We start from the raw sequence: 72,089 nt of genomic DNA, 5'->3' as shown, positions 1-72,089 counted from the left end.
CAATGAGACTTTTCTAGTTCAACCAACTTATTTACTTTAGCACAACTTGCAGCTTATTAAGTTCAACCAACTTAATTTTTTATGAAATGGAATTGGTGATATTAAGTAGTAAAACTATCTAAATTAAGTTGTTTTAACTCATTCATTTTACATTCACTCCACTCACAAAAGTCCATGCATAACTAATTTTTTTATGTAAAGCCAGTGAATGTTTTTTAGTCAGTGTGACTTATTTCCCTCAAGTCAATACAAATTACAACTCCACAATTCAGTTTTATGATCAGAATGGTTTATTATAAAAACAAAAACAATAATGTCAACTTGCATCCAAATGTTTTTTTAACTGTACCATGCACAGAAAAGCCATCAAAATTATGAATCAATCAAATCATAAATTAACTGAATGAAAACATTGTTGTTTCAGAATATAACAAAACATATGTAAATGTAAATTAAGTTATGCTGGTGGTGTGAAATACACAGGATACTCGTCAATGACATGAGTTTGACATCAGGAATAACATGAACAAATGACAACAGTGCTTTTTGTGTGAACTTAACAGTGCAACAGTATATCCTGCCAAATCCTTCACATTTGTAGGACATCAGTTTGGTTTTTAGAGTCATTACCTTTGGACTGGCTTTCTGGCCGTCCAGCTCTAGAAATACCTTCAGAAACACCTCAAAGGTGTTTTTCAGTTCTTTCGGATATTTGAGGTGAAGTGCAGAGATCAGCCCCAGGAGCAAAGCACCGGCTCGGGGTACATCCAGGTCTCCTAAGACTTCTATTCCCTCCAACACGTCCTTTGCATTGGCTGCATCAGACGCTGGTGCAGCTCTGGACACAACGACGTTAGCGCCATCCCCACCATCCTGTGGTCAGAATAGATCAGAATCAATACAAATGTTTCACATCACGTTTAAAAACAAGAGTGACACACAGCACAGCGTTTGTGAATTTAAGTGTCTCATTTGCTCACCAGCTGCTCTGAAGAGATCCTCCTCCTCTCTGAGATACACAATCAAACTACGGATGGAAACCTCTCCTCATTTCAACTGACTGATCCTGTGAATATGGAAAAGACAAAAAAAGAGTCAAACTCCATCCGACAATGAATGTTTCAATACTTACATCACTGGGAAATAGGACAGGGATGATGTTTTAAAACACAGACGGCATCAATGACCAGTTTATCAGCTGATAACTGCAGACATAGTCTCTGTGTCCTGGGTCTTCCCCGAGGCCTCCTCCCAGTAGGACAAGCACGGAACACCTCCCCAGGGAGGACTCCAGGGGACAGAAGAAATAGATGCCACCTCAGCCGACTCCTCTCTGATATGACCAAATCTTTAATCTCACAATTACGCATCTTTAAACATGACTGTAAAATATAATTTAGAATGGGACGTGATGCTGATGAGGTCATGAAGTACAGTTACTCCAACTCACCAATGCACCTTTGTGGCACATTAAATATTCATTCTAGTTTCAGCAGCAGATGGGCTGTGTTTTTTCGATTCTCTAATTTCTTCATCTTCAGAATGATCACAGACTCCACCCTCCTCCTCTTCAGCAGGATCATCTACGTTTAAGGGATTGACGTACCTCTGCAGAAGCTCAGGCTTGAGGTCTTCCAGTGAATGGGAGTGTTTCCGGCTTCTATGAGAGACAAAAGATTCATAAATGTTTGTTTTGAAAGAACAATTGTTAAAACACAACACACAGTTTCCTGCTTTTATAAATGACAGCCAAGATGCACCAAATGTTCCCGTTCTGAGGAGATAGTGTTTAAGGAACAACATGGACATGTAAAAGAGAGGACTTCTGTGCGGATCACCGTCTCTTTGGGCGAGTGGCCTCTTGCTCGATGGGTGCGCAGGCTGCCCCATGTTGTAAATGAGCAATAGCGTTCAAGACAAGGGAGAAAATGTCCTTCATGAGTATGTCTAAGTCTATAATGCTTTAAAAGATTTGTCTTTCTTGGTGTTTCAAATTTGGAAATTTTACATCTCCAATTCATTTTGAGATCTGCTTGCAAATACCTGTATGGGTCGACATATAATGAAAACGTTTTACACAACAAATGTGGTGACTCCAGGCCTCTTTTATCAGCCAGATATCTACCGATCAAAGAATTGGCAATAAATTAATAAATTAGAAACTGTTTTTAATAGATATTGGGAATCTGGGTCCAAAAATGACGTGTTATAGAATAGTTCAGCTCTACAAAAAGACGCTAATGAACTAGAGATTGAACAATAGTGTACTGTAAGTGCTAATGTGTAGGAAGACGCTTAAAACCAGGCCAAACTAAGCATTACGGAGTAGAGCCGCTGAGGAGGCAGCCGAGGTGGCTGGGGACAGGAAAGTCGAATCCCTGCTGAGACTGTTGCCTCTGCGACCCGGCCCCGAATAAGCGGTGGAAGATGGATGGATGGATGTGTTTGGATGCCTGCCCATCAAATTATTGATTGGATACATTCCTGAGTACTGTCTCTTCTTAATTTCAGGAGGAACATTGTTTAAATCTTTTCCTGATCTCATCTGTTCTTTCTGGGACCCACACTCGGCTCACGCAGCGTGACATTGTCGCTGATACAGAAGTGCTGAAAATCCAGCTGCAGAGATTGTACTTGTAGATGTTGTGTACCTGTAGCATCATGCAGCACCGTCTGACACACACAGATTTATGTACGCCTGTAAATCCTTCACATTCAATAGATTCTAATATACAGTCTTTATTAATTAACAGTATTAAGGCCATTGCACATAAATATATTGCAGCGAGCTCAAGGAGAAGAACCACACTGGAGTCACGCTAGTGCCGGTTTATGCACGCTACTTCCGGTAGGTGCTTTTATTATGACACAGGAACACTGAACTACACATGAATGCTGCGCCGAAGACACTCAACGCAACACCCCTCCACTCATGGTGCCAACAGCACAACCCAGTAAACTCCCATGATGCATTGTGCGTCATATTCAGATTAGTGACCGGCCCTCACGATCGCCACAATATTCTTATAAATGGATACATATATTATCATACATATTATGTGTAGGCATGCTTGTGTGCATTAAAATGGAAACATTAAAAGACAATGTATCCAACACCCTCGATCACATGGCAAAATAACGAATGCACAAGACATGCTTCATCCTTTCTGCCACAACATCCAGTTGAAAGGTCAGCCAAGGCATGATGAGTGAAGATGGAAGAGCAGCACACTTAATTACTGCAACATTGCCATGGCAACATGCAGGTTTTGGTTGCCTAGTGACTGCAGGCACAAAAGAGTCGCAACCTCTCAACCACATTGGATAAAGCAATGAAGGCCCGTGGTTGGCGTTTTTCACGACTTTAACTCATTGGCTGCCAGTCGTTTCCAGACACGGCTGGTTTCAGAGCATTTCAGAGAACGACAGAATATTTTATCCTCTGACTACATAAACAACCGACTACTAAAAGAAAGATTAGTATTATTATTATTACTGGACAAAGGTTCTTTATAAATGAATACATTGTCGTCTCTCACCCCCTTGGGCGGGACGGTGTCTCCTTCCAGCTCGGGTCCACCAGAGGCCTGGAAGCTTGAGGGTTCTAGCAGGATCTTAGGACCCTAGGACTGTGCTCTTCTGGACGGAGGCGTCAGATGTGGTTCCTGGTACCTGCTGGAGCCATGCTCCAGCTTGGGGGTTACTGCCCCTAGTGCCCCAATCACTACTGGAGCCATGCACCCAGCTTGGGGGTTACTGCCCCTAGTGCCCCAATCACTACTGGAGCCATGCACCCAGCTTGGGGGTTACTGCCCCTAGTGCCCCAATCACTACTGGAGCCATGCACCCAGCTTGGGGGTTACTGCCCCTAGTGCCCCGACCACTACTGGAGCCATGCACCCAGCTTGGGGGTTACTGCCCCTAGTGCCCCGACCACTACTGGAGCCATGCACCCAGCTTGGGGGTTACTGCCCCTAGTGCCCCGATCACTACTGGAGCCATGCACCCAGCTTGGGGGTTACTGCCCCTAGTGCCCCAATCACTACTGGAGCCATGCACCCAGCTTGGGGGTTACTGCCCCTAGTGCCCCGATCACTACTGGAGCCATGCACCCAGCTTGGGGGTTACTGCCCCTAGTGCCCCGATCACTACTGGAGCCATGCACCCAGCTTGGGGGTTACTGCCCCTAGTGCCCCGATCACTACTGGAGCCATGCACCCAGCTTGGGGGTTACTGCTCTTAGAGCTTTTTCATATTAGTCCTCACATTAATCACAGCACAATCGGGTGTCAGAAATGCATCACCTGGCGCTTCAGGTATATTAAAATTGTTCTATATATTTTTACTTGCCACTCACGAAGCACAAACAGCCCATGTTGCTCCTTTCCTCTCTTTCTTTCTGCAGTATTTTCTGTTTAATATGCACCTTATTAAATTCATTACTACAAAGAATGTGTCTCATTTTGTTTCTCATCTTCTTAATCCTTTCACAGCAAAGATCAAAATCTTGGACAATACCCTAATTCTTAGGCTAAAATATTTCAATGAGATACTGTTTTTGAAATTATTCAAAGATTGCAAGTTTTAAAAACAGACCACAACTTGACAAGAGACGAGAATGTAAACTCATTTGAAGCAGCACTTCCATAACCCCGGGATGGACACATGTTATTGTGAGAGCATGTTGGGGGTTTTCCAAGCGCCGTAGAGAAAGACAGAGACAGAGACAGAGACAGAGACAGAGACAGAGTCCTTCGCCAGTACAGATTTCTCTGCTTAAGTTATCCCAATTAGCCAACAAGCCCAGGCCATGTCTCTTGGGAACATTCTCCTGGCGGGAGGGCCAGATTAAATGAATCCAACTGTGCAGCAAAGCTTGTATTCCTGAAAGAAGGAAGTCCTTTTGGCTTTAACGTGTACAATATAACGTGTGTGTTAAAAGGTCTACAGCCTTAAAACATATATAATAATTGTAAAAAAATAAAGCTGACTACTTCACTACTTCGATTTCGCCTATTGGGGGTTATTTTTAGAACGTAACCCCCGCGGTAAATGAGGGACCACCGTACACTAATGTGATGCCATAAAAGCCGCAAACACAAGCTGTGAAATTAAAAAACACATTGCTTGTGTTTGTCTCATGGAAGTATCAATATTGCATTGTATATATGAAACATATTTCAAGAACTGCATTCTTTCACCTTCACAATATTTTAAAAATCAGGCACCTATTAACCCGAAAAGTGTGTCCATGCTTTTGTGACTTCCAGACTGGACTACGGCAACTCCTTACTGTCCGGCTGCCCAAAAAGGTCTATTAAACATCCAGAATGCAGCAGCTCAGGTTCTGATCCAGAACGCAGCAGCTCGTGTTCTGATCCAGAATGCAGCAGCTCGTGTTCTGATCCAGAATGCAGCAGCTCAGGTTCTGATCCAGAATGCAGCAGTTCGTGTTCTGATCCAGAACGCAGCAGCTCAGGTTCTGATCCAGAATGCAGCAGCTCGTGTTCTGATCCAGAACGCAGCAGCTCAGGTTCTGATCCAGAATGCAGCAGCTCGTGTTCTGATCCAGAACGCAGCAGCTCAGGTTCTGATCCAGAATGCAGCAGCTCGTGTTCTGATCCAGAACGCAGCAGCTCGTGTTCTGACAGGAACCAGACTGAGAGAACACATTTCCCCTGTTCTGGCGTCTCTGCATTGGCTTCCTGTTAGAGAACGGATTGACTATAAAATCCTTCTGCTCACTTTTAAAGCCCTGTCCTTTTCTGTCTTTCCCTGCTAATCCTGTAACTTTATTTTTATGTTATGATCTTGTGCTATATAAATACATTGAATTGAATCCTCTCTCAATAAAGGAATAATCTGCTTGCATTATAATACTAACATCAAACTATCGTCAAATTGCATAGATTTAAGACCAATATGTCTTCTCCTTTCAGTTTCTTCCCTTTCGGGGGCGTTCTAGATCACCTTCTTTCAGTACCGTCTCTGTTCTGTATCCTCCTTCCTCATAAACATCCTTACTGGTCTTCCTCTTCTGCTCTTGCCTGGCTGCTCCTTTCTCCAACATACCTCAACAAATCATCTCAACCTCACCTGTCTCACTATTACACTGATCTGTCCAACATGTCTGTCCCTTTAAGGACCTGATCCTGTCATAGTGAAAGTCCTCCACGTCTTCAGTGCTGCCGCTTCTATTTCCGCCTCTTGTCTTTCGGTCAAAGCCAATTTCATATTAGCTTCTTTTTCAATTATTATAAACTGGAAAGCATATTTTTAGAACTGAAACAGGACAGCCAGAAGGCTGAATCTACACCGTCCAATAGCCAACAAAACATGTTGATTTATTTAGAAGGATTCTGTGGATAATAGGAAATTAAAAATCAGGCCACAGCATGTGAAGTAACGTTTAAAGTGACGGACTCTTCCTCTGATCATGTATTTTCTCTCTAATATTCCCTTTGCAGTTTCATTAGCACATATTCTTCATTGAATTCCTCCCTAAAGCCCTATGAGAATACGAAACCCCTCTGGGGTGCAATCAATAAATGCATTAACCAGCACCAATTAGGGCAGCGTTTTGTTCTGGATTCTCTTGCTTCTCTTGTTAAAACGTTGCTGAACATGAACCGAAAGCCTTCAGCTTGTGGACAGAAAAAAGAACGGCGGCAGGAGTTGAGGAGGTGTGAACGTCTGTCTGTCTGTCTGTTAACAAGATAACTCAAAAGGGTAGGACAGCTCTGCTCTTCTAGTTTCTGGGGATCTAGAAATGACTCCAAGTGCTACGCAAAGTAGACAAATCTAAAATATATATTCTCTGAAATGAACAATGAATGAACAAACAACTTTATACATTACTTTTTGGAGACGTTCACGGAATAAGATCACATTTTAGTGCACCACTAGCCCACCAAATATTATTGTATGCAAAATACACTTATTCCTTTTTTGCAGATTATGATGGACAAAATTACCTGATATGAGATTTGTGAAGTTTTCTGACGTCAGGATTAACTAAACTTAATTATTATGAACCGGAGACAGTTGATTTGCTGTGATGACCCCTCACGGGACAAGCTGAAAGCATAGTAGTTGTAGTAGTAGTAGCAGTAGTTGTAGTAGTAGTAGTAGTAGCAGTAGTACTATGAGAAGGGCCTGAGCCGTTCTCCTGGTGACGTCACGGAATGGCGTCGTAGTTCTGAAGCCGCTGGCGATGCAAACCGTTTAAAAACGTTATATTATCTCGTAAAGAAGTCTGTTCGAGTCATAAATGTACACAACCACATACTTAGCTGCATTATGTCATGGAACATTTACAGATAGTTTGCTTCGTGTCATGATCTGTTTAGTGTTTCAGTCGTCTGTTGTCAGGAATCAACCACTTTCACTTTACAAGCTCCTAGAGACACATTATTCATATATTTATAGCTTGCATGGTGGCGCAGTGGGTAGTGCTATTGCCTCACAGCAAGGAGGTTACGACTGCGATTCCTTTCTGTGCAGAGATTGCATGTTCTCTCTGTCTCCGTGGGTTCTGTGGCTTCCCCCTGTGCTGCTGCACATTATTGATTATACTGATCATGTTAGACCACAATAGAGAGCACTGCACCTGTATAATGCACAAAAGACACAGTTATGCCCCGCCCCCAAGGGAGGAGCACAGCAGAAGCACTAGAGGGAAGATATGTGGAATTTTCTTTGTTCGGATCTGGAGCATCTACAAGAAGACTATCGCTGGTTGAGCGAAGGCCGTCCGCAGCAAGACGTAGACCAATGGGAAACAGGAGCTGGTTAATCAAGCAGAAAGTCAGACAACTGTTGGCTCCAATTCTGGAACGCAGCTCTTTTTAAGTAGTATTAGATAGAATGCTGGGTGCAGGAGGAGGGAGCTAAAAATCAAGGCCAGTTGGAGTGAATGGCTTTCTCTGATAGAGCCACGGAAGGGGGCACAGATGGTTGGGTGGTTTTAGCATGTGTTACGGTTGTCTCTCTGCCTCTGCGTTGTGTGTTGGGTAACATATGAAGGTCCACACGTGGCTGGTTCTGTCGTCTTTTTACTGGGTTTATACAAAAAAAGGTACATTTGTTCATCTCGGGATCATGTACTGCTCCTTCCAGCGTGTTCGAATGAAGTGCTGGGGGAGGGGAAGCAGGAACTGGAGCAAAACCGTAGGACGGCAAGCCAGGAGGGACAAAATACTCCAAATCATAAATACCCCGAGATGTACATTAAAATAAATGAACTAAAAGAACGTATGTAATTATAAAAGGAAAACAAAACAAATACATTAATAGAAAATAAATAAATCCCATTATGCAGGATTTAACTACTTCTACATTTACTCCGTTACATACACCCCACTGAAATCCTGCTAAATCGGGGACGTACACCCAAAACGGCCCAACAAAGGGCAAGAAGTTCCAGACAAGAATGAGAAGAGAGGCAGAAGATAGAGAGAGAGCCTACACGGATGCTAAAAGGAGAATAAAGACCTGCAGTGTACCATTGTCACTAAGAGTGTCAGAAGCTGTCGATGAAAAAAAATCCTCCATCTAGGGAGTACCTGAAGAACGGGAAGGAGCCCCCTACCATACTAAAAAGTAGACTACAGAGATGCCTGTTACACCTCAAACTCTGCTAAAGCTGGACGACCGATAATGAAAACTACACTGCGAGGTCTACTCCCAAAAACACCTGTAACTTGAAAAAAACAACAAAAAAACCTGCTACTGCATGTGCACTACTGGCAGGTGCTATCATCAGCTCAAAACAAGCTGGTAACTAGAGACAGAAAAGAGCCAACTGTGGACGTGCGTGAAGTGTCAACGACCTGTTCATTCATTTCACAAATGAGCCTTTTGGGTGGTTTGATGGCTCTGCCTCGTCTTGTCCGCAGAATAGCAACATCTAAACTCTGAGGCTGAGCGGAAACAACAGGCTCATCCGGCACTGTGTCATCATGGGTGGGAACCACGGGGTGGGGTTCAGCACTTTGCATGTCATCAGGCACAGGGAGAATAACACTGAGCTGGTCGCTCCCTCCAACTGCAACGCCACTTGCTGAGTCACCTGGCTCCAACGTGCATTCAGACAAGTCAGGCACGTCAATGAGGTTATCGTGATGCCCCTCCCTCTCCAAGTCGTCAGGACTGTTGAGCACCCAGTCTGCAGTTCGATCTCTTACGCCATCATCAACCGGAGGGTTGCCTTCCGGGACTGCCGAACTAAACGGAGGGCCCTGAAGGTCTGTGGACAGCGGTGGACAGGGGTCTGCGGACTGAAGATCCTGCTCATCGTCCAACGGAAGGAAGCTCACAGGGAGTAACAGATTTCTGTGGACTACTTTCACCCTGTTAGTGTGGACGTCTTTGATTTTGTACACATTAATGTCAGGGTTCACAGCCACAACTTCATATGGAGAGGACACCCACTTGTCAGCTACCTTCCGTTTTCCTCTTTCACCTCTGTTTGCAACGAGTACTCTGTCTCCAATGGCGAGTGGTGAGCCTTTGACTTTCCTGTTGTAGAGCTTTGCGTGTCGAGTCTGTTCTTTCTGACTGTGCCTCTGTGCTATCTGTACAGCCTCACGCATGTCTTTCCTCAGGCGAGACACAAACTCACTGTGATCGACCACCACTTCGTCAGAGAGGGCGCTTTGAAACAGCATGTCAACTGGGAGACGAGGAACTCGGCCAAACATGAAATAGAAAGGCGCAAAGCCAGTTGTTTTGTGCTCTGTGCAGTTGTAGCAGAAGGTGAGAAGCTGCAACATCTGAGGCCACTTGGCTTTAGACTTCGGAGGCAAAGTTCTTATCATGGACCCAAGGGTCCTGTTGAACCTCTCGACGATGCCGTTGCCCATGGGATGATAGGGCGTAGTATGAGACTTGTCGACACCTGCCAGAGACAACAGTTCCTTGATCAACTTGCTTTCAAAGTTTGCTCCTTGGTCAGAGTGAATTCTCTTTGGAAAGCCATAGATGAGAAAGAATTCATCCCAGAGTTTACGAGCAACTTGCTTGGCAGACTGATTCTTGCATGGAAACGCATGAGCCATCTTGGAGAAACAGTCTGTAACGACCAAGACATCCATGCTCTTGCCATCGCTCACCTCAGCCGACCAGAAGTCGATGCAGACCAATTCCATTGGCTCTGATGTGCCAATGGAATACCAGCAGTGCACAGGCATTGGGTTCAGGAGTCTTCCCGACAACACAGCGGCGGCAGTTTGTCACATGACCGTCGACATCTCGCTTCATCCCGACCCAGAAGAATCTCTGCATTGCAAGTGACAGAGTTCGACTTTTTCCCTGGTGCCCAGCTTCATTATGGATCCCATTCAGTACTTGCGCTTTGAGAGTGTCGGGCACCACAAAGAGGAACAGGCGTTTGTTCATATTCCCATCCCTCCGTTGTTTGCACAGCACGCCATCGCGGCTGGTCAGCTTGTCCCAGTACTTCAGGAGCTGGCGTACACTAGCGGCTTCCTCTGCTCTCTCCCTTTTTGAAGGCGTCCGACGTCTGTCGATGTAGTAGAGCACCCGACTGATTGTTCCATCTTGGCCTTGCTGGTTCACCAGACTGCTGTGAGGGATTGGGGCTATCAGCCTGCTGCGATTGAGGGACAGTGAGGCCCACACTCGCTACCTCACTTAGCCCACCAGTGGAGTGTGCACCGAGAACAGCTGAAATCTCATCCGCTTCGACTGAACCACTGCAGCTGCTGGACGTGTTGCATGGCTGCTTGCCTGACCTCAGGACCATCTGGTGGTTGTTGCTGTATTTGAACGCGTGCTGGACAGTGTCATCACCAACCCCACTGACATTCTTCAGGAGTGCGAAATAAGGCTCTGTGATGATGCAATAACTTATACAAGACTGAACAAACGGCTCTCTGCTCAAGGCGTCAGCAACAACATTTTTGGGGCCTGGGACATACTTGAGATCGAAGCTGTATGACGCAAGCTTAGCCACCCAGCGCTGTTCACATGCATCAAGTCTGGGTTTAGTTAGGATGTATGTCAGGGGGTTGTTGTCAGTCCAAGCCGTGAAGTGACGTCCCTTAAGGCAGTGGCTGAACTTCTCGCAGACAGCCCACTTTAATGCAAAGAACTCCAGTCTGTGAGCCGGGTAGTTCATTTGAGAGCGAGAAAGTGTTCTGCTGGCAAAGGCTACAGGTCTCGCTACCTCTTCACCAGGAGGGACTTGAGAGAGGACAGCTCCAACCCCATCAAAGGATGCGTCACCAGCCAAAATGAAAGGCTGGTCAAATAATGGATGGGCCAAGACCGCACTCTGCAGCAGCTCAGACTTCAGGATCTCAAATGCATTCTGACATGCAGGTGTCCAGTCAGCGGGAGTGAGCTTGGCGTAACACATTCTCTTCCGAGGTTTCCTCCCCTTTTTCACAGGTGTCTGTTTGCTGGACCCCGACGTTAACTGGAAGAGTGGCTTGGCCTTGGCAGAGCATCCCCCAATGAAGTGTTGGTAGTACAGCACCATTCCAAGAAACGACCTTATCTTCTTTGGACACGGTGTTTGTCCGTCAGCTTCCATCAGATCAACCTGCTGCACCTTGCAGATGGCATCAACTTTGGCCGGGTCTGTCTTAATGCCTTCCTCACAGACGACGTGGCCCAGGAACTTGACAGAGCGTCTGAGGAAGAAGCATTTCTTAGGGGCCAGCTTCAAGTTGTGCCTGGAGAGGCGAGAGAAGACCATTTCAAGACGCTGGAGAGCCACAGCCTCTGAGGGGGCAAACACCATCAAGTCATCCAAGTAACAGAGCACACCACTGAAGTTTTCATCCCCAAAGATGGACATCATCATTCTCATGAATGTGGCCGGGCTATTGCACAACCCCTGAGCTAGCCTGTTGTACTCATGCAGGCCAAATGGTGAGGAAAAGGCAGTGTACTTCTTGTCATCCTCATGCATGGGCACGTTGTAGTAGCCTGATGTAAGATCCATGGTGGAGAAGAATGTATTGCCACCTAAAGCTGCAAGGACATTGGCCTGATGCGGGAGTGGGTGAGCGTCTTTGACAGTGCGTGCATTCAGCCACCTAAAGTCAGTGCATATTCTCAAATCGCCGTTCTTCTTCCAGGCTAAGACGAGGGGCGAGGCATAGTCACTTTGCGACTTGCGAATGATCCCTTTCTCCTCCATCTCATTCTGTGCTGCTTAACTCTAAATACAAAGAAAACCAAATGCATCTATTTCTCCATTAAAAAAGCCCCAGTTACCCCCTTGCAGATCAAAATAAACGACGAGTTAATTGAACAGGTATCAGAGGTGGAATATCTAGGAATAATTTTAGACTCGCACTTAAATTTCAAAAGCCACATTAAAAGGTTATGTAAATCCATCTGATCCAACACCAATTGTTTTAAATTAATTAGACAATGCTTGACTCCCGGCTGTGCAATGATGTTTTTAAACTCTATAATCCTCTCTCGTCTGTCTTATGGAGCCACTGTTTGGTCACAAATGAGTCAGACCACGCTAAGGCCAATAGAGAGCCTTTACCACGGGGCCCTGAAGGTGTTTGACCAAAAGCCCATTAGATTTCACCATTGCCATATTTTATCGAAACACAAGTTTTTATCCTTCTTAAATTTTATTAATTTAAGTGTTCTTAAACAGTTTTTTAAATGTATGAATGGCTTTGCACCAGAACCACTGAGCAGGTTTGTCAGCAGACTGCAGAGCTCTGGCAGGTCCACCCGGGCAGCCTCAGGTGGGGACTGTAAGGTGCCCCCCCGAAAAACATCTTTCGCACAATCCGCTCTGTCTGTGAAAGGTGCTAGTCTGTGGAATCTGCTCCCTGTCCACCTAAAATCTATGACACAATTGGTCTCCTTCAAAAAAGAAACGAAATCTTGGATGTGCAAGCAGCAGCACTGTACCCATGTTTAAATGTGTACATAGTTTTATCTCTAACATTTCTTTTTTTTTTATTACTGTCTTGTTTTACTCTTAATTGTGTTAGTTCTGTGATAAAAACATGCATAGATGACTTTTTAAAAATTTTCCTTCCTTTCCATGTTTTTATGAATATCTGTGTTGAAAGCCCATCAATGGACAAGTGCTGCAAATTAGCTTCAGCTATAAGCGCTATAATGCAAACATCAGATACTTGTGCTACATGTGTCTATGTTTTGTCTTTGTCCATATTCAAATAAACCAGAAATAAATAAATAATAAATAATAAATAGTTTAGTGTACTGACTGGGTGGAATGCGCCGATATGGCACACGAAAGGGCCTGTTGTCCGTGAGATGAATGCGATGGACGAAACCTCTAGCCTCACCACAGTCCATTCTGTCTCTGGAGAAGATCGACTCGTGACTCTCGATGAGCTGCAGCAGCTTGTCTTTCCATTGTGGTGACACTTCACAGGACTCTATGTCAGAGAGATTCAAGTCGCACAGGACACGTTTCAGCTCCTTAGGTGATCTGTGTGTTGAAGGAGAACCACTCTCTGCACACTGCACATGCGACTTGAACTCTGCAGGGTGCGGCAGGTCCTCCACAGCAACACAAGGTGACACGTCTGCTATCTTGGTGTTCCGTCTAAGTACAACTCTGTGACTGGTCGGATTGATGACTTTCAGTGGGATGGAACCATCTCCCCAAAGTGGTGTGATTACTCTGCCAACCATTATCTGCTTCGGTCTTGACCTCGACTTTGTCGGCTCAATGATGACTGTGCTGCCCACAGACAGGACTGAAGACACAGGCAACTTCCCCCACACCAGGTGCTCTGTTTGCGGCTCTAGCGTCACCCTTCTCTGGAGCTTTACAGTACCCACTCTCTCAGGCACAGACTCGCCTCTCCACCTCTCAGTGTTGGAGAACAGGGACAGGAACCCGCGGCGCTCGTCACTCTGGTTATGGCTGGGCGTGGACATGATTCTCCAGTAGCCACTCGTCCCTCTTAGTTGCATCAACAGCTCTTTGATTGCATTGGTGCCTAGGATGAACTCTTCTGTCTGACCTGGCACTACTAGGGCAGGCACAGACATGGGGCAGCCGTACACAGTAACATTGAGGTTGTAGATTGCTGTAGGTGTGACCCGATGGCCTCCACAACCAACAATGACAATATCTTGAGCCGGCTGCTTCGCAATGCTGGGGATGATTTTCACTAAACCTGCCTCAGCTGACTCACTAAGGGATCCACTATCAATGAGGGCTCTAAAAGTGGGTCCATCCTCAACTGAAACTGATGTGTAAAACAAACTGTTAGCCTTGGGGACTGCCTGAAAGCTCTGAAAGATGATTCATTTTGTCTGATGATTTACTCCGTTACACATGCAACCCACCCCAGTCCTCACAACGGTCCGAAGCTCGCTTTCTGCTCATGGCTGTTTGTTACCCTTCAAGTGGACGAAATGTCCACCTGTCCTTTAGCCATTTGGACTGTCGCTATTTGGCCTTAATATTCTCAACATCTTTGAGGGGACTCATGCAGTTACACCAGATCACGCCTGAGATCAAGTTCAAGATTTTAACCCCTTCTAGGCCGTTTTGAACACATCTGGGTGCTGAAGGGTCATGGATAAGTTAAAAATGTATGACAGGGTCAAATTATGGCTATTCATGCCCCCCTTGCCAAAAATAAAAACCAGGCCTGACTACCCGTCTGCCTAACTAATCTACTAAAGGTGAATGAAACGGACAGAGGTGGCATCAACCGCTAAACCTAGTGTCTGTAGACAGAAACGTGTGCAAATGTACAGGGTACCCCCAACTCACCTGTGTCCTCTACCCCACAACCACAAACCATCCGGTTCCCATACAACATAGGTTGAGGGCCTCAGTGTTGAGGGCGGCAGGAAGGGGGCGGAGAACCGGCGAGTGCTCCTTCTTGTAGGTGTAACGGAGTAAATATGAGTACAGTTAAATCCTGCATAAAGGGGATTTATTTATTTTCTATTACAGTAGTCCCTCGATATAATGCGGTTCATTTTCTGCGACTTCGTTGCTTCGCGGAGTTTTTTAGTGCAATTTCAGATTTTTTTTTTGCACTTGAACGCACCTTGAAACGGCGCAAGACGAAGGGGCGCGGTCGGAGGAACTGTGAAATATGCGCGAGTTGCTATTAATAACTTCTTATGTGTTCAACCTCGTAGGTTGATCATTAAAATTAAATTATTTATTTCTAAAAGCTATCATGTTTATTTGTTAAGCGTTTGTTTTATAGCGCTCTCATTCTCTGTGTAAAAAGAGTCTTTTATTTTGTAGGAGCATAAACGTCACGTCCCTTTTGGGTTTTGTTTCTTCCTGTTGATACATGTAGCCGCTGCCGTTCCGCTGTGCTAAGCTATCCAATAAAGCAGCATGAGAGGCTAAAGACAGCACGAGTAGAATATTTGTTCTTCTGCACTCCAAGCGGCTCTTTCCTCGACCTGCACGCCTTAACATTATTAACAGGAAAACGTTTACTGTACGTACTATATATTTATATTTCTCAAACAAAGGTTTCGTTCTGAAAAGGTTTTGATCTTTGGTTTCATTCTATAATACTGAAACAATCTATTTAGATTAATGCCTGCCTGTTAAACGTGTATAAAGTGTGTGGTGAGGGGTTTTACAGCCTTAAAACATTCATGTACATGTATAATAATTGTAAAAAAAATAAAGATTACTACATTGCGGATTTCACTTATTGCGGGTTGTTTTTGGAACGTAACCCCCGCGGAAAATGAGGGACTACTGTAATGTATTTGTCTGGTTTTACTTTTATAATTTTTATTTTTTATTTCATTTTTGTTTTAAAGTACATCTTGGGGTATTTATGGTTTGGAGCATTTTGTCCCACCTGGCTCTCCGTCCTACGTTTTTGCCCAAGTTCCTGCTCCCCCCCCCCCCAGCACAAGCTGAGAGGAGCAGTGGACGATCCCCGAGATGTGCTAATGTACATTGTTTTTGTATAAATCCAGTAAATGAGGACAGAACCCATCCGTGTGTGTACCTTCCATAATTCGTTACAACACATGTCGTACATGTGTTGTAACGAATTACATATTGCACATATTAATTGCCCTAGTAATTTATTGTAATTTATTGTAATTTATGTAATCTATTGTCATTCATTGTCATTGTGCATCAGTGGTGTAATTTATTTTAGATTAATTGTTAGTTTGCATCGGCGGTGTAAAATCTTTTATTTTTATTTTTCTAATGTTACGTTGCATCAATTGAGTAATTTAATATTGGTTTTATTTTTATTTGTATTGTTAAATTTGTATTGTTAATTGTGGATGATTTATGTACGAAGGACTTTCAACGGAAACAAGACCGCAAGGGCTTTTTAGAAATGCTCCTCTTAGACAGGATGTTTGACTGTACTTGTACTGTAATACATGCTACTGTGTGACTGTACTTGTACTCTAACATTCTATCTAATAAATGTATTCATGTATTCATTCACCACCGTAACATAGGCAGCTCCTGAGGGTGCCACCTGTGAGGGCCCCCATTGGACTCAATCACCGCCATCATCTCCTCCACCTGGCAGCACCTGCAAGAGAAGGGGGCGGGGCAGAGCAGCTGACCTGTTTTAAAGAGAAAATATTTAATGAGGTCAGGACTGGGAGGTTTATACACGATCTATGGTGAGATAAATGTGGCTAAATGTCCTTTCGAGCCGCGGAGTGTTGTGAAATCAAAGAGAAACACGGGCCTGGGGCAGATTGTGCGTTCGAAGCACCACGGACAGATAACAAAGCTCCAGGTATCCACATCGCAGCTTCGGATATAATTAGAAGAGCCGTGCAGTGAGATGGAGAGAAATATTAAAATGCGATGGGACCAGAGATGTCTGGCGTTTGTCTCAGCAACGCCTCTTCCCATCACGGCACGCATCCGGACTCCCAGACACAGGAAATGAAACGTGTTTTCATTCCACTGATAGTTCCTGTTAGGAGATTAGATCACCAAGGTAAACTCACCTCCCTGGGGTCAGACTGTCCCTCAGAGGCCACCGTAAGGGCCACACGTCTTTCCTGCCAATAATCACCCAATTAAAGGGAAAGCTTTTGCCCAGACCTTGCTCTGCACATGAGCGTCAATTAGCCACCGGCGTCGAGACGGCGCCTCTGCTCACCACCAGCAGTTTGCTGGGTCCTCATTACTGCGAGTGTGTCACTTGTGATCAGTCTCTGTGCACTATTGGGAAATGAAACAAGAGCTTCATGTTTGAGATTCACACAGCGACAAATGAACTGCAGGAACATATTGCTCTAAATGTGAGGAGGATTTATTTGTTACAGTCAAACAGTAGCATGTGTAGCAGCCCTCGGCATCGAATGAAATGCAGGGAGTCACAAACGGGTGGAGTTGCTTCCGTTATTTTAATCAAGCACCGTGAGACTCGCTCTGCTCACCAAGGGCGCTTCTCTCTAGTGCGGTGACTAATTGTGCAACGTGTCCGTTTCTCGGACACGTTTCTATATATGTATATATGGAAAAAGAAAATATAGAGAAATATCACAGTAGTCACACAAATAAATAAAATCCAGAGCCATACTTGGACTTTGTTGTGTACAGTGTAATAAAATAACATAAAAAATATAAAAAGATAAGAATTGAGAAAATAAAATAAATAAATACAACGATAGGGGGGGTCCATTCTAAGAAAAGAATGGGAGTGATCCAAAGAAAGTTAAGAAGGGCTGCCATTTACTATAAAACTTAGAGGGAACTGCTCTTAAAGAATATCTAATCTTTTAAATGTTTAAGAAAGACAGAACATCCTGGAAGGAGACTTTGTGGATTTCCAATGGAGGACAAGACTTCGTCTAGCCAATAATGAACGACCTCCAATTGGACATAACTGTATCTGTTGGAATCTACCGGATGACCAAATATGGCAATATGGGGAGAAGCATTTACAGTGACTGAGAACACTTTGGAGATGATGTACAATCTTTTCATTTTGCAAATACTTTTGCCAAAATGAAAAGATTGATGGGCACAGAACAAAGATATGGGTCACGCCCCCCTGTGCATACGAGGGGAAGCAGTGGAGCGTGTGGAGAACATTAAATTCCTGGGCATCCACATCTCCTCTGACCTCTCCTGGACACTCAACACCAGACACCTGGTGAAGAAGGCCCAGCAACGGCTCTTCTTCCTCAGGAAGCTGAAGCGGGCTGGACTCTCCTCTGTGCTGCTTGAAGACTTCTACCGGGCCACGATAGAGAGCATCCTGTGTCTCAGTGCGACCGTGTGGTACGGCAGCTGCACGGCGCAGGACAGGAAGGACCTATCCCGGGTGGTGAGGACAGCTCAGGGGATTGTGGGTCACCGTCTGCCTGATCTGGACTCTGTTTACACCTCCAGAGTCCAGAGGAGGGCCAGACGCATCGCCATAGACCCCACCCACCCGGGCCACAGACTGTTTGTCCCGCCCACAGACCCCACCCACCCGGGCCACAAACTGTTTGTCCCGCCCACAGACCCCACCCACCCGGGCCACAGACTGTTTGTCCCGCCCACAGACCCCACCCACCCGGGCCACAGACTGTTTGTCCCGCCCCCATCAGGGAGGCGGTTCAGGACAATAAGAAGCAGCACAGCGAGGCTCAGGAACAGCTTCTTCCCCCGAGCTGTGAAAGCAGTCGTTCCCTTGTAGCGATCTGGGACTCGGAATGGACGCTCTGTGCCTGTCCCACTGGGGACGCTCTGGGCCTGTCCCACTGGGGACGCTCTGTGCCTGTCCCGCTGTGCTGCTGTTGCTATTTTTCACTATTTGCTGGATTCTCAGTCTCATTCTCTCTGTGTATATATATCGTGTTTTAGGAGAGATTTTGGTTTTTGTTTTATGTCCCTGTGTGTGCCTGAACCCGTGGGCCTTCACACGATTTTGTTATGTTAGCATAATGATAATACAACTCTTGAATCTTTAATCTTGAAGTTGCAGGGTGAAGTCTGACATTCATCACAGCTATCGGTAACGGTGGGAGCGATCGGTGACAGGTGCGACTTCGAAAGATGAGCCCGATGCAACACCTTGAGCTGGAATGAATCCCACCAATCATCCTGTAGAGAAAGCCCCAACTCGCCCTCCCATGCAGGCAGTAGTTGAGCCGTCATCAGACAAGAGTTCATTATATTATTAAGTCTTTGACTTTTGTAAATGGTCAAAAGAGAGAAGCTCCTCCCATAATTGCTCTGAAGGTAAAGAAGGAAAGATTAGAAACATACGGTAGATTTGATTTGATGTAAAAAAAAACAAGCAAAGTGAGAAGATTAAACTCATATGATAAATCTGCAAAGTTACGAAAAATACCATGATCGTACAAATATTTAAAGGTTCTAAGGCTTTATTGTGCCAAACAGTAAAGGTGGAGTCAGACAAGCCAGGTTCAGGAGAGGGGCGGAAATAGAAGCAGAAATGACTGGACCGGTACCAGATGTTGAGCGTGGACCGCACCACTGGGCCGTTGGTAAAACCACATGGACATTAGTGAGAAGAAAGAAAGAACGAAAGCTTTATTCACGTCAGTGAAACACGTCAGGCTCACCATGGAATTCTGTTTGTGAGGAGGGTTTCTGTCGCCATTTGGTTTGTTTTGAATGATAGAATTAGAAATGTCATTTAAAACACTTACAATGGTGCATCTCAGTCGGGAGGACTCCCCTCCGTTTGTAATCAGTAATTCCTGCCTATCCAGGGGGGCCCACAGGTATCCTCTCAGGACTCCCCAGAGACTAGCTTTGTTCGTTAACAAAATGAAATATAATGAAAATGTTTATCTAAGATTGAATGAAATGTAAGACTTTCTCCCTCTTAGTCTCACACTCACCTGATAGCATTAAACGTCCATCCATTTTCTTGATGAGACAAGCGTCTCATTTGGGAGGGAATAAAAATGATGATGATGATGATGATAATGTTATTTTTTCACTCTGGCAGGCAAATGAGCAGACTGACAGCTGGAGCATTAAACGCATAGATGAACAGAAGCGACAGAAAGGGCCCCCTCACTGGTAAAATGACCAAAGGCAGCCGGGGGTCTCGATTTCTCCTCCATGCAGCAGGAGGTCCAGGAGGAATCTGTCACTGAAGGCTGGGAATCTTCGCCCCCGCCTTGCCACTACCCGACAGTTTAGGAGTTACAGAAACGAACAAGCCAAAGGAAGCCCTGGCATGAAGCTGACGGAACGAGGAGGTGCACATTTACAGTCTTCATTGCAGCATAACTGCATTATTTTAGGCTGAAGGGGAAAAGCCCTCGTAGCATCTCTGTAAGTCGGGAGGGAGCGGGATTCATTTGCATGCAGATAAATGTCAGTTTAATATTGTAAATGACCTTTTTCTGTGGAGGATTTTGCTTTAATCTCCCAATAACTGTCTTGCTGTGTGTTCTCTCTGCCTACCTGGAGTGGGGGAGTGTGTGAGGAGAACTGGTGGGGGGGGGGTGAGATACCACACAGGAAAAGGTTCCTCGTTCATTTTGCTGCCTCGCCTTTAATTAATAGATTACGTACACACGCACACTCCTGCCAGTCTCTGCCGGAGCATCCCATTACCACTGTGACCCCTCTTCCTGCTGCCCGGCAACCTCCACACACACACACACACACACAAACACACACACACCCACACCTACGCACACACACACACACACACACAAACACACACACACACACACACACCTACGCACACATACACACACACACACCAATGGCTGATTGGAAAATGTGAGTGTTTAATGAGTACAATCAATGAGCGCCGGTGAGCGCTAAGCTAAACAGCAGGAGTCTCCCGTCCAGACGCTTTGACTTAGAGCAGCATTGAATTCTCTTCTAGCTGCAGAAAATGACATTTGAATTCCAATCGGGCTTCAGAACATCCCACTCCACTGACACGTGCCTCATATATCTGACCGACTACGTCAAGCATGAAGTAGACTCGGGCAAATACTGCGGCATGGTCATGCTGGACCTCCAGAAGGCCTTTGACCCCGTTAACCATTCAATCCTATTGAATAAACTAGGGGCGATTGGTTTTGATAGCACATCAACAAACTGGATGAAATCGTACCTAGAGGGACGAGAACAAATGGTGGACATAAACGGAACCTTGTCCTCGTCCCTCCCGGTGAGCTGTGGGGTTCCTCAAGGCAGCATTCTAGGGCCGTTACTGTTCCTCCTATACATTAACGACATGAGTGCTGCCTGTAACTGCAAATTGTTCCTGTTTGCTGATGACTCAGCACTCCTGATTTCGGGAGAGGACAAAGTGCAGGTTGAGGAAGCTCTCAGCTCTGAGCTCACCAGAATCCGTACATGTGTAGGGAATTTCCATATTAGATGGGATTCCACAAAGTAATTACACGCCGACACCACTAGGAACGCACTACATTTAGTTTGTTATTGTAATGACTGATTTCAATTGAACGCATCACAACCGTGATGTCACACAACACAGATAAACATGGGCTTAGATTGGCTGGGGCGGGACCCCCACCTGGAGGGGGCCGGACTCATGGACATTGAAAGACGCGGACGCAGGGGGCGGCCCTTTGTTCGGACCTGAGACCCACACACGGAGCAGGATCAAACCTCAGCGCTGATATCTGAACCAACTTGTATTGATCTGTTAATTATATAAATATCTTAATCATGACCCAAATCCTCTTTATTGACCACGCACCCACAACGGAGAACAAGAACCGGGGCGGGTTAAGGAAAACCCTAACACTTGGCTTACGGATAACAAACTGTCACTACACCTTGGTAAAACAGGATCTATTCTTTTTGGGTCTAAACACTCTCTACGTGAGATAAATGTTAATGATTTCAAGGTCACAGTCGATAATACAGTAATCTCGAGCAAAGAAGAGATGACCTATTTGGGCTGTGTTCTTGACAAATACAGTAGTACCTCATTTTCCGCGGGGGTTACGTTCCAAAAACAACCCGCAATAAGCGAAATCCGCAATGTAGTGATTTTTATTTTATTTTAATTATTATACATGTACATAAATGTTTTAAGGCTGTAAAACCCCTCACCACACACTTTATACACGTTTAACAGTCAGGCATTAATCTAAATAGATTGTTTCAGTATTATAGAATGAAAGACCCAAAACCCAAAAGGGACGTGACGTTTATGCTCCTACAAAATAAAAGCCTCTTTTTACACAGAGAATAAGAGCGCTATTAAACAAACGCTTAACAAACTCTGAACATGTCCATGTCCAGAGTCCTGGACATGGACTCTTTGACCCTCTCCCCTCAGGCAGGAGGCTACGGTCCATCCGGACCAGAACCTCCCGCCACAAGAACAGCTTCTTTCCCTCAGCCGTAAGACTCATGAACAATCAATAATTCTGTCCCGGACTCCTGAATACAACTTGCACTTTTCCATTTGCACTGCGTGATGACGATAGTTTACTGCTGCTAGTACACATCTGTGTAACCACTCCGGCTGCTGTTGATGTCTGTACTTGTATGGTCTTTGTATTTTGTCCTTAATGTTAGATGTAGCACGACTTCACCGAGAAACGTTCCTAGTCTGTGAACCCTCACTGACAATAAACCACTTCTGATTCTGATTCTGATGATAGCTTTTAGAAATAACAAATTTAATTTTAATGATCAACCTACGAGGTTGAACACATAAGAAGTTATTAATAGCAACTCGCACGTATTTCACAGTTCCTCCGACCGCCCCTTCGTCCTTGCACCGTTTCAAGGCGCGTTCAAGTGCAAAAAATAAAATCTGAAAAATTGCATTAGAACTCCGCGAAGTCGCAGAAGATGAACCGCATTATATCGAGGGACTACTATACCTGTCTGGCGATAGTATGGCAACTAAGGTGATCAAAAAAGTCAATCAAACAAGATTTTTGGGCACCGATGATAAGGACAGCGAGGCAGGCGCCACTACAAGATCTGGACGCAAGTGGGCAGCTGTTGCATCGGTGGCGCAGGCAGAACATCTCGTGAAGTTGAGAGACATTGTTGGAAACCGGTGCATAGGGCGACAGGGATTTGAATAAGCCCAAGCAGATCCAAGGCAGAAGAGGGACATGATCCAAGCTCAGGTGCAACCGCTCGAGGAGGAAGGGAGAAGGTCTAGGGCTGTGGAGCACAATGTGCCTGGACAAAGTGGGACTTACCAAAGCGAAAGATCACCTGGTCTGAGATTTGGAGGCTCGAGCCCTTCCGCATCTCATTCCTGCTCCATTCAGTGTATGACACCCTTCCATCGCCAACGAACTTGCACAGGTGGGGTTTGAGGGCGGATCCACTGTGTGGGGAGAGAGAAACAATGTCGCACATACTGGCGGGGTGCAAGACTGCTCTTAGCCAGGGGAGATACCGGTGGCGCCATGACAAGGTCCTCATGGCACTGGCAGACATCTTGGACCGGGAGAGATGGAAAAAGCATCAAGTCCACACTAGACCGATACCACCTATGCAGTTCATCAAGGAAGGGGAGAAACCACCACCGAAGAAGATCAAGAGGAGCCTCTTGCAGACTGCACCATCATGGGAGATGAGGGTGGACTTGGGGAGGAAGCTGCAGTTTACCCAGGTTGTCCAAACCCCCCTCAGGCCTGATGTGGTCACATGGTCTGAGGAGGTAAAAAAGATCATCTTGATAGAACTGACGGTCCCGTGGGAGGATGCATGCAGCGAGGCCTCAGAGAGGAAAGCCTCTAAATATCAGGACCTGGTCCAGCAGTGCAGAGATAAAGGCTGGCAGGCCTGGCTATTCCCAGCACAGTCTGTCTGGAAGATGCTCACAGCGCTGGGGATTATAGGAAGGGAGAGGAGGAAGGCTATCCGTAGGTTGGAGGAGGCAGCACAAAGAACCTCTTGTTGGCTCTGGAGTAGGAGGGAGGAGTTTAGCTGGGGACCAGGAGAGGATGGGTCGTGATTGGCCATCACTGCCGGACCCACTAACTGGAGGGCGTTGTGGTTCAGGCTCGAAACGCCCAATGATGGTTAGATGCCTCCTGAGGATATCTTCTCCTGGTTGTCAGCTACAGTCACTGCACAAGTGACTGAGAAAGGGAGCAAGTGGATGTTTTTCAATAGTTCATCTTAAATCATTCGGAGACTTCAAGACACCGGTTTGAGGAGCAGCTGCGTTCTTTAGTGTAAGTGAATGTACCCTAAGTGTATAGATTCACATTCACTTCATTCATCCATCCATCTTCAGTACAGGCCCTTTACATGCCCGGAACACCTCCCCAAGGAGGCATCCAGGAGGCATCTGAAATAGATACCCTAGCCAAATCCTCCTCTCAATGTGCAGGAGCACCGGCTCCTTCCTGGTGACTGTTCCTCACCCTGTCTCTAAGAGTGCACCCAGCTTCCCTGCAGAGGAAACTCATTTCAACCAATTGTATCCGGGATCTTGCCCATTTAGTCATGACCCATAGCTCATTGGCATAGGAGAGAGTAGGAACATAGATTGACCAGAAAATCGAGTCTCGCCTTTCGGCTCAGCTCCTTCTTCACCATGACAGGCACCGACAACTGAATCACTGCAGCTGCTGCGCCGATCTATCTGTCAATCTCACACGCCATCATTCCCTCACTGGAAGAGGCCTGGACCCCATACTCCTGAAGCACCCCCCACAAAATACTACAGTCAAATGCCTTCTTCAATTCCACAAAGCACATATGAACTGGTCGGCAACCAACATGGTCCCTGAAGCACACGATGGAGAGCGTAGAGTTGGTCCAGGGTTCCGCGACCATGACGAAAACATGCATCTGAGGTTCAACTATCGGTCAAAAGCTTCTCTCCAGCACACTGGAATGGACCTTCCCTGGGTGGCAGAGGAGTGTGATCCCTTGCATTTGGCTCACACCCTCCAGACCCCCGTCTGGAAAAGGGGAACCACCACCCTGCTCTGCCAGTCCAGAGGCACTGTCTCCGACCGCCATGCGATATTACAGAGAAGACAGTCCCTGCACATGTAGAGACTTAAGATACTTAGGGTAAATCTCACCCCCCCCCCCCTCCAGTGCTTTGTCACCAAGGAACATGACAACTACCTCAGTGATTTCAGCCCGGGTGAAGGGCGAGTCTCCCATTGAGACCTCCTCCTCTGCTTCCTCCATAGAAGACATGGTAATGGGATTGAGGAGATCATCAAAGTATTCTTTCCACCGCCCAACAATCAGCAGCTCTCCACCTCCACTGTAAGCAGTGTTGGTGCCGCTTTGTCTTCGTCAATCTTTCACAGTGGTAAAAACAAGAACTCCTTCTCCCGTTCACTGTTAAAGTGACGTGGTATTTTACTTTTATCAACAATGTTTTCGGGGTTCTCTTCTTCACTACGCCCGCAAACTGATCTTTACGCAACAAATATGAGCAGGGGTCATCATAGAAAACATTTTTAGAACTGGTTTGTCAGAATTTCTTTGAAGTCGACTGATAATCCTCCTCCATGGTTTCTCCAAACTCCTCCCAGGCACGAATGTTTGCCTCCATAACCGCTCGGGTCATCGTATTCTTGGCCTGCCGATACCTGTCAGCTGCCTCCGGACTCCTACAAATCTCCAGCATTTACTTCCAGATTCCACCTCCGGGTATGGGGGCTGCCTCCACAGCAGCACCGGTGACCCTGCAACCAAAACTCTGAGCGGCGCTTTGACAATTGAGCTGGAGAACATGGTCCACTCTGACTCAACTATCGTAGCCACAGCCGGGGCAGACTGACAGGAGCGAGGCTGCCAATTTGTGCCATCGGCCCTCCCGACCACCGCTGACATTCACCCATTCACCCAGGCAATGTGGGTGAAGTGTCTTTCACATATGCCGGGGGTGGGACTCAAACTACCAACCTCTCGATCATAGGACGACCCGCTCAACCACCTGCGCCACCATCGCCCCTCGGTTTAAAGGGAAGATAAATCTCTGTATTGCAGTGAACTATTTACACTCTGACGCTGTAATGATCTCCAGGTGCTGCGTTTCAGCCTTGGAGGCTGTAAATGGAACGAGACAGGATTTGTTCGACTAAAAGAGCAGGATTAACACAGAATGCCAGCAGCACCTTGTCACGAGGGTGCTTCATAGTGTTGTGCAGGGATTTAGATAAACGCCCTTTAAATTCAGATAAAGTATCCGAAGCAACCTGGTGTCCGATGAGAGAAACATCACCCTCGAGGAAAGGTGGAGACTTTATATCGTGCCAGCTCACATGCTTTTTAACGGATTGCCTCTCTATATATTGTCTCTTAGTAAAAAACAAAACAGAGCAACACCACAAACATCACTCAAGCTGCATCCATCATCCTCATCGCCTGTTCTCTATGAGAATAGATGATATTTAACGGACTGAGGGTGCTCAGGATGATTTCTAGCCCAAAGTGGAATGTTTATGCACGAGCGTTCCTCTCCCCCCTCCACGCTGGAATATCCCAACTCGTTCATGAGGAATGCAAACCTGTCATTTGCTGTTGCACTGATGATTTCTCAACTGACATTTGGATGCGCCTGCACGGAAACACATTGAAATTAGCATAATGATTATTAATGCGTGTGTGTGTGAGAGAGAGAGAGAGGGAGAGAGAGAGACATCCATGTGTGTGACCATCCTTGGCTGGTTATCTGTGAACTGATGGATTCAAAGAGGCAGAGAATTCATGAAGCAGACTTCAGTGTGATCAAATTGAATTGGGAAGAAATACGATCATCCTGGACGGGAAAGCCTAACTTTCATCACTGCTACAGATAATCAAATAACAAAGAGTGTGATGGTAAAAAGGTCAACAAGACCGAAGCAAGCTGCTCCAAATGAACAAAAAAATCCCCAGTAAGTCGATGAAAAGCTAAAGCACACAGAGAATGTCATTATCGGCCATCTCTGAAAATAGTCGAGGTAAGTCTGTGAGAGTTAGATTCAATATTGAATTGTCAATAAGCCCTGCAGATAATAAAAGTTATTTAAATGAAAGTTAGAGACGTGCACCGCTAATAAAATGAATATGTAGCCCTTAGCTCAAGCATATTTTTGTCTTCTAAAGCAAGACTACAATAATGCTATCTGTTGGAAGTTAATTTAATTTTGACATTTCAAAAAAGGTGTATTGTCATTTTCATGTTATTACACATTGTCCATGGCCAATATGTCCACACCAGAATATCCAATATCAAAGGTGGAAAAAGCACTTAAGTGCAGTCCATTTACCATCACTGCCTCCCATCCAGACCCTCAGCTGACGCTGCTGCACAAATGTATGCCTTCGTGTCCCTTTGCCAACTCAGGTTCCTCCGGTTTCATGGCGGGCAGTTGTTTCGCAGACTGGTGGGGGGGGGTACTTAAATAAAAAAAGGAGAATATTATCTTACCATTAAACTTTATATTATGCACTTGCAATAACTATTCAACAAGTACTACACCAGTATCTACTCACCAGTAGTTCTGGTCTCAATAATCGCTTCTGTCCTTCATGTTCACCTTTTTTGTGTCATAATTTCCACATTCTTGTCTTTTAATCCGGGTTCTTGTTTTTTATTTCAGGGTTCTTGTTTTTTATTTCAGGGTTCTTGTTTTTTATTTCAGGGTTCTCGGTCTCTTTGTGCCGAAGCAGCTTTTAACCCTTCGTTGCTCCTTAATGAAGCTAATCAGCTGTTGTAGATAAACCGTGTTTTAAGTCCGACTCCTGGTTTGTCTGTTAAAAGAGGTTTTATTTTCTTCCTCCTCAGTTGGACTTTCCCTTTAGCAAAGAAGCTCTCCAAAGACGTTTGTTTTTTAATTTACTTATTGAGAGTTTACGTCTGTTTTTAGTAACGTATCACGTAAAGCATGAAAATTCACAGGCGAATGTTACGTTGGCAAAAATCTGGTCGTTTTTCAAAATAAAACACCTTCATTTTTTCCAGCAGCTGCCAGGTGTGTAATATTAGTCTTTAGTACAGCAGAGCCTCGGTTATGGAATGACTCGGTCGTCGAACAAAAAAAGGAGTTTGAATTGCTTTAGAAGTCAAACTAATTTTCAGAGTTCGGACAAGGAAGTGTAGCCAAGGCAAAACGAACACACGCGAACGAAGGCGGAGTTTAGCCGAGTAGGTTCAGGTTCAGTCGACCCGCGTAGGTTCAGGTTGAGTCGACCCGAGTAGGTTCAGGTTGAGTCGACCCCGAGTAGGTTCAGGTTCAGTCGACCCGCGTAGGTTCAGGTTGAGTCGACCCGAGTAGGTTCAGGTTCAGTCGACCCCAGTAGGTTCAGGTTGAGTCGACCCGAGTAGGTTCAGGTTGAGTCGACCCGAGTTGGTTCAGGTTCAGTCGACCCGCGTAGGTTCAGGTTCAGTCGACCCGAGTAGGTTCAGGTTGAGTCGACCCGAGTTGGTTCAGGTTCAGTCGACCCCAGTAGGTTCAGTTTGAGTCGACCCGAGTAGGTTCAGTTTGAGTCGACCCGAGTAGGTTCAGGTTGAGTCGACCCGAGTAGGTTCAGGTTGAGTCGACCCGAGTAGGTTCAGGTTCAGTCGACCCGAGTAGGTTCAGGTTGAGTCGACCCGAGTAGGTTCAGGTTGAGTCGACCCCGAGTAGGTTCAGGTTGAGTCAACCCGAGTAGGTTCAGGTTGAGTCGACCCGAGTAGGTTCAGGTTGAGTCGACCCCAGTAGGTTCAGGTTCAGTCGACCCGAGTAGGTTCAGGTTCAGTCGACCCGAGTAGGTTCAGGTTGAGTCGACCCGAGTAGGTTCAGGTTGAGTCGACCCCAGTAGGTTCAGGTTGAGTCGACCCGAGTAGGTTCAGGTTGAGTCGACCCCAGTAGGTTCAGGTTGAGTCGACCCGAGTAGGTTCAGGTTGAGTCGACCCGCGTGAGAAAATCAACGTACTGAGCATCGACTTTTGTGTCACTTCCTGTTTGCTTCTTTCACAGCTTGGCTGTTTGCTGTTTGACACTGAAAATCATTCACACTTTGTTCTTTTCTCACATAAATCTGACGGCTGCTTGTAATATTCATTGATATTGGATTCGCTGCACCAATTTTCACAGCTTTCTTGGGCAGTTTTCCTTTGGTTTAATAGGTTTAATCGTTGAATACGCTAACTACCGAATAGTGAGAGATGTTGCCTCTGATGCTGATCAGTTTCCTCAGCATCCTCCTCTCTTCACACCCCCATGAATATGGAGGCCCCCGGCCGGAGGGGGGAATGGCGAAGACCACGAGGGGGTGGGAAGAGGAGGCAAGGGAGAGGGGAGGTGAGACGGGACCAAGGAGCGGAGGCCGAGCGGAGGATGGGGAGAGTGGAGGAGAGAGGGCAGGGAGGAGGAAGGGGAGGACCACGGGGGCACCCAGGTCACCAACCGGACCCAGGCCGCTACAGCCAGCGGAGGAGCTTATTGTGGGCTGGGAGTTGCCCTGGTGTCCCGGAAAGTCTCAAAGACAGCGGCTTTCAAAGTCCTTGATAAATTGACCATGGACCTAAAAGTACTTTTTGGGCTTTGGGGGACCGGGTGGTGGCCGAGATCAAGAACTACCCCATGAGCTCACGGCTCGATCCGTGAAAGAACAGCAGAAACTGGATATCATCTTGTGCCAGCAGGCAATTAAATTAAATAAAATTCAATTCAGTTTCATTTCTCCAGCGCCAGATCACAACATAAAGTCATCTCAAGGCACTTTATAGGATTAGCAGGGAAAGACCTGCAGGGAAACACAGAACCCAACTTGACCCACAAGAGCAAGAACTTTGGCAACGGAGGCAAGAAAAAACTTCCCTTTAACAGGCAGAAACCTTGGACAGAACCTAGGCTCATGGTGGACGGCCATCTGTCTGACCGGCTGGGTTGAGAGAGAGAGAGAGAGAGAGAGAGAGAGAGAGAGAGAGAGAGAGAGAGAGAGAGAGAGAGATAACTTTGCAGAAACTACGCGTGAGAAAGAGTAAGGTAAGAAAATGAGTGAAAGAAAACGGAGTCTAATCTGGACACATTTTAATGTGGTTGATGGCACAAAGGCTGAGTGCAGACTTTGTAAAATAAAAATCTCATATCTAGCATTTACACAGGCACATGCGGACTATTCATCCTTTAGTGCCATTAGAGCAGTGTTTCCCAACCTTTTTTGAGCCGCGGCACATTTTTTACATTTACAAAATCCTGCGGCACACCACGAACCAAAATGACACAAAATGACGTTCTAACACACTATACATTATATTAGATGACCTTTATTATAATACATATAGTTAATAATATCGTTTTTTTAAAATATGTATTTATGCTTAGTGGGAAACCTGGGGCTGCTTCGATGAACACAAAATGGATATCCTGCAGTAATGGTAGAAAGACACACACGAAGCTCTTCCTCAACAGCTCTCAGTCTCTCTCTGTTTTTAGTTTTTATCGCCGTCGAGCTTGAGAAGCTCAGCTCACACAGATATGTGGTTGAAAACGGGAGCAATGTCAGAATAGCTTTGTTGGCTAGAATGGGGAACTCCTTGGCAACAGATAACCAGAAACTGTCCAAAGGAAGATCAGCAAAGTTTAGCTTTAAACCACCATCTTGTTTCAGTTCAGTGTAGTGATGGGAATTCCGGCTCTTTTAAGAGAGCCGGTTCTTTTGGCTCCCAAGTGGCTCCTCAGATTTTTTGTTGTTGACAAAATTAATTTAATACCAAATCATGTGCATTGTGTAAAATTAGCTACTAATGTAAAAACATGCAATATATCAAATGTTTATTAAATGTCTTTATTTAAATCCTCTTTGCACTGCTAGCTACAATAAACATATTATATAATATAAAATACAAAACCAATCCAAACACATCTCACAGAGAACAAAAGGATTTAATTAAAGACATTTAATAAACATTTGATATATTGATGCTTTTACATTAGTAGCTAATGTTACACAATGCACATGATTTGGTATTAAATTAATGTTGACGACAACAAACAAAAAGTCCGAGGAGCCACTTGGGAGCCAAAAGAGCCGGAATGCCCATCACTGCAAGGAACGTCTTCTTGTCGCCTCCTTTTAACACACCTGTTTCAGTCCGTCCCCTGAGGGCGGGGCTTTGCCCCAGCCAATCGGTTTATGTGTTGTCTCTGATGAGACTTGATGTGATCAGTACAGTCAATACAACGAAATGTTGTGCAGCCCTATTGTTCTGTCGGCATGCAATCATGTTGTGGAATTCCATCTAATATGGAAATTCCCTACAACTTCTCCTGATGGAGTTTTTGTAACCCTCATTTATTGTGAAACTCCAGAAATGTTTTGTGGACCGAATGGCTTCACCTATTTTTTGTTTGGGATGGGATTTAATAGATAAACTCAGAGAGTGCAAACCACCACCATATAGCTCATAATTGGATCTACACCGTCCACATGGTGATCTGGATTATCATCAGATTGTTCTTGGTATATTTATACACCTACCATGAAAAGTCAAAGTGAATCAGAGCTGATTCTTAATCCATAAATGGGTTTAATGTTAAAATGTAATATTTGTTCCTGACCTCATTCTGGATCAGAACCAGAAGACGTGTTTCATGATGGTTCAGATCGGACCCCTTTATGACTGGGATAGTTGGTGAGTGAATTTAACAAATATTTTACATAATATGATTTGGAAAAAACCTCCATTATAAGCGAATGAAATCCACGTTTTCTTTTTTTTTTGTATCCAAACGGGTATCCAGATCACTCTCAAAATGTATTGGGATCTAAGTTACCCAAACACTACCTGCCTATACACCATTCTACCTCTCAGATACATGCACAAGTACACAAACACTACCTGCCTATACACCATTCTACCTCTCAGATACATGCACAAGTACACAAACACTACCTGCCTATACACCATTCTACCTCTCAGATACATGCACAAGTACACAAACACTACCTGCCTATACACCATTCTACCTCTCAGATACATGCACAAGTACACAAACACTACCTGCCTATACACCATTCTACCTCTCAGATACATGCACAAGTACACAAACACTACCTGCCTATACACCATTCTACCTCTCAGATACATGCACAAGTACCCAAACACTACCTGCCTATACACCATTCTACCTCTCAGATACATGTACAAGTACACAAACACTACCTGCCTATACACCATTCTACCTCTCAGATACATGCACAAGTACCCAAACACTATCTGCCTATACACCATTCTACCTCTCAGATACATGCACAAGTACCCAAACACTATCTGCCTATACACCATTCTACCTCTCAGATACATGCACAAGTACACAAACACTACCTGCCTGTACACCATTCTACCTCTCAGATACATGCACAAGTACACAAACACTACCTGCCTGTACACCATTCTACCTCTCAGATACATGCACAAGTACACAAACACTACCTGCCTATACACCATTCTACCTCTCAGATACATGCACAAGTACCCAAACACTATCTGCCTATACACCATTCTACCTCTCAGATACATGCACAAGTACACAAACACTACCTGCCTATACACCATTCTACCTCTCAGATACATGCACAAGTACACAAACACTACCTGCCTATACACCATTCTACCTCTCAGATACATGCACAAGTACCCAAACACTACCTGCCTATACACCATTCTACCTCTCAGATACATGCACAAGTACCCAAACACTATCTGTCTATACACCATTCTACCTCTCAGATACATGCACAAGTACACAAACACTATCTGCCTGTACACCATTCTACCTCTCAGATACATGCACAAGTACACAAACACTACCTGCCTATACACCATTCTACCTCTCAGATACACTCACAAGTACACAAACACTACCTGCCTATACACCATTCTACCTCTCAGATACACTCACAAGTACACAAACACTACCTGCCTATACACCATTCTACCTCTCAGATACATGCACAAGTACACAAACACTATCTGCCTGTACACCATTCTACCTCTCAGATACATGCACAAGTACCCAAACACTACCTGCCTATACACCATTCTACCTCTCAGATACATGCACAAGTACACAAACACTACCTGCCTGTACACCATTCTACCTCTCAGATACATGCACAAGTACACAAACACTATCTGCCTGTACACCATTCTACCTCTCAGATACATGCACAAGTACCCAAACACTACCTGCCTATACACCATTCTACCTCTCAGATACATGCACAAGTACACAAACACTACCTGCCTATACACCATTCTACCTCTCAGATACATGCACAAGTACACAAACACTACCTGCCTGTACACCATTCTACCTCTCAGATACATGCACAAGTACACAAACAATATCTGCCTATACACCATTCTACCTCTCAGATACATGCACAAGTACACAAACACTACCTGCCTGTACACCATTCTACCTCTCAGATACATGCACAAGTACACAAACACTACCTGCCTGTACACCATTCTACCTCTCAGATACATGCACAAGTACACAAACACTACCTGCCTATACACCATTCTACCTCTCAGATACATGCACAAGTACACAAACACTACCTGCCTGTACACCATTCTACCTCTCAGATACATGCACAAGTACACAAACACTACCTGCCTATACACCATTCTACCTCTCAGATACATGCACAAGTACACAAACACTACCTGCCTGTACACCATTCTACCTCTCAGATACATGCACAAGTACACAAACACTACCTGCCTGTACACCATTCTACCTCTCAGATACATGCACAAGTACACAAACACTACCTGCCTGTACACCATTCTACCTCTCAGATACATGCACAAGTACACAAACACTACCTGCCTGTACACCATTCTACCTCTCAGATACATGCACAAGTACACAAACACTACCTGCCTATACACCATTCTACCTCTCAGATACACTCACAAGTACACAAACACTACCTGCCTATACACCATTCTACCTTTCAGATACACTCACAAGTACACAAACACTACCTGCCTATACACCATTCTACCTCTCAGATACATGCACAAGTACACAAACACTACCTGCCTGTACACCATTCTACCTCTCAGATACATGCACAAGTACACAAACACTACCTGCCTGTACACCATTCTACCTCTCAGATACATGCACAAGTACACAAACACTACCTGCCTGTACACCATTCTACCTCTCAGATACATGCACAAGTACACAAACACTATCTGCCTGTACGCCATTCTACCTCTCAGATACATGCACAAGTACCCAAACACTACCTGCCTGTACACCATTCTACCTCTCAGATACATGCACAAGTACACAAACACTACCTGCCTGTACACCATTCTACCTCTCAGATACATGCACAAGTACACAAACACTACCTGCCTGTACACCATTCTATCTCTCAGATACATGCACAAGTACACAAACACTATCTGCCTGTACACCATTCTACCTCTCAGATACATGCACAAGTACACAAACACTACCTGCCTATACACCATTCTACCTCTCAGATACATGCACAAGTACACAAACACTATCTTCTTCTTCCGGTCTTTGATGAGAGCAGATGTTTTTCCTCTCTCTGCTCCTTTCATCCCTGCTTGCATTCTTTGTCTCGTCTCGTCTGTCTGCTTTCCAGGACCCGCTGCGTGCTGAGCTCTGGTCTACTAAATCATGGAATTGATTAACTGGTCTCTTTGATGTGCGATTGATCACATTTTTTCACTCAAGCATGGGACTCCGGGGGGGCCCACCTGTCCAGACGGGACCCACGCAGCAGGCTACACATGGATCCCTGGGAGAAATGGAGAGTGGTCTGTCTCTCGGTCCTCTCTGTAGAGGACACTGAAGATATTTGGCTGTTTGGCTTATTGGTGGGGGCGGGGCATCTGCTAATCGGGACGGGAGTTGCCCTGGTGTACCGGAAAGTCTCCAAGACGGCGGCTTTCAAAGTTCTGGATAAATTGACCATGGATATAAAAGTGCTCTTCGGTGCTCTGGGGGACCGTGTGGTGGTTCGAATCGAGGACCTGGGCAACCAGCTCAGGGATCGATCCGGGGAGGACCGGCGGAATGGATACCATCTTGCCCCAGCAGGTAGAACTGTATCACAGACCACCGGACTGAGTCCTGGCTTGGAGGGACTGAAGTCTCGCCTTGGAACACGAAACAAGGAATAACTGAGGACCAGTCGTATATTTGGATCAAGCTAAATTTTCATTTCGGCTGAATATTGGATCTATTATGTCTCCAGCCCCCCCCCTCCCTCCCCCTCTGAGAGAGCTCTGTACGACGCCAGGTCCTATCTGTCTACCAAAACAATCCAAGGACATGTCTCTCTGACTTTCCACACACACACACACCCCTCATTGGCTCATCTGCTCTCGGAATTATTTCTACTGCGCCCCCCCTCCTCCCCAATGGACAATTCTCCGGACTTGCCTGGTTCCTGCTTTTCATTGAAAACATTCCTGCGCGTTCCCGGTGCATCGTGTCGTTCCTCTCTCCTGCGTGTGTTCTCCTGTGTACCTGATGCTTTCTGCACCTTCACTTCACTTCACTTTTATTGATTTGTCCCTTGGATGGCAATTTGGTTTACAGCAGTTCCACACACCTTCTACAACATTTAAGGGACATGTAAGACAAGAGTTAAGCGCAGCATCGTTGTGAAGGTGTATAGTATCTATGATAAAAACAGAGCAAACCGGTTACTTCCACACACAAACACAGGCAGGCTCACCTCCTCTCTGTGGCTTTCAGGGCCCTGATGGAGAGTGGGACAAAGGAGAACTTCATTGACCGGGGGGAGTGCCAGTCGAGCCCCCGATGGGAGCAGCTTATATTCCGGATTAAGGGATGATTTGTGTTCCTGCGGATCGACTTGGCTTTATTCAGCAGGTGAAGCTGAAGAACTTCATCCAGACTGCTATTGGGGGCTGGTGGTGATTTGCCTAAATCCGTCTCAGGTGTGTCTGGGGTGACCGCAGCCAATCCGCACGCCACAGGTCCTGGGTCGACAAGCAGAAACAGGTAATTAAACAGGCACAGCAACACGACGCAGAGCAGACCCAGCGGTGCGAGGTACCGTAGTAAACGTCCTCGTGTGTGCCTGTGTCAGTTACAAAATACTTCAGTGGTGACGTAAGAGCTAACCTCAACAACCCCCCCAACCCAATTTCATTGTTCGTCCTATAGATCAAATTTGACAGACTTGCCCCCCCCCCTCCATTAATAGCAATGTGACTTATAGCCATGGTGCAGCAGATGCTGTGCAGGATGCCAGTCACTGATAAACAGCAGTGTTTGACAGTTTGCTTATTTCCTTTTCCTCAGAGGGACCCTCATCAGTTCATTTCAACATTGCAGCCTCAGAAGAAAAGGTCTTTGGGGAAATGTCATTTTTAATTAAATCCCAGGCCCTTTAAGACAAGCAATTCGGCGTTGATTTCACCTCGGGCGTAGCATTGCCGAGAGCCTAGGAGAATGCGTATGTCTGTCAAGATTAATAATTATGTGAAAACTGCCCACTTAGCTTGTTGTTTTTCTCATTTGCTTCCCTTGCGTGCAGAGCGAGTCCCCACGTCTGAACGCCATCGACATGGACCGAATGAACGGTCTCTGGACGTGATTGTACATCTAGGAATTACTTATCAATCACACATTTCACAAAGTGTAAACATCTAAGAGACATCTTGTAGACTGATCACTTTAAATTGTGGCTCTTGATGATATCCTAACTAAACATTTCTCCTGATATAAATCAGAAATGCTACACCAATCAGTATTTTTCTAGTAAAACAGCTGATCAAACAACTATGTTTAATAGGAAAATAGGTTATTTTGTGGAAATCTAAATTCTGAATGCAAGCTATCACAGCTTAAAATGTCAAATCAGGACTTAAGGACTTCATTGTCACAGGATCATGGATCTCCAGGAGGTAAATGGATGCTGTTATATCGTATCATTTGTTTTTCCCTGACAATAAAAAGACTTAACTATACATACGCCGTCCATAGGTCGCTTCAGACTCCAGTCCTTTTCACGGATGTTTTATTTATTGATGCACCGTAGAACTAAATTAGACAAATTAGAAAGGCGTCATTATTGTGAGAAAATAAATTCATAAGACTCGTTCCATTTACATTAATAGTATGTACTATACATTATATTTGCTGGATGTCATTAATTAATACTGAAATACATTTTTCAACACATTTATATGGTACAGGCTAGTGACGTCATCACAATCAGATGTACGTACAAACTGATGAACCCTGCGCCAGCCGGGACGCGCGCGCACCATCTTCGGGAATCTCCGCTCATTTCCGTTCCGCATCGTTTTCGGATGTCGCCTCGCCTCCATTTTGCTCTTGCGAGTGAGCGCAGAACGTTCGCGTAAGCTGGAGCCACGGTCGGATCCGGAGCGGAGGCGCAGAGAGACATTGCAGCAAAGATGGACGGGTAATGTTTCTCAGCGTCGCGGATTACGTTCAGCAGTTTCCCGCTGAGCTGCTGTCGGATGTGTAGATGCGGCATTTTATCGATGAGCGGAGGAGGAGTCGTGTCCGTGTTTCACCAAGACCCGTAGCCACGCGCTCCCCTCCATTGCTGGGTGCTAGCGTGTTAGCATAGCTTAGCCGACGCGCGCTTTGTGTAACGTAAATAGACAGCTTGGTTAATCATCATTCATGTTCATGGCGTGTGTGTGTGTGCGTGTGTGTGTGTGTGTGTGTGTGCGTGTGTGTGTGTGTGCGTGTGTGTGTGTGTGTGTGTGTGTGTGTGCGGCGAAGTGGCGCGACGCGCGGCGACGGCGTCGAGTCCGTCGTTAGTCTGTAGCGGTGTTTTGAGGCCGGATGCTAACTTGCCTTAGCCTTAGCTAACCGGAGCTAAACGCGGCTATGTCGGGGGACGCAGGACGCGTTTGTCCCTTGCGTTGTATTGAACGTGAGTTGGCTGAGTACTGAGCAGTCGGTAAATCCATTCCGATCGTTTCGGTCTAGAATCAGTCTGTAATAGCCTGATTAGAAACTAGCGGGGCTGCGGCGCTAAGCTAGCGGCCGGTGGCGTCCTCCTGAGCGGCCTGCGGGCCTGCGGGCCTGCGGGCCGTCGGGCCGTCGGGCCGGCTCCTGTCGCACCGCAGCTCGGCGTGTTCAATGACGAATGGCTTCAACGTTACTGGAAGATGTGATGGATTGTAAGTGACCCCCTGGGAGGATGTTGCCATGGCGACACTATACATCAGGCCTGATGTAGGGAGCATAAAAGCAGAATAAACAAAGGAAATATCCCGACGCTTTTATTTTACTTTAATCAAATCTGAACTCCGACAAGCAAATAAATGTTGACTAGAAAATACAATCTGCTCCGAGTTCAAATAAGCTTTCACAGATCCAGTCTCAAAACCTTTTGTTTTGACCCCGGTAAATATCAAACATGGGATATTTTGGACTCAAAGTATTGAGGGTTTCGTCAGCAGTTTCCAGTGAGGCGGCTGGCGGTGAGGTCAGCGTAACCCGTCGGCCTAAAGGTGCTCATCGTGGGACGGTTCTAACCCCGGGTTCTACATGAAGACCAGAAAGCCCGGTCGTCTTCTTCACTCTTTCAGCGTTCTTTGTTCGGTCGTCTGTGCCGCTGCGGCGTCGGGACGCCGTCGTCTTTTCGGGTGATTGTGCGAGAGCGCTGGAGCGTTGCGTTGCTCATTCTGTTGTCGTCCATGAACCGGTTCTTCCCAAATCGAGAGGAAGAGAGTAAAACGTTGTTATTTTCCTCTCGCGTGTAAAATGCCATCCAGGCGTAAACGGCCCGTGTGGCGGTTCTGTACCTCGACCCGGACGACGAGGACATTTATCTGGCACCCAACAGACACAAAAGAAATGACTGACCCACATGTAATGCTTGTAAAGTGTACACACATGTGTATAATGTAGCCTGCTGTGTGTAACGGTCCACCTTGTCTTTCAGCATCAGTGACGTTGCAGTTGGCGTGAAGGTGAGTTTCTGACTGTATGCTAGCTGTTTAATGCGTCACACGGGTTAGCAACGACCGCCAGCAGTGCTCTGAACGAAGAAGAGGAGGAAGCTGCAAAGGACAGGGGGAAGTGGAGAAGGTTGCTTTTTGGTGACCCCACACGGGATATGAAGAGAGAACAGTAATAGTACTCCAAAGTGTGCATTTTGTTGTGTACTGCTGAACAAAGAAAATAGCTTGAAATAACAGGAATGGGTATCGGATATTAGATATTTCCATGAACCCATAAATGCCTGCGTGCGGCGTTAGTATTCTCTGAGTGGCAGCCGTGGTACGCGTGTCTCGGGCTGCCGACCCCGAGGAGAGTTTGTATCCCGTCACGCACAACAAATCCCTTTCCTGTTGAACGCATTGTTTTCTGTTTTCTGCGTGTCTGTCCGCATCAAACAGTCACACATGTAGACGGCTTCAATTCACCTCCACCAGAGGAGGAGGAGCCTGTTTGCTCTTCTCTGCCGTTAGAGCGTCCTCGGGGACCTTTGTTTTATTGCTGTCTTTTGAGTGGGGAACGTTTTCTCCATTCGTTCACGTCTTTGCCTGACAGTCTTGTGCTTTTCTCCCCACAGAGAGGAGCTGAGGAGCTGAGTATGTACAACAGTCCCAACTCTGGCATGAGCAGCATCAGCGGTGAGTTGGTTCAACCCCCCCCCCCCCCCCCGAGCCATTTGAGCCATAGCAGCAGGTGTTAAAGGTTCAAACTTGGGCTGCAGGTGTTGGATGAGTGGGTTAGAAGCTGCGTGAGTTGAACCGACGGTGTCTGTAGGTGACAGCCAGCACCTCACCTGAACGGGCGTGGCAGATAAAGGATTGAAGGATTGAGAAAGTAACGAGTAGATCTCTCCGTTTTTGTTTTTTTATTTTAAAAGTGTTCTAATTTGTGCCAACAGAACATTTGTTTGTTTTCTTGTAGAATCTTTAGTTACCGGTTTCATCAATACACACAGATACACGTGTTCGCTCATCTTTGATACATTTATAGTACTTGCATTTACTTCCTATTACTTCCATCGCGCCCCATCGAATCGTACCCCGTGTATCAGCCGGTCTCCGGCTGCAGAGATGCACGCCCCTCGTTTCCACGTTTTGGCCTCTCATCCGCTCCAAACCGCCGATTTCTGTCACTAAAAACGATGGTTTTTGAAAACTCCCGCCAAAGTGCAGATTTCTGTAAACTCTGGTTCCTCGTCTGCGTGTGGACGAGGAACCGGAGTTCGGAAGCGTCACTAAAACTGCTGTGCTGCTTCTGGAAGTATTTAGTAACGCACGCATGCGGTTCCGTGTGGATGGGGGTTTTTTTCAACGCAGAGGGGGAAGGATATTCAGGTTTTTTTACAGCCCGTCTATGCGTGTACATGGCCTAAGTATGCATCTGTGTTCTCGCGCAGTAAATGTTGCACGAAGGTTCAACATTTCGTTTCTTCAGCTCATGTCAACAGTTCTTTTTAAATCTGATATTGAGACCGTTTGAGATGCGTGTTAGTATTTAGTATTTGTCTGAGTGTAATGTGTAGTTAAATTGCACTACAAGAGTTTCATTTTAGCAGGTAATATCCTTTAATTAGGGTATGAATTGTAAAAAAACATTTTTAAGGGAAATAATTAGTTCATAGATGAGACGAGCCCTACATTGTGTATTACTATTGCAGAATATGCAATTACTTGATCTAACGCCATGTCAAAGGGAAGTCTTCCCGTACCCTATACCTTAATATGCATCCACATACAGATACACCGAGTGTGTGTGGATATATATGTTAGTACACTTATTAACGTGCGCTCGACAGCGTGGAGCAAACAAAGCATTGCAGCGTTCTCTGCCACCCGTCCGTCGGCCGTGGGGTCAAAGGCCGCCTGACGACGCTCGGTTGAGTTCCCTATCCCCACGCCCGTCTGGCTTCAGGCTAACTGAGATGCAAGACATTTAGCTTTGTCCTTTCATCTCTAGCCAGGCAGATTTGTTAAACTGTGATAATTCAATGAGAGCTTTTGTTGACGGTGACAAACCGCTGACTATTATTGGATGGATCAGCACAGTGATGAGTGTTTATGCTAACATTTCAGACAGAGCTTCAAACGGCAGTGACAGTAAGAAGCTGCGGGTTGAGGAGGCCCCCCCATCGCGTGTGCTGCACATTAGGAAGCTACCCAACGAGGCCTCGGAGACTGAAGTCATTGCCCTCGGGTTACCTTTCGGTAAAGTCACCAACATCCTCACGCTGAAGGGGAAGAACCAGGTGAGTGGACGGACGGGCGGACGGGCGGCGGCTGTGTTTTCACCGTCTTTTAGCAAGAGAGCTGAAGACATTCTGGACGGATCCTGATGAAAGTTTCAGGAAACGTTACCAGGAACAGATGATTACATTTCTGTGATCCAGAAGAGATCCTGGATTCTGGATCACTCTGGAAGTTTCGTTCACATTGCAGTCGTTATTTTAAATTCAAATGAACATGATGAAATTAAAGTTAAAAATACATCAACTCTGATGCACTTTGACTTTTCATGTTGGTGTATAAAGACACCGAGAACCATCTAGAGCCTTCTGGTGCTGATCCAGATCACCGTGTGGACGAGCTGCTTGGGGGAGGTCTGCTCTGTGATTTGAGTGGAAGCATCGATGTATTTTTAAATGGCCGACAGTGAGACGTTCTGTCTGGATGGCTGGAGCTGCATGCTCTCATGCCCTCTCATGCCCAGGCCAGTACGAGCTACTGGACATTTGTCCTTGACCCTGAGCAAGGTCAGCTGACGTTATTGATGCCGTACTCCTCACCTCAGTGTTTAAGATGGCTGCCCTGTGATGAGCTGACCCTGTTTCTGTGACTGCAGTGCTGCAGCGTTTTACTGCGAGCGTCGTGTCCGTTTCTGCGTGACCCTCTGAGGTGTCGTACGCCTGAGTGGACGTTGTTCCGCCCTGCTTTCATGTCTTCCAGGCGTTCTTGGAGATGGGGACAGAAGAGGCGGCCGTCACCATGGTGAACTACTACGCCACCGTGACGCCTCATGTCCGCAACGTGCCCATCTTTATTCAGTATTCCAATCACAAAGAACTCAAGACTGATGCTGGCAACCAGGTGAGTGGAGCGCCCGTCGGGGTGAAGCCGTTTGAGGCGCGTCCGTTCATGGCCTCTCGTCTGGGTTTGGTGTTCTTTGTTTGACCTGAACGCGGTTGAAGCTTCTAACGCGGCGTCTTGAGGGGCCGTTGTTAACAGCAGCGCCTGAAGCCTGAAGCCTGAAGCCTGTGTTTGCTCCTAGAGGACCCAGGCGGTGCTGCAGGCGGTGTCGGCCGTCCAGTCGGGCGGCTCCCCCAGCTCGGATGTGCAGGAGGCCCTCGCTGCGGCCTCCAGTCCCGTCCTGCGGATCATCATTGACAACATGTTCTACCCTGTGACGCTGGACGTGCTGCAGCAGGCAGGCGACCGTTGTGGCTCCGCCCCCCCCCCCCCGCCGCTCCTTTCACACGGGCCGTGTTCCCACCTTTGCGTTTGTGTTTTCTTCTGCTTCTTAGATTTTCTCCAAGTTCGGCACGGTGATGAAAATAATCACTTTCACCAAGAACAATCAGTTCCAGGCGCTGCTCCAGTTCAGCGAGCCCGTCAACGCGCAGCAGGCCAAGCTGGTGAGTCCCACGGGGGGGTGAGGCGCCGGGCCGGGTGCTGGTGACCATTGACTACCCCCCCCCCCCCCATCTCAGGCTTTGGATGGTCAGAACATCTACAATTCATGCTGCACGCTGCGTATCGACTTCTCCAAGCTGGTCAATCTCAACGTGAAGTACAACAACGATAAGAGCCGCGACTACACGCGGCCCGACCTGCCCGCGGGGGACGGCCAGCCCAGCCTCGAGTCCACGGTGGCCGCGGCGTTCAGCAAGGACTCCGGCTCGCTGCTCGGTAAGATCCCAGGTAGGTGCCCCTCCCTCCTCATTCTTTATTCTTTATTCTTTATTCCTGTGACGGGGGCCCGCTGGGCGTGGCTTCCACGGCTCGGCCGTTGTGGTGCTGCTGCTCTCATTCCATGATTGCCTTGTTGATTTCCTGCCAGGAGCCCTGAACCCCCTGAGCGCGGCGGCGGCGGCCGCTGCTGCTGCTGGGAGGGTGGCCTTGGCTGGACAGGCGGGTTCTAGTGGGGTTCTGCTGGTCAGCAACCTGAACGAGGAGGTCAGTACCGCTCCGGCACACAGCTGCTCAGATGGACCTCTGTTCCTGCTTATGCTGCCATTTTCACTGTGCTTTGTCTGCCGGGGGGGGGGGGGGGGGGCATTGCAGGCTTAGTTTTTCCATTTTGACTTGAGAGCTCGCTGTAAATGACCCAAACCCTTTTTAGGGAGCTGAAATGGAGCTTTTGCTCTTTGACTTTAGACATTGTCCAATTGTCTGTGTTCTCCAGTGTGCTGGACATGTCCAGGCCGTTGTCTCTATTTGTCCCCTTTTGGCCAGACTCATAATGCCCCGTAAGAGGGAGGGGGCTTCGGTTCCAGCACCTAAAGCGCGCCCCTCTTCGGGTCTAACTGGGCTAAATGATTCTGTGGTGCCCCCCCTGCTGGACGAATGCCTGTCGCTTGCTGTCTGTTATTTATGTACCGACTGACACTAAAGTTAAATATGACGTTTGCTGCCTCTAGATCGGCCCAGACCTCGGACCTTCAACACCCCCTAGATTTAACCCTTTCAGTAGTATCTGATTTGTCTGTCCTCTGGTTGTGACTCGTTGTGGAGCCTTTGACCTTTGACCTTTGACGGTGTCTTTCCGCCCACACCTGCTTCCTTCCTCTGCTCCAGATAGCTCCCCTGCATGGTGCCTGAACTATCTTCTCTTCAGCTCATCCGCTGCTGCATGCTGTCGTAGCCCCCCCCCCCCCTTATACTGCTGCTTTACTCTGCTCCTGAATATACTTCCTGTATATACTTTTACACCGTGCTTGTCCAGGGTGAAAGACATGTTTGCTCAAGTTATCTGCTGTATTGATCCAAGCCATTATCTCTGACCAAACTACTTGCATTATTTCAGTGTACTGACCTATATTTTATTTTTGTCCCTCCCCTTCCTTACTTTTTATTTTTACCCCCCCCCCCCCCCCCCCCAATTTGCATTTGCCCCCCCATTCATCTCCCCTTTTCATTTCTCTCTTTCTCCCCCCCCCCCATTCCCTGTGGTGATGGGGCATCCAACCCATCGAATCACCTCCCCCCCCCCCCTCTTCTTTATTTACCTCCTACTCTTGTTACTTTATCTCCAACAAAACTCCGAACCAACAAATTTACCCGACTCCTCCTCCACTTCCTGTACCCCTCCATGATCTACCTCCGTCATTCTCCGTTGGGGAAATAAAAACCACCATTCCTCCTACCTCCGCTCTGGATCGATCTGTCCATCTCTACCTCCGCTCCGCTCCGACTCTTCTACCTCTCTACCTCTCACGCTGCTTGTTGCTCTTCTCTCCCTCTAAAGATGGTTACGCCCCAAAGTCTGTTTACCCTCTTCGGTATGTTATCGTTAGCTCTCTCTCCTTTCTTTCTCTCTCTCATCTCTTTTTATATTTCTATTCTGCCTTTGAAGCATTTGTCATGATTAGCGTTATTATCACCAGGACCTTCTCTCTGTAGCTTCTTGACGTTAAGCGTAATGCGTATTGGCCCCGTGTGATTTGGTTTGGGTTAATGCTAAGTTGAGCTCATAGTTTAGGCATGACCATTGCATGCTGTTTATTTAGCATCAGACTCAGCTTGCTAGCTTAGCTTAGCGGGTGTCTCCTCTCTCTACCTTCTCACTCTAGTCTCTACTGCTGTAAGTTTCCTGTGTACTCTGCTGCTCTCTCTCTCTGCTTCTTGTCTCTTGAATGTCCTCAACGTGCCGCTTGTTGCCTTCCTAACTTTCTGGTTTCTCTCCACCTCACCTCTTCTCCTCTTGCCTGCCTGTGGCTCTAATGCAGGCGTGTATGGTGACGTCCAGAGGGTGAAAATCCTTTACAATAAGAAGGACAGCGCTCTCATTCAGATGTCAGACGCCAACCAAGCCCAGCTAGGTGAGCCCACCTCAGACGTGTTTGTCTGGCCGAGGGGCCGCAGACCAGCTTCTGTGCTCGTGGTCAGAGGTCAGAGGTCAGAGCGCAGAGCTCGTCCGCAGACCCAGTCTAAATTCAGCCACCATCTCCTGCTCTGCCATGAGATCACCGGCAGCCTGAGCCTATGGCTCCGCCCCCAGCTGTAGTGAAAGCGGGCAACAACGACCCGTTGAAATGTTGAAATGTTTGTGGAATATTTTTGCCCATTTTTTCTTTCTGCACTACGATAAAGAAGCTGAAACCTCGGACACCTTATTGGTTTAGGTTGTTTTGTATCGGCTGGTCAGGCTTTTGAATGATCAGTGATCCAGCCCCCCCCCCCCCCCCCCAAATAAGAACGTTAACGTTTTACAAATGTATTATTCAATAAAACCGAGACTGAACTCTTTTAAAGTTAACTGAACTAAAATCGAAACCGGAGACGATCCCCACGACCGGACAGCTCTAGTCGATGGGTACGATTGATGATTGTAGTTGTATCGATAAGGATCAATAGCACAGTTTCTAGTGAAAGAGACATACGAAGGTGATGGTGATCAGGTTATTGTTATGTAATAGTAATACTTTGTGCAGTGTTTCAGTCCCATTCATACTGATGGGGGGGGGGGGGGGCAGAGCTCGATTTAAGCACTAAACTTTGTGTTATAATGCCCTCAAATTGCAGCACAACGATCAAAGTACTCAAATATACAAAATGAAAAATGTAATCCCAATCTAGTCTGCATTTTCTCCGTCAACAAAATTCATCCCGATTCAATCCAGCGAAGAAGATGTGAAGGAAAAGGTCGGCTCTCTTCAGTTCATTCCATGGCACAAAGACGAACAGCTTGAATGAAGTAGTCGGGGCAGCCTGTCAGGTACCGGTCCAGGGATCCGGTGGGATCCAGTGGGATCCGGTGGGATCCAGTGTTTGGTGGCTGAACGCCGGGACAGCGCTGCGTAGGGGCTGTGAAGGGGTTAATACCATTGTGTTTGTGCCGCGTTGCGTTTGCTGCTCCGTGTGCGTTCCTGATAACGGAGTGAAGTGATTGGCGGGCCGTGGGCGGGCCGTGGGCGTGTCGTGGGCGTGTCGAGGTGCTGAACGCTGGCGTCACAGGGTGCGCAGTGAGGGCTCTGAAAACTCCGGAAATCATGTTGTGTGAGGTTTTAAATCTTTATTTGCATGTTATTGCCGTGAATAAGTATTTGTCAGCAAATGTCCAGCAAATGTCCAGCACGTGTCCAGCACGTGTCCAGGCCCGTCTGAAGCTTGACGGAGGACTCGTGGGAGGAAGCCATGTAGAGAGACGAGACCAAAATAGAACTTTTTGGCCGCCGGGTCTGGTGGAAGACAGATGCCGACTTCCCAAGTATTTCTGCGCGATATATCGACGGTACTCCATATATCGCAGGTTGTTCCACGTGTGGGGTATCAAATGATCATATCGCGAGTACAATTGTTTCAACTTAAATGTTTTACGGCATTGGTGCGTAATTCTCTGTGGAGTGTCGCTCCCTCACTCTCTCCTGGTGCAACCAATCAGCTCGCTCCCCCGCCCAACCGCGTGCGTGTTTTCCTGTTAGGGGGAGCGGAAAAAAGGTGAATTTACGAGTTGCTAAGGAGACGGGGGACTTGGTATCAGAAACGCAGGACTGGCTCTGTCGTCTGGTACTGGTTCGTGTTTCACCAGGAAGACGACGCAAACGACGGCCGTGCCGTTGTGAGGTTCCGAGAACGGAGTTCAAGGACCCTGTTGTTTTTAGAGAAATTATTATTATTATTATTCTCAAATGGCTTTTTGAGGCACTTCTCAGGCACTTAGGGGCTTGAAAACTATATGTGAGTATCAGATCTGGTGTCTAGTTTCTAAATCTGGAATTTGATTGGACTTTGATATCGCCTTCGGGCTCCATAGCGCCACCTAAAGGTGGCTTTTCTCTGAAAAGGTACTCGGATCGTCACGAAATCCGAGTGTGTCGTTCCTCTGGGGGTCCCGAGGGTAGTAAATATTTTTGAGATTTTTTACACAAACAGGAAGTCAGCCATCTTGGACGGCGTGCGAAAATTTGAAATGTACGAACGGGTTTTTGAGGACTTTAGGATCAACGAAAACCCACGAAACTTTACGCACATGTTCACACCGGTACTTACGAGGATTCGGATGTGTAATTTTAACTCTTATGTTGCATATTGGCTCTTTAGCGCCCCCTTGATTCTTTTTCCCTTGTAGAATAGCTTTGACCCCCTCAATATACGCGAAAGCTCTTGAACATCGGTCAGTAGATGGACATCTCCGAACCTAACGTGCACGTACCAGAACAATTTATTGTTATTTTTTAAATGCAGCAGCCCGGTTTGAAATAATAGCTTCACTGAACTTAACTTGATTGTCTAATCCCCAATCCAAGAGAAGGGTCTGCTTCAATTCTAACACTCGAGTCATTTTATGCTTCAAAGTGTTGAATTTAGAAACTGCAATCATGTATTTATCACCTGAAAGCAGGTACTGAGAGGCAGCTTCTTCATGCGTATCCATGTCTTTAGGACGCTGATGTCCACACTGTCCTCTTGTTAGGGGACGAGGTGAGGCAGCGTCCTAACCGCCCTTTTTGATTTCCTTTGATCAAAGCAATGAGTCACTTGAATGGTCAGAAGATGTATGGGAAGGTGATCCGTGTGACGCTGTCCAAGCACCAGACTGTCGCGCTGCCACGAGACGGGCTGGATGACCAGGGCCTCACCAAGGACTATGCCAATTCCCCGCTGCACCGCTTCAAGAAGCCGGGCTCCAAGAACTTTCAGAACATTTTCCCGCCATCGGCCACCCTTCACCTCTCCAACATCCCGTAAGCTATCGCCTCGGAATCAGTTGGCTGTGTTTTTTTTTTTGATGATGATGATGACTATATTTATTAGATAGAATGTTAGAGTACAAGTACAGTCACACAGCAGCATGTATTACAGTACAAGTACAGTCAAACAGTAGCATGTATTACAGTACAAGTACAGTCAAACAGTAGCATGTATTACAGTACAAGTACAGTCACACAGCAGCATGTATTACAGTACAAGTACAGTCACACAGCAGCATGTATTACAGTACAAGTACAGTCACACAGCAGCATGTATTACAGTACAAGTACAGTCACACAGTAGCATGTATTACAGTACAAGTACAGTCACACAGCAGCATGTATTACAGTACAAGTACAGTCACACAGTAGCATGTATTACAGTACAAGTACAGTCACACAGCAGCATGTATTACAGTACAAGTACAGTCACACAGTAGCATGTATTACAGTACAAGTACAGTCAAACAGTAGCATGTATTACAGTACAAGTACAGTCACACAGCAGCATGTATTACAGTACAAGTACAGTCACACAGTAGCATGTATTACAGTACAAGTACAGTCACACAGCAGCATGTATTACAGTACAAGTACAGTCAAACAGTAGCATGTATTACAGTACAAGTACAGTCAAACAGTAGCATGTATTACAGTACAAGTACAGTCACACAGCAGCATGTATTACAGTACAAGTACAGTCACACAGTAGTATGTATTACAGTACAAGTACAGTCACACAGTAGCATGTATTACAGTACAAGTACAGTCACACAGTAGCATGTATTACAGTACAAGTACAGTCAAACAGTAGCATGTATTACAGTACAAGTACAGTCACACAGTAGCATGTATTACAGTACAAGTACAGTCACACATCCTGTCTAAGAGGAGCATTTCTAAAAAGCCCTTGCGGTCTTGTTTCCGTTGAAAGTCCTTCGTACATAAATCATCCACAAATAACAATACAAATAAAAATAAAACCAATATTCAATAACTCAATTTATGCAAAGTAACATTAGAAAAACAAAAATAAAATGATTTTACACCGCCGATGCAAACTAACAATAAATCTAAAATAAATTACACCACTGATGCAAAATGACAATAAATTACTAAGGCAATTATTATGTGCAACGTGGGTGGACAAATAAGGGGGTGGGGGGGGGGGGGGGGTTGATCCGGATTACTGTATTATTGACTGTGACCTTGAAATCATTAACATTTATCTCACGTAGAGAGTGTTTAGACCCAAAAAGAATCGATTCGGTTTTACCAAGATGTAGTGACAGTTTGTTATCGGTAAGCCAAGTACGGATTCTGGTGACCTCAGAGCTGAGAGCTTCCTCAACCTGCACTTTGTCCTCTCCCGAAATCAGGAGTGCTGAGTCATCAGCAAACAGGAACAATTTACAGTTACAGGCAGCATTCATGCCGTTAATGTATAGGAGGAACAGTAACGGCCCTAGAATGCTGCCCTGAGGAACCCCACAGCTCACCGGGAGGGACGAGGACAAGGTTCCGTTTATGTCTACCATTTGTTCTCGTCCCTCAAGGTACGATTTCATCCAGTTTGTTGATGTGCTATCAAAACCAATCGCCCCTAGTTTATTCAATAGGATTGATGCTGGAAAGGGCTAATGAAATCTATAAATGCAGGTTGACTTTCTTCTTTAGGACTTGTCGCATCATGATAGTTTGGGTTTGGGTAAACCAAGTATTCAGTTCAGATCCCTGTAAAACGTTCTCTGGAGGTGAAACGTCCTCCGGCTAGCCCGTGGAGAAGCGTCGCAGCTGGTGGGACCGGTGTGTGTCCAGCGGACTCGCACCGTCTCGTTCATCTGTAGTAGAGCCGGAGGACATTTTAGAAATAAAAAAGGTGCTTTTTAGCAGGAACAGTTCTTTCCTGACGATCTGACCTGGTTTCAGGAGTCGCTTCATGAGGACTAAGAACGGGATGTTGGTGTGAATCCTGACATGAGCATCATCTTCCTCTTTTCTTTTGCCAGGCAAGATGTGATGGAGGATGACCTGCGGCTGCTGTTCTCCAACGCTGGAGGCGCCGTGAAAGCCTTCAAGTTTTTCCAGTGAGTAGACCGGCCCGTCCTCCTGAGACCAGGCGTGAGCCTGCGTGCTAGTTTAGCATCATGCTAGCGGTCATCTTGATGCGTGTGCCATGTTTTCCAGGGATCGTAAAATGGCTCTGATCCAGATGACCTCTGTAGAGGAGGCCATTCAGGCCCTGATTGACCTTCACAACTACAACATGGGAGGCAACCAGCACCTGAGGGTGTCCTTCTCCAAGTCCACCATCTAACAACGTCGCCGAGCAGCTCCGACGGTACCCGGGCTGGCTGTCACAAACCTGGATGACTGCATTTGGACATTGGGGGGGCGGTGGGGGGGGGCACATTCATTGACAATGTGTTGGGAGATTTCGTCATTCCTTATGAGACAAACTTTTGGCTTGCATTCATTTTAAACAAACCATTAAGTTTCAAATAATAGATCCTCCCATCGACGCATGCATCAAGCAAGATATTGATATGATTGGTTGTCTGTCTGGGTGATGTCAATCAGTGTTCAGATCCTGATGTGGGGGGGGGGAGATGACAGTGATGATGTGCCTTATATGACAATATCAGCTGTTGTTGCAGCAGGACATGCTCACCTGTCCTCTGAGGAACATGTCCAGGTGTCGAGGACAATTCTGAAGCTCTGCCTTTGACCAGGCCGAGCTTTCTGTTCCAGAATCAATGCTCGTTTTTCATCAGCTACATCTGCAGGAGAGGATAATTCTGTGGTACCAGAAACGGTTCGACTTGAATTCCATTGTTCTACAATTGTGTTCAGTACAAGATTGTTCTTGGCAATTTTGATTTCAAATATAGAGTTGGGCTGTGGCTTAGAGCGAAGTATTTCTCCATGTTTGAATTCCCTTTTGTTTCCTTAGCTGTTAGATGTGATTGTCATGCTTTTCTACGTGGATAGATGTGCTAGGATTTACCATCAGGATGTCTTGCATGCTGTGGAAGAAGTTAAAAGATGATTTCATTGTAACGTACCAGTTTACGCCAGAGCACGACTCGGTTGGACCAAAGTTTTTGTGCCTTTTAGCGTTTCTGTATTTCCTTTAAAACACAAGCATTTGAAAGAGTGATGTTCCATTTGAGCGCTAAATGCTCCCAACTGTATATTGTGTTCTCCCGTCTTTTCTAAGACCCAACAAATCCTCTTGGATTGAGGCGTTTGCTGATTTTTATACTTTACATTTGTAAAGTAAAGTTCTGTAGAGGCACGGTTCAAGGATGAGTTATTTCTAACGAGGGCCATGTGACTTGGCTTCCTGCTCTTTTGTGTCTTCTGCATTACGTCTGTAGCATGCCTAATAAAACGTCTTTAGCCTTGCTTTTGTCTCCTGTCTTCTCTGGTCGCTGCTGAAGCCAGCTTCAGTCTCAGGGTGGAAACGTAGCCTCAAATCACGCTGGAAAGGAAGCTCCAACATGCCGGGTGAATCGGGCACGCTACTCAAGATCAGTCATGTACTACTTATTACTAGTTACCTGCTGGAAAAAGTAATGACTTTACTTTACTTATTACTCCCTGCCAAAAGTAACTGGTTACTTATTACTTTAAGTTACCGACATTCTCATTGTTGGTTTAACTCCAAACAGGTTCCTGAACACATGACATGAGACCTGAGCACACGACATGAGACCTGAACACACGACACGATGAGACCTGAGCACACGACATGAGACCTGAACACACGACACGATGGGACCTGAACACACGACATGAGACCTGAACACACGACACGATGAGACCTGAACACACGACACGATGAGACCTGAACACACGACACGATGAGACCTGAACACACGACACGATGAGACCTGAACACACGACACGATGAGACCTGAACACACGATACGATGAGACCTGAACGTCTGAGTCAATCTGGACCCTCATTTGAATTAAATTAACACAAAGACTTTTACTTTGTATGAATTCATAAATTCACTCAGTGAAACCACATCTGGACTCAGACTGAAAGCGAAACACACTTTTTGAACAACTTCAGTTGTTTATTAAATCACACAACAAGCCCAAAGTGCTGCTGGGCCATGAGGCAACGTGTTCTGGTGCATTTCAATGCAAACAATATGCACATTAGTGTAATGAGAATAACAAGAAAAACATTTATTTTAACTGTCAGAAGTTGTGCAGAAGGTGCATCAGAACATTCTGAATGTATCAATACTACAAACAATTACTGCAATTTAAATATATCTCCAATATAAATATTAAACATTTTGTATTCTAAAATTGAATGTGAAATGTCTAAATTGAAAAGCAAATCCTGAAACAGAATAAATATATTTTTCAGTATAAATTAGACCCATATTCTGTGGATAAAGTGCACTAATTGTGTCTTTTAGATTGGATTTAATTTGTGTCTTAATCAAAAGTACTGAAAATAATGGCCTTTTGGCCGATGCGTTTGATGTAAGCATCCATCAGGGACTGGGCCCATCGGCATAACCGTGTGGTGATGGACATCCTGCCAGGTGTCTGATGGAGATGACTTCACAGTAAGCCCTCGGGACCAGATCGATGCCCTGATCCATCATCAGGCAGCTACTGCTGCCTACAACAAATGGAACAGGCTTTTATTCTGCAAGCTTTAAATGGAAGTGGTTGTCCTGCATCCCACTCGCTAAACAAAGATGACATGATGTATCCAGCCAGAAAGGCAAAGCCAATCAATAGCTGGTCTGGTCAATGCATCACCAGGGCAGGATGCTGCGATGCTGGTCTCCATCCAGTAGTGCCTATCTCTCATCTGTTCAACTCCCTCATGGCTTTTCAAAGCATGCTCACGATTAAGATCTGAGACCCCCCACTGGCTTATTGATTGACAAACAGCTGACAGCTCACCTGATTGCATTCAATTAAATGATCCTGTAATCATGTAGAATCGAGTTAACTATGTTTCTGGATCGCCACCGTCCACACGGTGATCTGGATCATCACCAAAATGTTCTGGTTTGTTCTTGGTATCTTTATACACCAACCATAATTCAAAGTGAATCAGAGTTGATGTATATTTTTTAATTAATTTTGAATCCATAAATGGAGTTTTCAATGTTACAATTAAATATTTTATTACTGAATCCATTCCGGATCTGATCCAGATGAAATTCGGTGATGATTCCGTAAACATCGGTTAATAATCAAACAAGATATTCAAACATATTTGAAGCTCCATTGACTGCAATGTTACTGAAAATTTCAAAGTGATCCATATACTCCAGGATCTCTTCTGGATCATCACCAAAATTCCCAACATTCCCCGAAAATTTCATCCAGATCCGCAGAACGTTTTGAGTTATCTTGCTAACAGACGGACGGACTAACGGCAGCAAAAACAATGACCTCCTTGGCGAAGGTAATGAAGAGCGAATTTGAGCGATGCTTGATGACTCAGGGATCACTTCTTTTGGGAAGTTTCAATTTGATTAATATTTTGCAGATAAAACCACTTTTTTCACAAAGGGATTTGTCAGACATGTCCACCTTCAAGCAGATGATTACTGCAGCAGAACGGAGCTGAATGTTTGAGGCGACCAGCGGTGGATGAACAGGTGCAGATAGATGAACAGGTGCAGATAGATGAACAGGTGCAGATAGATGAACAGGTGCAGGTAGATGAACAGGTGCAGATAGATGAACAGGTGCAGATAGATGAACAGGTGCAGGTAGATGAACAGGTGCAGATAGATGAACAGGTGCAGATAGATGAACAGGTGCAGGTAGATGAACAGGTGCAGATAGATGAACAGGTGCAGATAGATGAACAGGTGCAGATAGATGAACAGGTGCAGATAGATGAACCGGTGCAGATAGATGAACAGGTGCAGGTAGATGAGCAGGTGCAGATAGATGAACAGGTGCAGATAGATGAACAGGTGCAGGTAGATGAACAGGTGCAGGTAGATGAACAGGTGCAGATAGATGAACAGGTGCAGGTAGATGAACTGGTGCAGATAGATGAACAGGTGCAGGTAGATGAACAGGTGCAAGTAGATGAACAGGTGCAGATAGATGTACAGGTGCAGATAGATGAACAGGTGCAGATAGATGAACAGGTGCAGATAGATGAACAGGTGCAGGTAGATGAACAGGTGCAGGTAGATGAACAGGTGCAGATAGATGAACAGGTGCAGGTAGATGAACAGGTGCAGATAGATGAACAGGTGCAGGTAGATGAACTGGTGCAGATAGATGAACAGGTGCAGGTAGATGAACAGGTGCAAGTAGATGAACAGGTGCAGATAGATGTACAGGTGCAGATAGATGAACAGGTGCAGATAGATGAACAGGTGCAGATAGATGAACAGGTGCAGGTAGATGAACAGGTGCAGGTAGATGAACAGGTGCAGGTAGATGAACAGGTGCAAGTAGATGAACAGGTGCAGATAGATGTACAGGTGCAGATAGATAAACAGGTGCAGATAGATGAACAGGTGCAGATAGATGAACAGGTGCAGGTAGATGAACAGGTGCAGATAGATGAACAGGTGCAGATAGATGAACAGGTGCAGGTAGATGAACAGGTGCAGATAGATGAACAGGTGCAGATAGATGAACAGGTGCAGATAGATGAACAGGTGCAGATAGATGAACCGGTGCAGATAGATGAACAGGTGCAGGTAGATGAGCAGGTGCAGATAGATGAACAGGTGCAGATAGATGAACAGGTGCAGGTAGATAAACCGGTGCAGATAGATGAACAGGTGCAGATAGATGAACAGGTGCAGGTAGATGTACAGGTGCAGGTAGATGAACAGGTGCAGATAGATGAACAGGTGCAGGTAGATGAACAGGTGCAGGTAGATAAACCGGTGCAGATAGATGAACAGGTGCAGATAGATGAACAGGTGCAGGTAGATGTACAGGTGCAGATAGATGAACAGCTGCAGATAGATGAACAGGTGCAGGTAGATGAGCAGGTGCAGATAGATGAACAGGTGCAGGTAGATAAACCGGTGCAGATAGATGAACAGCTGCAGGTAGATGAACAGGTGCAGGTAGATGAACAGGTGCAGGTAGATTAACAGGTGCAGATAGATGAACAGGTGCAGATAGATGAACAGGTGCAGATAGATGAACCGGTGCAGATAGATGAACAGGTGCAGATAGATGAACAGGTGCAGGTAGATGCAGCCATCAAAAGAGCTGCCACCATCACCCAGGACCTCAAGTGGGAGCCGACCATCAGCTCCCTCATCAAGAAGGCTCAGCAGAGGATGTACTTCCTGCGGCAGCTGAGGAAACTCGAGCTGCCAACCCAGATGTTGGTGCAGTTCTACACCTCCATCGTGGAGTGCGTCCTCACCTCCTCCATCATCGTGTGGTACGCTGGCGCCACCACCAGGGACAGACACAATGGACTGGCGGCTTGTCCAGGGTGTACCCCGCCTTTCGCCTGTAGACTGCTGGGATAATGGCTCCCGCACTACCCCCGACCCGATTACGGATCAAGCGGTCAAGAAAATGGAAAAAAATAGTTTCAAGTACTAAATGCCACACCCCTTTACCACTATTAGAATCTGGGGGTATGTTCATACCGGAACCATTTGACACATTGGAAGGCCTACCTTGATCACCAACTTCCTACCACAATCAATTATTCTTTTTAATAATTTCTCGTGATTTATGTGTCATTTTTGATCTGTCTCAACTCGGAATTGCTTTGCTGCATTCTCGTCTTCAGACACAATACATGATAATGACGTCATCCCAACACATTCACAGCAAAGGATCAATCCTCTCTTAATATAGATTGGCCTTTTTTATTCTCCCAATCAATCTACATTATGAACTCAACAGAATACATCGTCCATTAGACAACATCAGCACACTTCCATCTTTACATGCCACATTACTAACTGGATTTGTCACAGATGGGAAAATATAATGGTCTTTTTTCCCCAAAGTCAGGCCCCATTAATCTGCCAATGTTCTTTTTCCTGTGAGACGCCCCATCTTCTGAGGTAAGAATTTTATTACATGGTAATTTAAGACATGGTTCGTTCATCTCAAATGTTGCAGATGGACATACAAATCCAAAAACGGCCTGCTGATATTCTCATTCCTCATCTTGCAAATCCTACATATTATATTTTTTATAATCTGTATTTTATTTGCGTTTTCGGTTCCAGAGGTGAGGAGAGGAATATGGCAAGAGCCATGAAATCCCTCAGCCGCCTGCTTTAATGTGACATGCCTCACTGAGGACCTGGGAGATTTGTTATGTCTTAATGTCACCGTGCCTTTTATGGCTTAAATTGATCATCACGGTGCACAACCGTTGTGATGTCGAGTACATTACCATCAAGACATTTGTCACCTTCATCCCACTGCCACAGGACATGGATGAAGTATGACTAATTTACATCTCCATCACTGTCTGCATCCAGTGAATCCACACTGAAAAAACACCTGATAAATTCATGTAACAAAAAACCCCACCCTGTTCCAGAATCTAAAAAGAAACACGACTCCTTTCAAACTTCTATAAATTGCTTGACTGATGGACAGTGATCAGAGAACACGGGAGAAACGACCATTGACATGCCGGCAGCGTTGCTCAGAGAGCTGGGAATTCAGCATACAGCAACTGTTTAGTCTACAAGCAACAATATAGGTTGAGATTTTAGATTTTGTCTGAATAAATGAATCAGTAAAAAATTACCTATAAAGTATTAATTTATGTATTTTTTAAATAAATCACAGATGTTCCACAGCACCAATGGATGCTTGACAGATTTCTGGTTCAATTTGTATCTTTTCTTTGAGACAAAAAATCTTAAACCCTCACTGAGCAAATGAGTATAGATTTGATTTTGACTCTGAACTGTTGTGTTTACCAAAATCTGCGTAATGTTCATGAGGTTCACGCTAACGGGTGACACTCTGCTAATTGGCAATGATATTAGGCAACAGTCTTCATTCTAAGACAGCGGTCCCCAACCACCGGGTCCTGACCCGGTACCGGGCCGCACAGAACTTTTGAAATTTTCTTTTTTATTGATTATCAGTATAAAGATGTTTTATTTTGAAAAGTGACTGCGCCTCTTGACAGGTCTCGGTCACCTGATAGGTTACCAGCCGTTACCCCAAACATTTAGCCCACAAGCTAGCAGAAATGAGTAAAAAACAAACATCTTTGGCGATCTTCTTTGGAAAGGGGAAAAGGTCCAAGGAGAAGACAGAAGAGCTAAATCTGCATCTAAAAGACAAAGTTGTTGGGGTTCTGAGTTTTGCTTGATTTTCATTTCATTCTCTTCTCTCCCTCTCTCTCGGCAAAGGATCGGCAGAGCAGACACACCTGTAACCCATCATCCCAATTACCCCCCTGTTTATAATCCCTTGGTCACCAGTGTTACAACTACCAGATCACCCGAATGCCTCCCGTGCTTGTTTCCCGGCCCCTCCGATTTGTTCATTTTCATTTCATTTCATTCATATGCACAATAATGAACGTAAACAAGACATTACAAAGGCAAATAATAGTGCAGGAGAGGAAAAGAAGCCGAAAGGGCTTATATAAAAAGCCTCCCCTCGAGTTCAAATTAGCTAAACAAAATCAATCAATATATATATTCCTGTTCCCGTTCCTGCTCTTTGTGATGCCGATCCGTTCTCTGCCGTTGGTACGTGAACTCAGCTGAGTATTTGGATTTTTGTTTGTTAGATTTAATTACCAGCTGTTGTTTTTTCTTACCGGACGTTCCAGCCCGTCCACCCCTCAGTACTGTTTTAGAGGGTTAGGGTTTGTTTTCTGGCTCTGTCTCCGAATTTTTTAGGGTCGTCTCAGATCGTTAGCCCTACAGGACGCAACGAAAGTCCTACTTAAAACACGGGTTTATCCCTACAGGTGGTTCTGATGCACCGAGCCCGCTCTGTGTAATATGTAGCGACAAGCTAGCAAGTGAGTCAATGAAGCCTTCAAAACTGCTTCTGCACCTGGAGACCAAGCAGCTTGCCGTAAAAAGGCTGCTTGGTGGGTTCCGTATTCATATGTTTTTAACTTAGTGTATTTTACGGCATACCCTACACCTACAGCATAGCGCTGTAGCCTGTGTAGCGTGTTTCAGATGGTCGCCATGGCCAGGGAGACACATGATACTGCAGGTTTTAATGCGAGGACAAGCCCTTTAAAACAGCAGCAGGAGGCATGAATTAGTAACAGCTGTACAGCTCCCAGCACGCAGGCTGCCTTTTAAAATGTACAGTTAATCAATACATTTCTTATTACATGTGTTACACATGTGTATACACTCAATGTTTGCAAATCAAAACAAATAAGGATACTCAGAAGCAGGGAGATGTATAGCGAAGCGATGGCAAGACAGAGCAGGAGCAGACAAAAACAAGTGATGTGGACATCAGTGTTGAGGGCCACAGGTCCAGGTTCTGCAGCACCACGGACAGAAGGACCTGCAGACAGGTCCTCTGCGTTATTCTCAATTCTCCTAGTGACGGTGCCGAAAGAGGAACCTGCGCCGTGTTTTTAGCTGCAACCTCTCCTAGAAGTTCACGGCAAATGTCCTCAGGCAGGATCAATTCTTCACCAATAGTAAAAGGTTTCTTCGCCTTAGCAATACGATTAGCCACTAAGTATGACGCTAGCAGGTCTCTCTCATTTGTTGAAGTGGTGGCCATCAGTAATTGCTGCTGCCCTTCTTGTTCATGTTTCTTTCTCGTCTTTTACTGCAGGCTGTTCTTCTTTTACTGATTTTCAGTGGCAGAGAGCAAACAACCAAGCCGTGAAACAAGCAAACAGGAAGTGACACAATACTCAGTGGGGTACGTCCATACGTCCATACGTCCATCCTCGGGCCCCTGAACTTTTTGTCCACCCTTACGTAACATTCAGCACTTCTTTCCTTCGTGGGTCAATGAGAGCTGGAGCCTTTACGGTGTAGGGAATTTCCGTATTAAATGGCCACAATGTAATTACATGCCGACACCACTAGGAACACACCACACTTAGTTTGGTGTTGTAATGACTGATTTCAATTGAAAGCATCACAACAGTGACGTCACACACAACACAGATAAACATGGGCTTAGATTGGCTGGGGCAAAGTCCCGCCTTCAGGGGACGGCCTGACTCGAGGACGAAGCAGGAAATGTCTTTATTCCGCCGTGATGCATTCACGAGAGCTGTGTTGGAATCCAGCGGTGTTATCCGAACTCACTGTACGGATCTGTTAATTATATAAATGTCTTAATCTTGACCCAAATCCTCCTTATTGACCACACCCCACAACGGAGAACAAAGAACCGGGAGATGATGATGATGAATATATTTATTGGATAGAATGTTAGAGTACAAGTACAGTTAACAGTAGCATGTATTACAGTACAAATAAGGTCAAACATCCTGTCTAAGAGGAGCGTTTCAAAAAAGCCCTTGCGGTCTTGTTTCCGTTGAAAGTCCTTAGTACATAAATCATCGACATTTAACAGAGGGTTAGGAAAAACCCTAACAACGGCCTCACATCTTCACACAGGTCTGGATTCAAACGCAGGCTCTTCCTGCATTAAGGAGACGGTGTGAACGACGGTGGCAGCATGCTGCCCTTAGTGCTGGTCAGTTCAAACAGCTGCTGCTCTTTGTTCCTGCTAAATGTAAGAAACAGGCAGGATTTTGGAAGACAGGGTCATTATTAAGAGGCAACACCAGCACTAGCACCAGCCAGCCAGCTAGCTAAAGACTGTCCCTTCACTTTTGGTGTCTGTGATCTACACTGGTTGTCCTGGCGAAAGTTGAGGAAGAACCCCCACGCGATGTCTCCTGTTGTACACGATCGTCAGGGAGTGAAAGTACGTTTTCTGGGAGCGGAAAAGTATGTTTTGAGACAGAAAGATGTCTCAAGAGGAAGCAGGAGCTAACTTGCAGGCTGCACAGCCTCCCGTGCATCAGCTCCAGCAACGAGCAAATAACGGCAATAATGCTAATGCTAGCCCCTGAACGCCACATTCACGATTCAGCTACCCGAAGCGTTTGATTTTGCTAAACCACAGCAATGGGAAAAACGGATACGGAGATTTGAAAGATTCCGTTTAGCTAGCAGCCTGCACCTTAGCTCTGAGGCTAATCTACTGCATGGGAGATGAAGCGGACAACATTCTACGAGGTCAAGCTTTATCGGACACCCAAAGACTTCAGTACCAAGCTGTAAGAGATACGTTAGACACTTACTTTGTGCCGAGGAAAAACATTATTTATGAATGAGCCAGGTTTAGCAAGTTAACGAGACTGTTGACTTATTTGTCACCGCGCTTTATGCTTTAGCTGAAAACTGCAACTACGGAGCGCTGCACGATGAGTTGATAAGAGAACGCCTCGTCGTGGGACTGAGAAACACTAGCTTGGCTGAGAGACTGCAGATGGACAGGGATTTGACGCTGGAAAAAGCAATAAATCAAGCCCGGCAGTCAGAAGTCATAAAAAGGCAACAGACGGACATCAGAGGGGAAAATGTAACAGAAATAGATGCTGTAATGGGAAATTACAGGAAACAAAAGCATCCAGCATACAAGCCCCCAAGTCAACCAAAATATTCAACAAAGACCAAAACACCAACTGAGAGATCCTGCTACAGATGTGGTAAAACCCCTGCACATGGTAAAGGACAACGCCCAGCAAAAGATGTGACTTGTCATACATGTGGAAAAAGAGGACACTACAGTAAGGTGTGTAAATCTGTTAAATCTGTGCATGTGATAGGAACAGAGAAATGTGATGCTACACACATGTTCCTTGGTTCTGTAGATGCAGATTCTGATCCTTGGTATGCAGATCTTACTATCAGAAACCACAAAGTCAGATTTAAGATAGACACTGGAGCTGATGTGTCTGTCATCCCAGCCCAGATGTACTACTGTATAAACCAAAACGGGACAGAGTTGTGTAAACCAGATAGACCATTGTTTGGACCAGGAGGTACTCCACTCGATGTATTGGGTGTGCGCAGAGAAACACTGTGTAAAGGTGAACGAGAAATAAAAGAAGATGTGTATGTTGTCAGAGATTTGCACATAGCGCTGTTAAGCAGGCCGGCGAGAGTCAAGCTAAACCTTGTGTCTAGAGCAGACAGCATAGACATGAAAGTGTTGAATGAGAATTATCCAAAGTTGTGTCGAGGTTTATTTTAATGCAGCAACCTTATACTATTAGGTTGAGGCCCAATGCTGTACCTTTTTCTCTGGCCACACCTAGATGTGTCCCTATTCCTTTAATGGGAAAAGTGAAACAGGAACTGGAAAGTATGGAGTCGATGGGAGTAATCAGCAGAGTCGAAGCGCCAACTGAATGGTGCTCAGGTATGGTCCCAGTCAGTGACGTGCGGTGGGGTTCATGTCTGGTGAGGCACAGTCAGATTTACTAATCAATGAACCTGCAGCTTGTTCATCATTTGATTGGCAACATTTAACGTGTTTTGTTTAAAGATTCGTACCAGCATTTTTTACATATTGTCACAAACCTGGCTCATCAGTTTATGACAAAAAGGGGAGACCACACATAATCTGCGTATCTACAAGAGATTTAATGAAATTATTCAACTCTGCGTATCAGTGTGCGTGCAGCGTTGAATGTGTGTGGATGCGTGTGTTGATCAGTTAAAGTTTAACTGATGTTTAACTGTTAAACACATGTTCTGAGACGGGTCTGTGTGTGGGTGAGGGGGCGTGTCCGCGTCCAGCTGGGGCTTTGGAGAGAGAGAGAGAGAACGGAACGGAAGGCAGAGATATGCCAGCGATGGAGGAAAAGCTGTTCTTCATTTGACAGCTTATGTTCTCCAGAACGTTACAGAACACTCGTTCACATCTAATGGACTCTGTCAGGCCCAGTCTGCCGCGGTTCTGCTCGAATCGGTCCCTCAATTTGACCATGAATACGCGCGGTCGCTGCTCGTGTTTGGAGGCTTCTCGGTAAATTCTTCATGTCGTAATATCCCATCCGAGTCCAGACATCGTCAGGAGTTGAGAAAAGAAGGCAGGAAAAGCAGAAAACACGGGTTCTTGCTTGACGTCCAGACATCCAGACAGCCAGCGCTTCCGTGTTCACAAGCCCGTCTGAACGAGCGGATCAGCTGATGAGTGGCTGAATCACTCACGGGTCTCCTATGGGCTGCAGGCAGTATTACATGCGACCTCATTCTGCAGTATTTTAATGCCGCTGAGCACAAGAATACGTGACGCACTAATTGTATTATTAAAAATGAAACAATCATAAAATATATAATATATCACTGATGTTATATTATATATTATATTATTTTTATATTATTTTTAATAATACAAATACATGCTTTTTATATGATTTTATATGATGACAGGTGAGGCTGTGCCTCACCTGCCTCCACTGACTGCACGTCACTGGTCCCAGTGCCAACCAAAAATGGCAGTGTGCATTTGTGTGGATCTCACACACCTCAATGAAGCAGTGGGAGAGAAAAGTACAGCACATCTTGCCTTCCGTTGAACAGACACTTGGACCTCTGGCCGGAGCTAAAGTCTTTAGCAAGTTCTGTTTAATTTCGACAACAGCAACTACATTTCACAATAAAACAATAGTAACTCAAACAGGTTACACCACAGTTTATAGTAATAACTCAAGATATAACCATTTTATGAAGACAAACTGCTTTTTAAAAAGTACAGTGGGAAGCACAATTAAGATACATGTGAAAAATAAACTGTTTGCAGACTTTAATGACTGGCTGGGCTTGGGTAGCTCCTTTATGCACATTAACAATGGTGCAGTAAAGAGCATGGCTGCCTTATAACCTGCACAACACTTGATTGCATTGTTTCCTTTCTCCAGCTGTTTGCTTCCTTCATCATTGCTCATTCGAGCTTGACTTTCCAGAGCTGCATTGGGTTCACTCTTGCTCCTGCCGAGCAGAAGCGAAAGTAATCCCTTTGAAATGAGTTATTGTCTTGTGCTGCGCAGACAATGTCATCATTTGTTTTAATAGAGAGCAGCTCCTAATAACATGCCCCAATGAAAAGGTCAATATTATCTCTGTGGCATGGTCTGTATGAGGAAGGCCGCAGATTGGAGGAACGAGAGCGGGGGAGAGAGAGAGAGAGGCAGCACCCTATTAACATTTATGAATAATTTAATCCTGTATAGCTGGCCAAAGTCCAAGTGCATAACTCACTAATTGCAATCAGAGAGGAGAACCTAGGGGAGCAGAGAACTGCGTGTGTGTGTGTGTGCGTGTGTGTTGTTCAGAGATACGGAGTTTAGGGAATTGGCTTTATGAATGTTAACGGATGAACCAACCCTATCATTCATGCATGGTAAAACTCTTCTCAGTGGACCTGCCACCTAACTTTGAGGCTTGTGTGTGTGTGTGAGTGAGTGTGTCTCATCTCGCGTTCACCATTCAATGAAAAATGAATAATTACAGAAACTATAGTAAATATACCTTAATTTCCTTGGGGGAGTCTCTCTCTCTCTCTCTCTCTGAAATGATGACTGCTGATTTTCTTCTTCTTAAAATGCATAACTTTCCCATGAAGATCTGTTGTGTCCCGTAGGGCCAAGGAGCAGAGCAAGACCCCAAAAATGCGGAGACAGAGTTGGGAAACCAAAATAGAGTCTTTAATTGCTCCCAAACACAAAACACTCAGTCTAAACTGTACTGAGGGATGGACGGGCTGGAACGTCCGAGTAAGAAACCAACACAAAATCGCAGCCAAACAAAACTGCAGAAACAACAGCTGGTCGGGAAATCAACTCCAACAAACAAAATCCAAAATACTGGCAGAGAACGGAACGGCTTCTCCAAAAAACTGGAGGGAGAAGGGACTGGAACGGGAAACAGGTACGGGAGGCATTCGGGTGATCTGGTAACTGACGGTGGAGACGGAGGGATTTTAAGCAGTGGGGTAATGGGGATGATGGGTTCCAGGTGCGTCTGTTACTGCCGCTCTGTTCTCTGCAACGCCCACTGTCAAGAGAGAGAGGGAAGAATGAATGAAACCAAAACAATCCTGAACCCCAACATTACCCCCCCCCCAACGGCCGCCACCCGGCGGCCTACCCGGCTTGTCCGGAAACTCCCTATAGAACGCAGTGAGGAGGTCGGGGTCCAAAATCAAAGGCCGCGCGACCCACGACCGCTCCTCCAGACCATACCCCTCCCAATCCACCAGGTACTGGAACCCCTGGCCACGCCAGCGAACAGTGTAGGCGGGATGGTCGTCAATGAGCCGGGCCGGTGGAGGGGGCACGGCCGGAGGGCACAAATCACTGGTGGCCACCGGCTTCAAAAGGGAGACGTGAAACACGGGGTGAACGTGCAGCGCAGCCGGCAACTTAAGCCGCACCGCACTGGGGTTTATGACCTCATCGATCTCGTAAGGACCAATGTACCTGGGGGCAAGCTTCCTACCAACCGACTGCAGAGGAAGGTCGCGGGAGGACAGCCATACCTTCTGACCCGGCTGATACAGAGGGGCTGGGGTGCGATGGCGATCTGCCATCTGCTGATTGCGGGCCGCGGTCCGCACAAGGGCCTCGCGCCAGACACGCCGGGCACGTCGGAGGTGCTCCTGGACAGAGGGGACTGCGACCTCCTCCTCCTGGGCAGGAAACAAAGGGGGCAGGAACCCCAGAGAGACCATAAATGGGGACATACCAGTGGCCGAGCTGACCAGGGAGTTGTGGGCATACTCCACCCAGGGCAGGTGAGTGACCCAGGAGGCAGGACTCTGGGCTGACCGGAGAGCCGTCTCAAGGTCCTGGTTGACCCGCTCCGTCTGGCCGTTGGTCTGGGGATGGTACCCAGAGGATAGGCTGACCGAGGCCCCCAGAGAGCGACAGAACGTCCTCCAGACCTGGGACACGAACTAAGGGCCTCGGTCGGAGACAATGTCCATAGGAATCCCATGGAGCCTGCAGACGTGTTGGGTGAGGATCTCAGCCGTCTCCAAAGCGGAAGGGAGCTTGGGAAGAGGGATGAAGTGAGCCGCCTTCGAGAAGTGGTCCACGATTGTCAGAATGACCGTATGGCCGTGAGAAGGTGGAAGGCCGGTGACAAAGTCCATGGCGATGTGGGACCAAGGGCGATGCGGTACCGGCAGCGGACGGAGTAAGCCAGCGGGTGCCCGATGGGAAGCCTTGTTGCGGGCACAGACGGAGCAGGCAGAGACAAACTCCCGGACGTCAGCAGTCATCTTGGGCCACCAGAACCTCTGCTGCAGGAGGGTGAGAGTCCGGTGGCCCCCAGGGTGGCAGGCGATCTTGGACATGTGTCCCCACTGGAGCACGGAGGACCGGGCTGCTGGCGGGACGAACATACGGTTACCGGGGCAGGCCTCCGGGACAGGCTGAACTCCCAGTGCCTCCCGGACTAACCGTTCAATCTCCCACCTGGCAGCCCCAACCACACAGGAGGAAGGGAGGATGGTCTCCACCACAACCTCTTCCGTAGGGGGTGAGAACTGAAGGGAGAGGGCTTCAGGCTTTTGGTTCCTGGAGCCTGGACGATAAGTCAACGTGAAATTGAAGCGGCCAAGGAATAAAGCCCACCGAGCTTGGCGCGAGTTGAGACGGCGGGCGGTCTGTAGATACGACAGATTTTTGTGATCTGTCCACACAATGAAGGGATGTGTGGAGCCTTCCAGCCAGTGACGCCACTCCTGGAGGGCTAACACTACGGCCAGCAGCTCCCGATTCCCCACGTCGTAGTTCATTTCGGCAGCCGTAAGCCGACGGGAGAAATAGGCACACGGGTGCATCTTCTGGTCCTGAGGGGAGCGTTGGGACAGGACTGCCCCGACGCCCGTGTCTGATTAATCCACCTAGACTACAAACTGCAACGACGGTTCTGGGTGCGACAGCACAGGTGCGGTGGTAAATAACGCCTTCAGGCGTTGGAAAGCTGAGTGAGCTGTGGGTGACCACACGAATGGGCTCTTGACAGAGGTGAGTCTAGTTAGGGGAGCTGCCACCTGGCTGTAGTTCCTAATGAACCGTCTGTAAAAGTTCGCAAACCCTAGAAACCTCTGGAGGTGCTTTCTGGACGGGGGTTGTGGCCAATCAGCCACTGCCTGGATCTTAGCGGGGTCAGCCTTAAGTTGACCCTTCTGAATGATGATGATGAATATATTTATTAGATAGAATGTTAGAGTACAAGTACAGTCACACAGTAGCATGTATTACAGTACAAATAACGTCAAACATCCTGTCTAAGAGGAGCATTTCAAAAAAGCCCTTGCGGGCTTGTTTCCGTTGAAAGTCCTTCGTACATAAATCATCCACAAAAAAAAAATAAAAAAAAATAAAAATAAATAACAATACAAATAAAAATAAATCCAATATTAAATTACGCAATTGATGCAACGTAACATTAGAAAGACAAAAATAAAATGTTATTACACCGCCAGTGCAAACTAACAATTAATCTAAAATAAATTATACCACTGATGCGAAATGACAATAAATAACTTACATAAATTACAATAAATTACTAAAGCAATTAATACGTGCAACATAGGTGGACAAAAAAAAGGAGGGGGGGTTTGACCCGGAGAGAGTCGTGATGACTATCTCCGTTTCTGTCCCCCTAAAAGGTGTATTTTTAGGGCCTTTTTGAAGGAGGCCAAAGAGGTGCATGTTTTGAGGGCGGGAGTCAATCCGTTCCACCCTTGGGTGGCCGTATTGTAGAAAGATGATTTACCCATGTTAGTCCTATAGGAGGGGGTAATCAGGTTGTTGTTTGAGCTCCCTCTAGTGTTGTGGCTGTGGGTGTCACTAAATCTGTGGAGGTGTTCCGTCAGGTATGCAGGGATTGAGGGGACTGAGGGCAGAGCTGCATTGACTATTTTAAATGCCAATCCCATTTTGAGTTGTTTAACCCTGTCTTCTACCCTGAGCCATTTTAGGCTAGCAAAATGTCCAGGAAGAAGGTGGGTCATGGGCCCCAGATTGAGGAGTAGCCGAATCAGTTTGTTTTGGGAGGTTTGGAGCCTGGTTTTCAGGGACATTTTGATGTTTGAATACCAGGAGGTGCTAGCATAGTCAAAGAGGGGCTGAACGAGGGCTGCAGCAAGCGTCCGGAGAGCACTTTTGTTGACAAAAGCAGACATTCTGCCCAAAAATCTTGTTCTCTGATTGACTTTTTTGATCACCTTAGTTGCCATACTATCGCCAGACAGGTATTTGTCAAGAACACAGCCCAAATAGGTAATCTCTTCTTTGCTGGAGATGACTGTATTATCGACTGTGACCTTGAAATCATTAACATTTATCTCACGCAGAGAGTGTTTAGACCCAAAAAGAATCGATTCGGTTTTACCAAGATGTAGTGACAGTTTGTTATCAGTAAGCCAAGTACGGATTCTGGTGAGCTCAGAGCTGAGAGCCTCCTCAACCTGCACTTTGTCCTCTCCCGAAATCAGGAGTGCTGAGTCATCAGCAAACAGGAACAATTTGCAGTTACAGGCAGCACTCATGTCGTTAATGTATAGGAGGAACAGTAATGGTCCTAGAATGCTGCCTTGAGGAACCCCGCAGCTTACCGGGAGGGACGAGGACAAGGTTCCGTTTATGTCTACCATTTGTTCTCGTCCCTCAAGGTACGATTTCATCCAGTTTGTTGATGTGCTATCAAAACCGATCGCCCCTAGTTTATTCAATAGGATTGAATGGTTGACCGTGTCAAAGGCCTTCTGGAGGTCCAGCATAACCATGCCGCAATACTTGCCCGAGTCTACTTCACGCTTAATGTAGTCGGTCAGATATATGAGGCACGTGTCAGTGGAGTGGGATGTTCTGAAGCCTGACTTCTCAAGAATAAAGCCTAGGAAACTCACAGATTCAGTATGAAAATCACATTTCTCAGCTTTTACAAATAACTTGTTCTCCAGCAATCTCCGTAGAACTAGCCTCACGTGTTGTACATGTTCTTGCTCAGTCCGAGAAAATATCAAGATGTCGTCAAGATACACAAACAAAAACTGATTTAACATATCACGGAACACATCGTTAATCAGAGCCTGGAAAACGGCCGGGGCGTTCGTAAGGCCAAATGGCATAACCTGGTATTCAAAATGGCCTAATGGTGTATTGAAGGCGGTCTTCCACTCGTCCCCCTCTCTGATACGGACAAGGTGGTACGCGTTGCGGAGATCCAATTTTGTGAACACGGAGGCCTGATGGAGGGGACCAAACGCTGAGTCAATTAAGGGGAGCGGGTACTTATTCTTCACCGTGATGTCGTTAAGTCCCCGGAAGTCTATGCAGGGACGTAGTGTCTTGTCCTTCTTCTCAACTAAAAAGAAACTCGCACCCACGGGAGAAGAAGAAGGACGAATAAGGCCCGTCGCCAATGACTCAGAGATATAGGTCTCCATGGCTTCCCTCTCCGGCTTGGACACATTATACAGCCTTTTGGAGGGGAGAGGGGAGCCTGGGAGCAGGTCAATGGCACAGTCATAAGGGCGATGTGGAGGCAGAGAGACAGCCCTGGCCTTGCTGAAGACCTCCTGGAGGTCATGGTATACCGAGGGAACACCAGACAGGTCGATGGGTTCAGTGGTGCGAGTGGGAGACCGACCTCTAGAAGGAGTAGCAGAATGCAGACAATGGGAATGACAAAATGTGTTCCAGTTCGTTATGGCAGAAGCAGACCAGTCTATGTGTGGGTTATGAAGCTTCAGCCACGGCAGGCCCAAAACCAATGGTGACGAGGGTGACGGAATAACAAAAAATGAAATGTTCTCCCGGTGATTACCGGAGAGTAGGAGATTTATCGGAGCGGTGCGTGATAAGGGTGAGTTGTAGACCATCGAGCGCGTAGACCTTCAATGGTTGTGGTAGTTCTTCCAGCGGAATGTTACTCTGAGCGCATAGTTCGGTGTCTATGAAATTTGCATCCGCCCCGCAGTCCACTAAGGCGTGGATCGGCAGCGAGCTCTCGTGGCCCTGAATCGTACCTTGTACGTGGATCCTGCCAGAGGGCTCCACCACCGATGCAGCGTGGCTCCAGGTGGCGCCCTTGGGTGGTTGCTGGGCTTGGGTCCCCGGGCGTTGTGGGCAGGTGGCGAGGAAGTGGCCGGGTTCCCCACAATACAGGCACAGGTTCTGGCGACGACGGCGTTCCCGTTCCACGTTGGAGAGCCGGGACCTCCCCAACTGCATGGGTTCCTCAGTCGCTGGAGAGACGCTTGCTGGGCTTGCTGGACGGGCAGGGGCTGGCACGTTGCGCATCGTGGTCCTGTCGGCTGCTGGGGGGGCCGCTCCCTCCTTCTCTGTTGCAACCGATTATCCAGGCGGATGGACAGGAAGATCAGCTCCTCTAATGTCTCGGACTCGTCACGCGCCGCCAGCTCGTCCTTGATGTAGCCGTGACAGAACGCGCTCTGTAACGCGTCCTCGTTCCAGTGGCTCTCCGCCGCCAATACCCGGAAGTCTACGGCGTAGTCCGCGACAGAGGCGGTGCCCTGCTTGAGGGCAATGAGCCGGCTGCCTGCTTGTCTCCCCCTGACTGGATGGTCAAAAACCCTCCGCAACTCAGACACAAATGAATGGTAAGAGCGCGTAACGGGTGAGTTGGCGCCGGAGACGGCCAACGCCCACGCTGAGGCTCGGCCCGACAGCAGGCTCTTCACGTACGCTACCTTGGCTCCTTCCGTGGCGTACGTAAGCGGCTGCTGATCAAAAACGATGGAGCACTGGTATAGGAATTGTCCGCAAGTGCCCATCTCCCCTGAGTACCTGACGGGGGCCGGAATGTTCGGTTCACGGTACTGAGGGTTCACTGGGGCTGGCGCAGGGAGAGACGGGGCTGGGGCTCCCCCCGAGGTGGTGTCAGGTCCTCGGGTAACCGCCTGGGTGAGCTGAGCGACACCGGCCGATAAGTCCTGGAGCGCCGCCAGGATCTCGTTAATAGCCTGCTCATGCCGTCCTACCAAGGCACCTTGGGTAGACAGGGCGTGGTGGATTCTGTCCGACTCCGTGGGGTCCATGATGACCAGATCACTCTGTTGTGTCCCGTAGGGCCTAGGAGCAGAGCAAGACCCCAAAAATGCGGAGACAAAGTTGGGAAACCAAAATAGAGTCTTTAATTGCTCCCAAACACAAAACACTCAGTCTAAACTGTACTGAGGGATGGACGGGCTGGAAAGTCCAGTAAGAAACCAACACAAAATCGCAGCCAAACAAAAGTGCAGAAACAACAGCTGGGTGGGAAATCAACTCCAACAAACAAAATCCAAAATACTCAGCTGGGTTCGGTAACTGGCAGAGAACGGAACGACTTCTCCAAAAAACGTTGGGACTGGAACGGGAAACAGGTACGGGAGGCATTCGGGTGATCTGGTAACTGACGGTGGAGACGGAGGGATTTTAAGCAGTGGGGTAATAGGGACGATGGGTTCCAGGTGCGTCTGTTACTGCCGCTCCGTTCTCTGCAACGCTCACTGTCAAGAGAGAGAGGGAAGAATGAATGAATGAATGATTGGGGGGGGGGGGTAGGGTTGTGGCTCCCATGTGGCGCTCAGTACCATATCACATATCAGCAATGATAACCAGTTGTCATCCTCTACAGTGCTGGTTCTTCAGAAAAACTCTAGAACATACAATAGATCATCAGATTCTGTTACAGAGGCTGGAACAATCTGTTGGTGTTAGAGGATCTGCATTGAACTGGTTTAGATCATATTTATCTGATAGATTTCAGTTTGTACGTGTTCATGATAAATCTTCTACGTACAATGAAGTTAAATATGGAGTTCCACAGGGTTCAGTGCTTGGACTGATTCTGTTCACGCTGTATATGTTTCCCTTAGGTAACATTATTAAGAAACATAGCATAAATTTCCACTGCTATGCGGACGATACACAATTATACCTGTCAGTTCAGCCAGACAAAGTCGATCAGTTGGTTAGACTTCAGACGTGCCTTAAGGACATTAACTCCTGGATGACTGAGAACTTCCTGTTATTAAAACTAAATAAAATTGAGGTTCTGGTTCTTGGGCCAAAGCATCTCAGAAATGTTTGTTCTAGTGTTGTAGTTGAACTAGATGGCGTCTCAGTGTCCACCAGCACCACTGCCAAGAATCTGGGGGTAATCTTTGATCAGGACCTGTCATTTCAGTCCCAGATAAAGCATATTTCAAGGACTGCGTTCTTTCACCTTCAGAATATTTCAAAGGTCAGGCAAATAGTCCATGCTTTTGTGACTTCCAGACTGGACTACTGCAACTCCTTACTGTCCGGCTGCCCAAAAAGGTCTATTAAACATCTCCAGCTAATCCAGAATGCAGCAGCTCGTGTTCTAACAGAAACCAGACTGAGAGAACACATTTCCCCTGTTCTGGCGTCTCTGCATTGGCTTCCTGTTAGGGAACGGATTGAATATAAAATCCTTCTACTCACTTTTAAAGCCCTCACCAGCCAGGCCCCTCCTTACCTTACAGAGATGATTATCCCGTATTTCCCCACTAGAACCCTGCGGTCCCAAAATGCTGGCCTGCGTCTGGTTCCAGACATTTCCAAGAGCAGACAGGGGGGCGGAGCTTTCAGTTATCAAGCTCCTTTATTGTGGAACCAGCTCCCTGATTGGTTCGTGAGACAGACACCATCTCTATGTTCAAGAGTAGACTAAAGAATTTCCTTTTTAACAAGGCTTATTGCTAATCAATGCAGTAATCAATATATTCAATATGCTGTTATAGGCCAGCACTGGTGGCTTAAGATCATGACATACTGAGCTCCTCCCTCTTTATCTGGTTATTCATGTTATAAATATATGTCAGTAATCTCTCTCTCTTCCTGTAGTCTTGTTCTCTCTCTCCCTCTGTTTGTCCCTCTCTCTCTTTCAGGTCCTTCTGTCCGTGGTGCTGCAGAACCTGGACCTGTGTCCCTCACCACTGATGTCCACGTCGCTGGCATTAGCATTTCTAGTCTTATACATCTTGTTTTTGTCTGCTCCTTGTTATGGACCGATGCGAGGGGACCCCAAGGAACAGAGGACAGAGACGGTGCGAACGTGACTTGATATTTTACTGATAAATGTTCATCAGAAGAGTCACTATCCCGGAGCTGCGCACGGATTACGGGGTGGCTGGAGTTCAACGAACATATCTAGTTTAACAAAAAGACACAGCCAAAAGAACAAACCAAAAAGCAAACTCTAATAAAAATTGTTAACAACAAACGGAAAAC

At 46.4% G+C, this 72,089-nt stretch overlaps 2 protein-coding genes across 2 annotated transcripts; both read left to right on the top strand.

Annotated features, from left to right (window-relative positions):
• Nucleotides 1-37,289: 37,289 nt before the first annotated feature.
• LOC137904147 (polypyrimidine tract-binding protein 2-like) lies at nt 37,290-51,229 on the top strand. The gene is made up of 14 exons (XM_068748310.1): nt 37,290-37,360; nt 38,861-38,888; nt 39,494-39,554; nt 40,989-41,161; nt 41,859-42,014; nt 42,220-42,336; nt 42,434-42,544; nt 42,620-42,830; nt 42,970-43,085; nt 44,377-44,410; nt 44,858-44,950; nt 47,599-47,815; nt 49,831-49,908; nt 50,009-51,229. Exons 1-14 carry the CDS (start codon nt 37,353-37,355, stop codon nt 50,136-50,138), a joined length of 1,533 nt encoding a protein of 510 aa, XP_068604411.1. The 5' UTR covers nt 37,290-37,352; the 3' UTR covers nt 50,139-51,229.
• A 19,463-nt stretch (nt 51,230-70,692) lies between these two features.
• Nucleotides 70,693-71,561, top strand: LOC137904026 (uncharacterized; the record flags this gene model as incomplete). The annotated part of the gene is given in 2 exon segments (XM_068748192.1): nt 70,693-71,479; nt 71,482-71,561. Coding segments are annotated over 2 exon segments (867 nt in total), but the record flags the coding sequence as incomplete, so codon positions are not given.
• Nucleotides 71,562-72,089: the final 528 nt, after the last annotated feature.

The sequence above is a fragment of the Brachionichthys hirsutus genome, chromosome 14 (genome assembly GCF_040956055.1).
Source record: "Brachionichthys hirsutus isolate HB-005 chromosome 14, CSIRO-AGI_Bhir_v1, whole genome shotgun sequence".
NCBI lineage: Eukaryota > Metazoa > Chordata > Actinopteri > Lophiiformes > Brachionichthyidae > Brachionichthys > Brachionichthys hirsutus.
This window is presented reverse-complemented; position numbering and strand designations above follow the sequence as displayed.

What these genes read in the sequence shown, in the direction of transcription:
- LOC137904147 (XM_068748310.1), top strand. An exon ending in CGCTGGACGTGCTGCAGCAG is followed by an intron (nt 42,337 to 42,433) that starts GCAGGCGACCGT and finishes TCTGCTTCTTAG; the next exon opens with ATTTTCTCCAAGTTCGGCAC. An exon ending in AAAGCCTTCAAGTTTTTCCA is followed by an intron (nt 49,909 to 50,008) that starts GTGAGTAGACCG and finishes CATGTTTTCCAG; the next exon opens with GGATCGTAAAATGGCTCTGA.